The sequence below is a fragment of the Brassica napus genome, chromosome C2 (assembly GCF_020379485.1).
Source record: "Brassica napus cultivar Da-Ae chromosome C2, Da-Ae, whole genome shotgun sequence".
In the NCBI taxonomy this organism is placed as follows: domain Eukaryota; kingdom Viridiplantae; phylum Streptophyta; class Magnoliopsida; order Brassicales; family Brassicaceae; genus Brassica; species Brassica napus.
Window position 1 is genome coordinate 12,375,056 of NC_063445.1, and position 68,060 is coordinate 12,443,115.

General features: G+C 36.9%; 7 protein-coding genes, 1 long non-coding RNA gene, 1 other non-coding gene and 2 pseudogenes across 9 annotated transcripts; 3 read left to right on the plus strand and 8 right to left on the minus strand.

Annotated features, from left to right (window-relative positions):
- Positions 1-9,006: 9,006 nt before the first annotated feature.
- Positions 9,007-10,811, minus strand: LOC111201883. Its single transcript, XM_022694218.2, has 2 exons — positions 9,459-10,811; positions 9,007-9,283 (listed from the first exon to the last, which is right to left on the minus strand). The coding sequence occupies exons 1-2, from the start codon at positions 10,095-10,097 to the stop codon at positions 9,197-9,199; spliced, it is 726 nt and encodes a 241-aa protein (XP_022549939.1). The 5' UTR covers positions 10,098-10,811; the 3' UTR covers positions 9,007-9,196.
- Positions 10,812-15,903: 5,092 nt separating this feature from the next.
- On the minus strand, positions 15,904-18,297 carry LOC111201681 (annotated as a pseudogene).
- A 1,398-nt stretch (positions 18,298-19,695) lies between these two features.
- Positions 19,696-20,283, plus strand: LOC106356049 (RGG repeats nuclear RNA binding protein A-like). The gene is made up of 3 exons (XM_048748751.1): positions 19,696-19,879; positions 19,950-20,221; positions 20,272-20,283. The coding sequence occupies exons 1-3, from the start codon at positions 19,696-19,698 to the stop codon at positions 20,281-20,283; spliced, it is 468 nt and encodes a 155-aa protein (XP_048604708.1).
- Positions 20,284-23,578: 3,295 nt separating this feature from the next.
- Positions 23,579-25,466, plus strand: LOC106357410 (PP2A regulatory subunit TAP46-like). The gene is made up of 5 exons (XM_013797084.3): positions 23,579-23,626; positions 23,749-24,515; positions 24,620-24,679; positions 24,766-25,013; positions 25,079-25,466. Exons 3-5 carry the CDS (start codon positions 24,632-24,634, stop codon positions 25,329-25,331), a joined length of 549 nt encoding a protein of 182 aa, XP_013652538.1. The 5' UTR covers positions 23,579-23,626; positions 23,749-24,515; positions 24,620-24,631; the 3' UTR covers positions 25,332-25,466.
- Positions 25,467-25,631: 165 nt separating this feature from the next.
- On the minus strand, positions 25,632-26,897 carry LOC106354753 (phytolongin Phyl2.2). Its single transcript, XM_013794775.3, has one exon. It carries the CDS (start codon positions 26,668-26,670, stop codon positions 25,873-25,875), a length of 798 nt encoding a protein of 265 aa, XP_013650229.1. The 5' UTR covers positions 26,671-26,897; the 3' UTR covers positions 25,632-25,872.
- A 521-nt stretch (positions 26,898-27,418) lies between these two features.
- BNAC02G14800D lies at positions 27,419-28,901 on the plus strand. Its single transcript, XM_013794774.3, has 4 exons — positions 27,419-27,781; positions 28,136-28,274; positions 28,368-28,453; positions 28,540-28,901. Exons 1-4 carry the CDS (start codon positions 27,515-27,517, stop codon positions 28,681-28,683), a joined length of 636 nt encoding a protein of 211 aa, XP_013650228.1. The 5' UTR covers positions 27,419-27,514; the 3' UTR covers positions 28,684-28,901.
- Positions 28,902-35,545: 6,644 nt separating this feature from the next.
- On the minus strand, positions 35,546-35,652 carry LOC125582584. The gene has a single exon (XR_007320041.1). It is a non-coding gene; the product is annotated as a small nucleolar RNA R71 (small nucleolar RNA).
- Positions 35,653-40,345: 4,693 nt separating this feature from the next.
- Positions 40,346-41,012, minus strand: LOC106357409 (annotated as a pseudogene).
- A 160-nt stretch (positions 41,013-41,172) lies between these two features.
- Positions 41,173-43,352, minus strand: LOC106357408. Its single transcript, XM_048747501.1, has one exon. It carries the CDS (start codon positions 42,769-42,771, stop codon positions 42,406-42,408), a length of 366 nt encoding a protein of 121 aa, XP_048603458.1. The 5' UTR covers positions 42,772-43,352; the 3' UTR covers positions 41,173-42,405.
- A 1,195-nt stretch (positions 43,353-44,547) lies between these two features.
- On the minus strand, positions 44,548-48,144 carry LOC125581665. Its single transcript, XM_048747500.1, has one exon. The coding sequence runs from the start codon at positions 46,303-46,305 to the stop codon at positions 45,940-45,942; it is 366 nt and encodes a 121-aa protein (XP_048603457.1). The 5' UTR covers positions 46,306-48,144; the 3' UTR covers positions 44,548-45,939.
- A 7,887-nt stretch (positions 48,145-56,031) lies between these two features.
- Positions 56,032-59,264, minus strand: LOC125581666. Its single transcript, XR_007319316.1, has 4 exons — positions 58,768-59,264; positions 58,518-58,657; positions 56,544-58,432; positions 56,032-56,389 (listed from the first exon to the last, which is right to left on the minus strand). It is a non-coding gene; the product is annotated as an uncharacterized LOC125581666 (long non-coding RNA).
- Between the last annotated feature and the right edge of the window lie 8,796 nt (positions 59,265-68,060).

The window sequence follows — 68,060 nt, forward strand, 5'->3', positions numbered from 1 at the left end:
AGAAATGGATATTGCTTTCCAACAAAATAATTTTAAAATGTATTTTTGAAAAGTAATAATTTTGAGTTGCTATTATCATTATAATATTTTATGTAATTTTAATTTTCGTTTATAAATCAAAGCTAAATTAAATTAAAATTTCTCATTATATTTTATGATAACTAAAATTTAAATTAATCAATTTTCGAAAATAAATTTTAAAATACAAATGAAAGGATTTTTAAAAGATTTTGTAAGGATTTTTAAAAGATTTTTTTTAGAATTTTATTAAATAATGGTTCAATTTAAAATATCACGCATGAAATGAAGTTGTGACTTCTATTTTACTATAATAGATTATAAATACATTGTTTTTATAAATAATTTTATTATATAATATACTATTGCTTAAATAGATATAATTAATAAGAACTTAAATGTATTTTAATCATTTTCTTAATCTTGTGTATACGGTATGCAGTAGATATGTATTTGCTCCAGCAAAGACTCATGAAAATCACACATGTAATAAGTCATGAATTATGTGTTTAATAAATAAGATATTTTTGTTTTAAAATTTAAATAGAAATGAGTATTGCTTTCCAACAAAATATTTTTAAAATGTATTTTTGAAAAGTAATAATTTTGAGTTGTTATTATCATTATAATATTTTATGTAATTTTTAATTTTCGTTTATAAATCAAAGCTAAATTAAATTTAAATTTCTGATTATATTTTATGATAACTGAAATTTAAATTAATGAATTTTCGAAAATAAATTTTAAAATACAACTGAAAGGATTTTTAAAAGATTTTGTAAGGATTTTTAAAAGATTTGTTTTAGAATTTTATTAAATAATGGTCCAACATAAAATATCACACATGAAATGAAGTTGTGACTTTTATTTTAATAGAATAGATTATAAATATATTTCTCTTATAAATAATTTTATTATCTAAAATACTATTGGTTAAATAGATATAATTAATAAGAATTTAAATGTATTTTAATCATTTTCTTAATCTTGTGTGTACTGTATACGGTATACAGTATGCAGTAGATATGTATTTACCCCCCTTATTATAATGATAATAACAACTCAAAATTAGTACTTTTCAAAGCTAAATTAAATTTAAATTTCTGATTATATTTTATGATGACTAAAATTTTAATTAATCAATTTTCGAAAATAAATTTTAAAATACAATGGAAAGGATTTTTAAAAGATTTTTTTAAGGATTTTTAAAAGATTTTTAAGGATTTTTAAAAGATTTTTTTAGAATTTTATTAAATAATGGTCCAACTTAAAATATCACACATGAAATAAAGTTGTGACTTCTATTTTAATATAATAGATTATAAATGCATTGCTTTTATAAATAATTTTATTATCTAATATACTATTGGTTAAATAGATATAATTAATAAGAACTTAAATGTATTTTAATCATTTTCTTAATCTTGTGTATACAGTATGCAGTAGATATGTATTTGCTCCAGGAGAGACTCATGAAAATCACACATGTAATAAGTCATGAATTCTGTGTTTAATAAATAAGATATTTTTATTTTAAAATTTAAATAGAAATGGATATTGTTTTCCAACAAAATATTTTTAAAATGTATTTTTGAAAAGTAATAATTTTGAGTTGTTATTATCATTATAATATTTTATGTAATTTTTAATTTTCGTTTATAAATCAAAGCTAAATTAAATTTAAATTTCTGATTATATTTTATGATAACTAAAATTTAAATTAATGAATTTTCGAAAATAAGTTTTAAAATACAACTGAAAGGATTTTTAAAAGATTTGGTAAGGATTTTTAAAAGATTTTTTTAGAATTTTATTAAATAATGGTCCAACTTAAAATATCACACATGAAATGAAGTTGTGACTTCTATTTTAATAGAATAGACTAGATTCTGACTCGTCCTTTGAAATGGCGGGTATACTTTTTGTTTTCAATTTTTCTTAGAAATTTAATTTTTATATATATTTTTGTCATCATATTTATGTTATTCTTTGTAATCATATTTGTGTATAAATTTTAATCAAAAAATATTTTATAAAATAATAGCAACTAAGAAGTGACCCGACATACTCTATGTTCCTTATAATCATATGTCTGTATGCCCGTTTTTTGTAACATATTTGTTTATTTTAGATCTTCACCCGCATGTATAATATTACTTTATAATTTCTTTATTTTTCTGTAAATATGTAACTTTTTTTGTCACAAATATGTAACATTTTTTATATGTTAAAAAAAATTATATGTTTGTGTATAATATTTTTAAAAATTATTAGTATTAAAACAGTCCTAATATATTAAAATATTCTTAAAATGATTAAGTATCTAAATTAGTCCATTAGATCTTTCAGAGTATATATATCAAATATAATTGACAATAAAATAAATCAACCTATTTAATATATATCAACCTGTTTGTATCTATCTAAACCTATTAAAACTTTTGAATAAATTTTACTTATAAAAGGTGTAGGTGTTAGGAATAGAATCGAGGTTAGGTTATAGGGTGAAAAAATTGATGTCAATTATATTGTTGTCAAACATGTTTAATATAATTACTTTTGATTGTTGTATGAAACCGTAGACTTTGACTCAAGTGGATCCGAAAATTAGGGGAATCAAATGGAAGTTATAAATAAAACTGAATATGGATATATAAAGAGAATAATAACTAACCCTTAAATAAAAGGAATATATGTTGGACACAACTTTTTATCAATTACGCATGTTCCTAGTTTAATAGTATTGATTATAAATACATTTTTCTTATAAATAATCTTATTATCTAAAATACTATTAGTTAAATAGATATAATTAATAAGAATTTAAATGTATTTTAATCATTTTCTTAATCTTGTGTGTACTGTATACGGTATGCAGTATGCAGTAGATATGTGTTTGCCCTCCCCTCCCCCTATTATAAGAGATAGTTACGTATATGGTTACTTTCTTCTAGAGGTTTCTATCATGTTTAAACACTTTTTAATGGATGTGTACTTTAGGCTTTACTTTATGAATTACTATTACCTAAATGCCCTTATTGCAAACTAGATGTTTCTTTTGGCTCAGTTGAAAGCAGAAAAATAACCACATTAGTTAGCCTTTTTATTTGCAATTAATTGGTAGGTTTATTGAGTAGTGTGCTTTGATGGGAACCATTAGATTAAAGTGTTCTTTGATGGGAACCGTTAGATTAAAGTTTGTGGTTATAATTAACTTTTGGTACGTTATTTAATTTTGTGTTTCAACAACCACCGTTGGATTGTGGTCAGGGGACTCGAGTGTTGGGGTTAGACAATGTGTGGTCAGATGTAGATGTTATGTGGTCCGTGTTTGTGTGGACCGAAGGAAGGTCAAATACAGAGGTTTTTATTTCTACCCCCACGAAGCTTCTTCGTTCTCTTCTTCATGAACCAGTTCTTCGTCGCTGTTTAACCACACCGCACTATCGTCTTCGTAGAGAACCATCGTAAAGTTGAGAGCTTTAACTTGATATTGCAAAGTGTGAACACTGACCATAACCTTTCCTCTCTCCACAATTTCCTTCACCTAATAATCTCTAACCACATAATCTATGTTCGCTGACCACACGATTTATGACCCTATTCTTGAAGGTGGTGATTATGGCGGATTGTTCCTCCGTCAAGTCGGAGGAGATAGATTACGGGCTTTAATATTCTAGATCTACAATAGAAAGAAGGGCATTTAGGTGAATCTATAACATAGGATTAGTAGATTGAAAGGGTAAATGATGTTCATATCTAAGATTATTAATCTGCGACGGTGAGAAAGACCAAATCGTCGACGACTAGGGTTAGAAGAGAAAGTGAGAGTGGGGTCAAAATAGAAAAAGAGAGACTGGATCACGATAGAGAGAAAATAAGAAACTAAACTAATTCTAGTTTTGAGGGTAAATTAGACATTGTGAGAGAAGAAAGTATGCTACATGGAGAAAGTATGTGTAAGTGTAAATTTTTCCTATTATAATGATAATAACAACTCAAAATTTTTACTTCGTCCTCTGGTGTAGCCGCGAGGTAGTAGCGGCGGAGTCGATAGTAAAGGTCGGATTTTTAGGGTTTGCTAGAGGGTTTCGGTTTTCCTGGTTTGGACTCTCTTCGTGTGACGGCGGCGCGTGGAGGAGGATGTTTCAGCTCGTGTTGAAGATCCGGTGTGCAGTCTTCCAGATCTTCTTTCTTCCGGAGACAGGAGAGCGTCTCTCGGATTCTGGATTGTCGACATATCCTCGGCGTCTTGGTGTGTCTCATCCTTTTTCCGGAGACAGGAGAGCTTCGGAGGTCCCATTACCTCGTGGCGTGTGGTTCTTGTTATCAGCTTTAGCGTGCTGCGAGGGTTGGTGGTGGTCTCACGTGGATGTGTTGCGACTGTCTATGGCCTCTCCTGTCCAGCTTTGTCGAGTCTCCCTCTCTTCTGTCTCTCCCTCTTCCTGGTTTCGTGGCCAGTGCTCCGGTCGAAGCGTACCGATTTGTTTCAGCGGATGTTGCTCTCTTCTCTCATCGTTTTGTACAGTTCGGTTCCGTTTCCCACCGGTCCCGGCGTTTGATGATTTTAGGTTACCTCTCTTCGGTTCTCGAAGGAGGCATATGGTGGAGTGGTTGGTCTATTCACGTGGTCTGTGGGTTCGATCGACTCTTCAGTGGTTCCCTTTGGTGATTCAACAATCCCAGTGTCGTGTCTCATCATTTGATTGGTCATGGTGTGTTGGTTCTCTAATCTTTTTCAGATTATGTAAGCTCTCTGGTTCTCGACGTTGCGGCTGTCTCAAGCCCGGCTTCTTGCTTGTTTGCTTCCATTGTTATTATCGGATTCATGCTTCATCTCCAAGGAATGGTCTTTCGGCTGATGGGTTCGGAGGTGACCTTCGTGATTCTTTGGGTTTGAGCTTGGGTGAGCGAGATAGGTCAGTTGGGGATGGCGGTTCCCCTCAACGGTGCGGTCCGTCTCAATCACTCGGGTCTCGGTCTCGGCTGAAGAAAGAAGTGTCGCGTAAGCCTTAATTCTGTGTGTTGGCGTCTCTTTTGAAAAGGAAGTGATGATAGAGTGGTCGGCTTCACTCAGGTGTAGTCGGCGTCGTTGGCTGCGTAGAGGATCAACGGTAATGACAAGGGACCGGATCCAGTCCTTTGAGCCTAGATTTTTTCCCTCCCACTGTTCCATCATTTACTTTTTTCTATTATTAAGGTCTACTGTTTCTCTGTCGGTTAGCTGGAGGTCTGTTCCGGTGCCATTTACGGTTGTTTTTTTTTAATTAAAAAAAAAAATAAGCTGTAATAAGATGAAAACTTACTGCGAACGTGGTCTTCTCAGCTTCATATCTTAATACTCACCGATTCCACAAGGTTGCAGATGTATGAGACAAAATTCCTCTACTATTTCTCTCAAGCTTTTTGTTTTCTCTGTCGTTTAAGAAAAAATGGTGATACTAGCCCAAATTTATTTAAATGCTAAGAAAAAAAAATATTTTTAAGAAACCATCGTAGAGATGAGAATAGATATTTTGACACCATTCTTAGACAGGGAGGAATCAGGAAGTTAATTTAGTGGGTGCACTATTGATTACAAAATGGAAAAAGTCACAAGGTGGTTTTGTACTCGGGTTTGATATTGGTGCACTAAACCGCTTTTCCACCTGCTCTAGTTGGATTGTTTTGTTTCTCTACATGAAAACTACATTATAAATAAATATTACGGGTGCACAGGCCCCCATAGTGGATAACCTGGCTTCGCCCCTGTTCTTAGATGACATTTTTGTTGATATCTATGGGAAGGAAGACTAATAGAGGTAGGTTCGGATAATTGGAAATGAAACAATCCATTATATATTAAAAGAGAGGCATTACGATCTTTGAAGCATGATACGTATCGTCGTGAGAATGATTTGTGTGAGTCTTAAAAAAAATAAGTTGGTAGATCTAAATATAAACTATAGTTTTCATTAAACTAACCATAAAACCCTTATTAATGTAAAAAGAAAAACTATTCTCTATTCATTCTTTAAATAAAAGCTACGGAATTACCTAATGTGAATGAAATATATATGACAATTAATGATTTTCAATAATAAAGATTTTCTAACAATTTGTATATTCTCTATCATTTTTTTTTTGAAATCTTTGTTATTAAAATAAACTAGACAATTACATTAATCATATAATAAAAATTTAGATTTTTTCGTATATGTCGTATTTTGAATTTTTTTAAATATAAATTACTAAGCTGTTAAAAGTTTTACATAAACTTTCGTGATCAACAGTTTAATTTTTTTATTGTACCGATATACAATGATTATAAAACCACATGAGCAAGAAGATTTATTTAATAGGTGTTTATATTAATATATATATATATATATAAATTATATCATTTAAATTAAACTATATATCATATAAAATACATACATATATTTTCATATTTCCATTGAACAAATATTGAAAAATTAATATTTTAACTTTGAAACTTTTTACTGAATTTTTAAAATGATTATAAATTAATAAAACTATTAAACATCCCACGTAATTTTTTTTTATGAATGGTTAACATCTATATATATATATATATAAATATATTGGTATCTCTCCTGCTTTGCCACGTGGAAAGTCGTTCACTGCAGAGGCGACACGTGTCTATCACAACATTATTTGGGCTTCAGACTTATAAATTTTGGGCCTTATACAACTCTAATTTTTCAAGTCCGGTAACCCACAAAGTCCACCTTTGAACCAGCAGCCGTAATCAATTATATATAGATAGATAACAAAAAAAATTCACGTCATCGTAAACTACTTTACCACTTAAATTATTTGTCGGTCTCTTTAGGCTCTATTATTTATGACTCTAAACTTTGATTTGGGTCTATACAATAATATTATTCTTACTATAGTCAACTAGCAAATGAAAAATAGATTTGATTCATCCGCCAATTTATTTTTTTAAGTTAATATATGGTCAATAATTGTATCCCAATTTTAATTTATAAATAAATAGAATGACGAGAGGTTTGAGATCAAACATTAAAATCGATGTGCCGTTAACCAGTCCTACAAAGCTCTGCACACATGAAATTAGCCATGTGTTTACCCGTAACTGAAGAATCGAACCTTACCAAATAAAAAACAAAATCGAAACAAAATCAAATTTCATAAATCAGGTATATTTCTATATATCATGTATTCTATATTTTTCTGAAACTAAAATATCAAAAACAAACGAGAACCGAACCAAATCAATAAGTATCTCAATTTGAAATATAATTTACAAATCTAAAATATTAAATAAACTTAGTTTTACAGTAACAAATATCATAAACTTATTATTTATAAACTGAACTATCCAAAATCAATTATATGAATACCATTTCCCTAAATTATTTAAAATTATATAAACTACCTAATAATTTATCCAAAAAACTTAAATCACCTGTTTTTTTCCTGGCAAAAAAAGATTTATCAATAAAATTTACTCAAATTAACCAAAATAATCTGAAACGCCCGTAACCGAAAGAGACCCGATTTTGTTTTTGATATTAGCTGGTTCCCCACTTTGTTGTCCAAACTGAACAAAAAAAAACAAAATATCTGAACGAGAATTGAATCAAATTTTATAAATAACCGAACATATCTTATATCTGTAGAATTAAAAAATAAAATAAAATAAACCAAAACAATTCCAAAAAATAATAATTATAAAAAAGTTTGAATTTTAAAAAAGTACAATTCGAAAACATAAAAAAATATGTTTTTTATTTAAATAATTATTTGTTATATATATATCAAGAACAAGGATATAAGAGTCTTTTGCCACTTATTGAAAATATATTTTTAAAAATGGCCCTTTAGTGATGGTAAAGATCAATAATGGTACCATGAATGTGGTAAACATGAAATTTCACCTATTATCTATTTAAAATTAATATTTTCTTTTATTATGTCAAATTGAACTAAGAATAATAAGAAGATATATATATATATATATATATATCATATTATTCTGAATTGTTTTTTTCTAATTTTGTATTCTCTGAAAAAATAGAATAATGAAGGATATTGTCATTTTAATTCCAAACCAAAAATGTTTATTAAAAATAAGGGCACTCGCACCGGTTGAAATTCATCAGTCTCTAACAAATTTAAAAATATTAAAAGCTGAAAAAGAAGAAAGAGAAAGGATAAAAAAAAGAGCAAGAGTGGTACATGTGGGAAGAACTTTCATACATTTCTAAAGAATCGGTGAATACATGTGGTATCATTTTACAGGTTTTTTAATTTTAATTTTTAAAATTATTAATAACTAAATTATGTACAAAAATAATAATAAAAATATTAGTGAGGTATTCTAATTGCCATTTTACCACTAATGATGCCCTAACAATGTGATCTCAGAATTCTATTCATTATTGTTTCTTATAATATAGTTTTCAATCCACCATGATTTTTAAATGCTTCATAAAATTAATATAAATTTATATAAAACAGTTTTATTATTAACTTCCCGCCCGTAGGGCGGGCCGATCCTAGTTTTTTTATAAAAAGATGTTGATAGTCATAAAACCATATGATTAGGAACTTTATTTAATAAATAGCTATATTAAAAATATAGTATATATCTATGTTAATATCATTTAAATTTAATTACATATGATAGATAAAATGGATTGTTTTGATTTATTTACCATAAATTAATTCTTAATAAACGAGAGTGACTGTTTGATTTATATGCGCGCACCAATTTAATTATATACGTAATAGTTATCAATTTCTCAATTATTCAATATATATTTATTATTTTATAATATGTATAATAACATAAAATGAGTAATAGTACATAAATATAATTTGTATATAAAATATTAATTATGCGCAAAGCGCGGATCTTAATCTAGTAATCACAGGAAAGGGGTATCTAGCTAAATATGGAGCCAGTTAAAAAAAAATCTAGCTAATTATGGTCTCCATTGTGTATACGAGCCCCAGTTTCTATTTAAAAAAGTATCATATACATGTAGTAAAAATCGAATTCCCTAGATATTAATTCTTAACTTTAATACAAGTTGTTTCATTGACATATTATATATAAATAAATAATACACACGAGAAGACTAATTAATTAGTATATAAACTATAGTCTATACTTAAAGTAAGAAGAAATTGAATGGAGATTCGATTAAATAGTGGAAGAATTCGTCCTTTGTAGATTCTCTTGCTTACGCCTCCATGGAATCACTTGCTTAAACCCTTCGTAAACCCTTGCCTGCGTTTTTAAATATCGAATAATTGGGTTACCTCATAACCAAAAAACGAAAAAAATGTATTATTATGTCTTCATTATTTTAAGATTTTGACAATAAAGTAAATAAATAATTATGGATTTGTGAAAAGTATGTAACTTTTCATTTTTCTGGCTGAAAAAAGAGAACTAAACTTACCAAGAAGTCTGACTTTGTTGCATGAGAGAGATTAAAAAGGTTTCCTTTCCTTTTAAGACGTCTGAAAAGCTTCACTGTTGTACCGCCGTCGCCGGCGAATTCATATCCTCCTCCAGCCCAATCCTTCCGGCAATCACAGCCGCCGTCTCTAAAACGTGAAAAGTCATATATACCCTCAGACAACTCTTTGCAATTCCCTAAACTTCCCCATCTACTTGACCCAAACGGTCTCATTTCCTCCAGCGCCGGGACACCTCTCAACTTCCTGATCACAGCCGCCGATCTCGGTAGCGACAGTGAACGGCGACGCAAATCGTATGGACCGTCGAGAACAGTGGTCGGAGAAGGCTCGTTTGCCGTAGACGATTTACAAGCTTCTCCTGGCAAAAGAAGCGGAGGAGGAAGGTCCAAGCATCTCGCAACTCCTCTGTTTCCTCTGGTCTGGTTCGTTCTCGGCGGTTTTCTAGCGGAAGAACGAGGCTTTCCGGGAGCTTCTTCCCATAGAAAAGGAACAGAACCGGGGATGTTAACGGGCGGTGTAGCTAATCCCGGAGTTTCGTATGGTCTGTTCATTGGATATGAAAACAGAGGAAGCTTGGGCGTTGAACAGAACCGATCTTCATCTTTAGTAAAACCCATGTCTTTGTGTTCTTGTAATGATACCCAATAACTTTTTTGACGTTATATGAAATGGGTTGGGATTAAGTAGACGAAAAAGAAAACCTTAATAGGGAGTGGATTCATTTGAACATTAAAAAGGAAAAGTTAAGGAGGATGTATAATGGGAGAGAAGACATGAAGCAGAAGAAAAGAAAATATTTAAAAATGAACTGAATTAAAATAAATGTAACGCTCCTCTTTTGTGTGCTTTCTTGTTCACGAGGGAAGGTATGACGTTTTTGTTTGTTAATAATTGAAAACGATATAACAACTCTGGAATAATACAAATCCCTTCAATATATGAAAATTTGACGATAAGAGTATGATTAACGATTAGGTTACAAAACGTTACATTTTGTGGGCATTTCAGCGTTATCACACTACACATGGTTTGTTTTGAGGCAGTTAGTCTTTTGAGTTTTGAGATTTGTATTGTTTGGGTAATCCTAATGGACGTTGACGAGTACGTATTGATGAGGACGTACATGGACAAACGGTCAATTTGGCTTAGGGTGTGAAGAAGTCAAAGCTAGCTCTTTCATTGTTTAATCACTCTCTCTCTTTTTCTTTTGTCGTTGTGTCAGTTATGTTTGTAGCGACTTTTGTGTAGAAAGGAGTGCGAAAATTAGGACAATCATGCGCATCTCCTGACTCTTCGCCTTCCCTTGCTTTCATCTTTCATGCACACATATAAACTGATGTATTATGTATACTAGGGGTATAGCCCCCGCGCAAGCGTGGAGCCGGATAAGTTATTGATCGTTATGTAGTTTTGTGTACGGGATTTTGTCGTTTATTTATTCACTTTTGTTTTTCCGTGTTGTATATAATGGTGATGAACATAACATTTGGAAGTCACACAGTTTGACTAAGTTGATATAAGAATGACCGGCGAATTCATATGCATTATTTTCGTAATGATTTGATCGACCATTAGCTTTATCAGCGCTTTCATGTTCAAAAGATAAAGTTTATGAAGTTGTTTAGTATTTACTTAGGTAGTTGTTAGTATATAAAACAAATAGTATAAGTAACAAAATATAAAATTTGAATTCAAAAAATTAAATAATTTATCAAACAATAAATTAAATTATTTTCTTATTTTACCTAAATTAATTTCAAAATATAGAATTGCAATAATTTTTTTTTTTTTAAATAACTCTATAAAAAATTATAAAATTATACGGTTGCAAAATTATTTATTTTTAGAGTTTTACTCGACTTTGTTAAAAATAGTTTATGGTGGACAAAAAAAGGTCGGAAATAGGTAAACAAAAAAAATACACCACTGACAAATCTTGTATGAGTTAGAACCCGTCGACGTTTCATTAATAATCCAAAATAAAAATAAAATCTCCGAACAGAGAAAACATGCAAGGGAAAGAATATCCAAAGTTTATGATGGAAAACAAAGATAATAACAGTTTTTAAAAATGCATAGAAAAGACGTTGACGGGCTGATAGGAATATAATAGATATTTTCAATCACTCACGGCAGCGTTTGCGGTTGTTTTGAGCGTCTGAAATCTCTGGAGGATCTGCTGCAACACATTCCTCATCGACCTTGTGTCCCAAAACAGACGGGCCCGATGATGCTGTCAATCCTACGTCACCTTCACTGCTTGGAAGAATGTTCTCACTGTGCTCCTGAAATACATGAGCGTGATGACATGTAAAATTAGACAACCTTGCCATGGTTCTCTATGATGGTATCTTCAGTGATGGTGGATATAGTGAAGGTACAGTGATTGCTATTAATGGCTTCCATCAATTTGAGAGCTCTCCATGTTTTGGGCTGGATCTTGGCAAGTAGCTATGAATACATCAAACACTATGTTGCTGGCATGAGATTTGAATCGACCTAGAGAGCCTGCAACAACATAGACGGTGAGGTTCTAGAGTATATTGAGCTCCACCAAGCCAGACACACTCGTTTTCAACACCTTGTTCCCTATCTCTCTTCTAATTACTGCCATGTCCCTCGATGCAGTTCACCGCTGCAGGTTTGTTAATGTCGGAGAAGAAGTTATCTGACCAATAAATTTCAAGTTTTTAAGTCTCAAGATGACACTAAGCTAAAAGACATTGTTTTAAAATCAAACTAATAACATGCAAAAGGAACTCACCAGAGACTCCGATCACATCCATGTCAGGGGAATCATCGCTGAGGAACTCAATAACATTATGCACACCTTTGGTTACCATGTACATCCCCATTGCACCACACCGGTGTTACAACTGAACCATACATAGCCATTTTTTCCCTGCCAATGTACAGTGAACAGTTTGTAGCCTCGTAAATCTAATTGACATGCATCCACAAAATCATTATTTCATCAGCAAAAGTTTCAATCTTGAGTCGAACCACACCACAAACATAAAAAAATTTACATCTTGGTGGTACCTGTTGAAAATGACAGCCGACGTTTCGAAGTGATCTGGGTTCTCCTAGGAAGGCTTAAGTTCCAAAGCACGTTGGCACGACAAAAACCGGACAATAGGCGCTCTAGTTGTACCGTCCTTCAGCTCCGCCTGAGACTTACCCAGCCTTGCAGCCTCTGTTAGTCCTAGCAACCAAATAACTTTCCGTTATAGCCCATCAGAACAGAGTTTACATCATATTAGTTAATCGGACAACTTCAAAGCGATCAATCAACTTTGACAAAGTACTATAAAATCCTAGATACATACAAAAGAGATTTAGCCCACTTATAAGTTTTATTGGGTCAGAATGCGGATTTTACTAAATAGGTTTCGATGATCAAAGTTACAAGTAGTATTGAAACATTACAGTTATGTGTGGGATCCACTATAAGAAATCCTTCGTAATTATATATTAGTTTCGGTAATCAATGTACAAAGTATACTTTAGTTTAGTAGTATAAATGTTGGTGTTTATATCACAGTAATCCGGGTTCGAGCCACAGATTTGACATTTTTTCATACTTTTAAAAAATGGGATCCATTTACCTACTGATGTGTATATCAAAACGTAAGTATATGTATGTTGGAATCTATCAAAATGATATCACTTCTTTACGTATTCATTATAATTTAGGTCAAACAGCATCCATTATTATAAGAAATAAAACCATTGATTTAAGCGTGTGAAATCTCTTCTTTTAAACCGCAAATTTTGAAATATATTTTCCCTTTTTACGAAAACATACTAATATTTTGCATTATTTTTCAACACTTGGATTATTAGTCTCAACAAACTCGAGTAACAATAAATTACCTTCTAAACTAGACTAAAGCTTGAACCAAGATCAAAACTAAAAAGGTAGACAGCATAGAAAAGACGTTGACGGGCTGATAGGAATATAATAGATATTTTCAATCACTCACGGCAGCGCTTGCGGTTGTTCTGAGCGTCTGAAATCTCTGGAGGATCTGCTGCAACACATTCCTCATCGACCTTGTGTCCCAAAACAGACGGGCCCGATGATGCTTCCAATCCTACGTCACCTTCACTGCTTGGAAGAATGTTCTCATTGTGCTCCTGAAATACATGAACGTGATGACATGTAAAATTAGACAACCTTGCCATGGTTCTCTATGATGGTATCTTCAGTGATGGTTGATATAGTGAAGGTACAGTGATTGCTATTAATGGCTTCCATCAATTTGAGAGCTCTCCATGTTTTGGGCTGGATCTTGGCAAGTAGCTATGAATACATCAAACACTATGTTGCTGGCATGAGATTTGAATCGACCTAGAGAGCCTGCAACAACATAGACGGTGAGGTTCTTGAGTATATTGAGCTCCACCAATCCAGACACACTCGTTTTCAACACCTTGTTCCCTATCTCTCTTCTAATTACTGCCATGTCCCTCGATGCAGTTCACCGCTGCAGGTTTGTTAATGTCGGAGAAGAAGTTATCTGACCAATAAATTTCAAGTTTTTAAGTCTCAAGATGACACTAAATTTCAAGTTTTTAAGTCTCAAGATGACACTAAACTAAAAGACATTGTTTTAAAATCAAACCAATAACATACAAAGGAACTCACCAGAGATTCCGATCATATCCATGTCAGGGGAATCATCGCTGAGGAACTCAATAACATTATGCACACCTTTGGTTCCCATGTACATCCCCATTGCACCACACCGGTGTTACAACTGAACCATACATAGCCATTTTTTCCCTGCCAATGTACAGTGAACAGTTTGTAGCCTCGTAAATCTAATTGACATGCATCCACAAAATCATTATTTCATCAGCAAAAGTTTCAATCTTGAGTCAAACCACACCACAAACATAAAATTTTTACATCTTGGTGGTACCTGTTGAAAATGACAGCCGACGTTTCGAAGTGTTCTGGATTCTCCTAGGAAGGCTTAAGTTCTATAACACGTTGGCACGACAAAAACCGGACAATAGGCGCTCTAGTTGTACCGTCCTTCAGCTCCGCCTGAGACGTACCCAGCCTTGCAGCCTCTGTTAGTTCTAGCAACCAAACAACTTTCCATTATAGCCCATCAGAACAGAGTTTACATCATATTAGTTAATCAGACAACTTCAAAGCGATCAATCAACTTTCACGATCGACCCCCTATCGTAGCGATGGATGGTAGTGATTCACATGAACTGGGATAGAACTGTGGATCTCGAAATTCTGCCCAGAGAAACATACACTTAAAGTATTAAAACTGATAGCTTGAATATTGATTAAACAAATATGGTATATAGTATTCCATAGAAAGTCAAATTGTCAATACCTTTTCCTGGGTACTATGTTCTAGGTGGAGAAAGGTGGCGGGGACAACGACCGATTAAGCAACAACAACACTGGAGGCTGACATCTTCGAAGGTTGGCTAAAAGCTGCGATAGTTTAATTTAGGAGTAATTTAATAAGAGATATGAGTCTCAAGGTTTGTTTGAGGAATTATATATACTGAGACAGATCGTTTCAGAGGTGAAACAGTACCATAACTGATCGTTGGAGATATAGAGAGGTGAAGATGAAAAGTTTCAAAAAAAATTTTGATAAGCTAAAAGGGTAACGCTTCGATTTATCGGTGGAGACAAAGTACTATAAAATCCTAGATACATACAAAAGAGATTTAGCCCACTTATAAGTTTTATTGGGCCAGAATGCGGATTTTACTAAATAGGTTTCGATGATCAAAGTTACACGTAGTATTGAAACATTACAGTTATGTGTGGGATCCACTATAAGAAATCCTTCATAAATATATATTAATTTCGGTAATCAATTTACAAAGTATACTTTAGTTTAGTGGTATAAATGTTGGTGTTTATATCACAGTAATCCGGGTTCGAGCCACAGATTTGGCATTTTTCATATTTTTAAAAAGTGGAACCCACTTACCTGCTGATGTGTCGCATTAGGAGTGATGAAACTGGCTCATTATAATGTAGATTTACTTTATGTACATAATGTATTTTGCATGTCCAAACCTAAGTATATGTATGTTGGAATAATGTAATCTATCAAAATGATATCACTTCTTTACGTATTCATTATAATTTAGGTCAAACAGCATCCATTATTATAAGAAATAAAACCATTGATTTAAGCGTGTGAAATCTCTTCTTTTAAAACGCAAATTTTGAAATATATTTTCCCTTTTTACGAAAACATACTAATGTTTTGCATTATTTTTCAACACTTGGATTATTATCCTCAACAAACTCGAGTAACAATAAATTACCTTCTAAACTAGACTAAAGCTTGAACCAAGATCAAAACTAAAAAGGTAGATAGCATAGAAAAAACGTTGACGGGCTGATAGGAATATAATAGATATTTTCAATCACTCACGGAAGCGCTTGCGGTTGTTCTGAGCGTCTGAAATCTCTGGAGGATCTGCTGCAACACATTCCTTATCGACCTTGTGTCCCAAAACAGACGGGCCCGATGATGCTTCCAATCCTACGTCACCTTCACTGCTTGGAAGAATGTTCTCATTGTGCTCCTGAAAACATGAACGTGATGACATGTAAAATTAGACAACCTTGCCATGGTTCTCTATGATGGTATCTTCAGTGATGGTGGATATAGTGATGGTACAGTGATTGCTATTAATGGCTTCCATCAATTTGAGAGCTCTCCATGTTTTGGGCTGGATCTTGGCAAGTAGCTATGAATACATCAAACACTATGTTGCTGGCATGATATTTGAATCGACCTAGAGAGCCTGGAACAACATAGACGGTGAGGTTCTTGAGTATATTGAGCTCCACCAAGCCAGACACACTCGTTTTCAACACCTTGTTCCCTATCTCTCTTCTAATTACTGCCATGTCCCTCGATACAGTTCACCGCTGCAGGTTTGTTAATGTCGGAGAAGAAGTTATCTGACCAATAAATTTCAAGTTTTTAAGTCTCAAGATGACACTAAATTTCAAGTTTTTAAGTCTCAAGATGACACTAAACTAAAAAAACATTGTTTTAAAATCAAACCAATAACATACAAAAGGAACTCACCAGAGATTCCGATCATATCTATGTCAGGGGAATCATCGCTGAGGAACTCAATAACATTATGCACTCCTTTGGTTACCATGTACATCCCCATTGCACCACACCGGTGTTACAACTGAACCATACATAGCCATTTTTTCCCTGCCAATGTACAATGAACAGTTTGTAGCCTCGTAAATCTAATTGACATGCATCCACAAAATCATTATTTCATCAGCAAAAGTTTCAATCTTGAGTCGAACCACTCCACAAACATAAAAAATTTTACATCTTGGTGGTACCTGTTGAAAATGACAGCCGACGTTTCGAAGTGATCTGGATTCTCCTAGGAAGGCTTAAGTTCTATAACACGTTGGCACGACAAAAACCGGACAATAGGCGCTCTAGTTGTACCGTCCTTCAGCTCCGCCTGAGACGTACCCAGCCTTGCAGCCTCTGTTAGTCCTAGCAACCAAATAACTTTCCATTATAGCCCACCAGAACAGAGTTTACATCAATTAGTTAATCAGACAACTTCAAAGCGATCAATCAACTTTCACGATCGACCCCCTATCGTAGCGATGGATGGTAGTGATTCACATGAACTGGGATAGAACTGTGGATCTCGAAATTCTGCCCAGAGAAACATACACTTAAAGTATTAAAACTGATAGCTTGAATATTGATTAAACAAATATGGTATATAGTATTCCATAGAAAGTCAAATTGTCAATACCTTTTCCTGGGTACTATGTTCTAGGTGGAGAAAGGTGGCGGGGACAACGACCGATTAAGCAACAACAACACTGGAGGCTGACATCTTCGAAGGTTGGCTAAAAGCTGCGACAGTTCAATTTAGGAGTAATTTAATAAGAGATATGAGTCTCAAAGTTTGTTTGAGGAATTATATATACTGAGACAGATCGTTTCAGAGGTGAAACAGTACCATAACTGATCGTTGGAGATATAGAGAGGTGAAGATGAAAAGCTTCAAAAAAAAATTTGATAAGCTAAAAGGGTAACGCTTCGATTTATCGGTGGAGACAAAGTACTATAAAATCCTAGATACATACAAAAGAGATTTAGCCCACTTATAAGTTTTATTGGGCCAGAATGCGGATTTTACTAAATAGGTTTCGATGATCAAAGTTACACGTAGTATTGAAACATTACAGTTATGTGTGAGATCCACTATAAGAAATCCTTCATAAATATATATTAATTTCGGTAATCAATGTACAAAGTATACTTTAGTTTAGTGGTATAAATATTGGTGTTTATATCACAGTAATCCGGGTTCGAGCCACATATTTGGCATTTTTTCATACTTTTAAAAAGTGGAACCCACTTACCTGCTGATGTGTCGCATTAGGAGTGATGAAACTGGCTCATTATAATGTCAATTTACTTTATGTACATAATGTATTTTGCATGTCCAAACCTAAGTATATGTATGTTGGAATAATGTAATCTATCAAAATGATATCACTTCTTTACGTATTCATTATAATTTAGGTCAAACAGCATCCATTATTATAAAAAATAAAACCATTGATTTAAGCGTGTGAAATCTCTTCTTTTAAACCGCAAATTTTGAAATATATTTTCCCTTTCTACGAAAACATACTAATGTTTTGCATTATTTTTCAACACTTGGATTATTAGCCTCAACAAACTCGAGTAACAATAAATTACCTTCTAAACTAGACTAAAGCTTGAACCAAGATCAAAACTAAAAAGGTCGATGGGTCTCCTCCTCCCCCCACCCCCCTCCCCCCAAACGTAAGTATATGTATGTCGGAATCTATCAAAATGATATCACTTCTTTATTTTGAAATATATTTTCCCTTTTTACGAATACATACTAATGTTTTGCATTATTTTTTAACACTTGGATTATTAGCCTCAACAATCTCGAGTAACAATAAAATACCTTCTAAACTAGACTAAAGCTTGAACCAAGATCAAAACTAAAAAGGTCGATTTTTGTCTCCTCCTCCAAAAAAGGTTGATGGGTCTCCTCCTCCCCCCGCGTCCCGGTTTGCATCTTAATGAAGAGAAACAAAATAAATGATGATTACAAGCAGACGAATATACTGCTATAAAATTAAGAAAATTAATAAGAATGTATATGAATCTGGAAGATGAAAACGACAGTCGACAGGTCACAGGTTTAGTGGAATATCTTTTTGTAATTCGGGTTTTATTTGGACACGGGATTTTATTTTTAGGGTTTGGTCTATGTCAAAACTTTGAATGAAATCTATATTATAATATATCAGTTTTTGCTCACTCCTCAGCGCGCCACGTCATCGTTTTGTGGACTCCACTTTTAAAAAGTGTGAAAAAGTGTCAAGCCCATGGCTCGAACCCGGGTTATTGAGATATAAACCAACATTTATACCACTAAGCTAACTGATACATTTGTACATTGATGGCCGAACCTAATATATATTTATGAAGGTCGGAAGCTCTTGCCCCTCGGCTTCCTCTGAGGGTCTTGAATCTTTGTGACACGTCAGCAACTCCTTTATGTTTGTGGGTCCCACATTTACATAAAGTCTCTCCGATATTTTAGATTTCCTGAGATATAGTTGAGACGAGACGTAGCTCTTCGCTTCCAAGCGTTTCTGTTCTTCTTCCTCATCTCCTGAACTGTGTCTTCATCGTCTCTACGCTCTACCAAGCGGTCTAAGGCTAAGATCGATGCCGCTATTGAATCTGTACGTTAGTTCTTGTCCGAATCTGAGTTTTTTTTTTGTTTCGAATCTAATTTTTGATTTTTTTTATAGCTTAGGCAAACCGGCAGGGTCTTCCTCGGCGAGCCCGTAATGGAGATCTATCCTGAAGCCGATACACAAAACTGATGTGGCTGTGATGGAGATCTATCCTGAAGCCGATACACAAAACTAAATCTAATTGTTTATTGAATCTCAACCGATTTATTTCAGTAGTAAATTTAGGTGTTGATAAGGTTCATGTACGTCTCCTCGCAAAAACCCTCCAAATATGAAACGTTACACCTTCGCTGCAATTATAGATTTCTCTCACCAACTGATGTAATCAGTTGTGTTCTGTCTGTGTGATAATTTTGGTTAGGAAAAAAAACAAGGGTTGTAATCAATTCGATTGATTTGAAGATATGGAAACTTTGAACCCTTTTGATCTGTTGGATGACGGCGCTGAGGATCCGAGCCAGATCGCCGTTTCCATCGCTGCAGATAAGCCTAAGAAACCTGCACCTGTTTCCGCCGTCTCTGCTAAGTCATCTGCTCCGTCGAGGCAGCTTGCTCAACCTGATGAGATTCACTTAACACGATCAGCAAGTTATTAAACTTTCGTGTCTATTTGATTCCATTCGTGGTATCTGATTGTTTTTTTAGTGATGTTGATTAGTGAGAGAGGCTAGGAGTGATGCTCCACGTGGCGGTGGACGTGGTGGTGGAGACGGTGGATTTAGCCGTGGTCGTGGTGGTTACAACCGTGATTTTAGAGGCGGTGATGGTAACAGTAAGCCCTCTGAGGAAGCAGTCGTTTCAAAGCCTCTCTATAAGAAATGTAGTGTATATGGCGGTGCTCGTCGTGGTGGTGGTCGACGTGGTGAAGCTGGTGACGGTGAACGTCCTCGAAGGACATTCGAGCGTCATAGTGGAACTGACAGAGAATCTGTCCTAACCTCATTCAATTTTTGTTGTTATTGTTGCATTAATCTTTTAAGGTTAAGCTTTAAGTTTTGGTGAAGGGGTGACATCGAAAGCGAAGAAGCTGGTTGTGGAAATTGGGGAACACCAGGAGAAGAAGTTGTTGTTGTGTAAGCATTTTCTGATGTTTTATCTCATAGTAGTGATTGTGAAATTGAATTAAAAAAGAAGCTCTAGTATATTAAAGAAATGTGGTGTGTATATTGCTATTAGTTAAAATATTTTTGTCAACTAATATCACAAAAGTATATGTACATAAAAAGTGATAAAATTAAAAAGGAACTAAATCAGAGTGACTAGTATAGTAAATGATGGTTTAAATTTTTCATTTTAATCATGGTTAATCGCTGCGAATGTTTTAAATAACAAACCATACATCTAACGTTTCACATGCATAACGTAGAAACTAATATGAGGTTTTGCCTTTGTCAAAAAAGAGGTTTTGCTTTGGAATTTTCTATTATAAAAAGTATAAATAAATTAAAGGAATTAACGAGAATGATTGTTCCTTCTCAAAAATAATGAGAAATAATTTTGCTTCGTTATTCTTTAAAAAAAAGGAATGATAAGAAGTAGAAAAAAAAATTAATTCCTTATAAATAGTGTATTTTTACTGAAACCATAAGGAATCAAATGTTTTTTCTTATTCCTTTGATCACCTGTCACACTTTTTAGTAAGTCAGTTTGGTAAGATGAGGCCCATGAGGATCGACGACTAATCTGATTTTTATCATTTTAGATTATTAGAATTTAGGCCAGTCAAATGTTACTTTCTTCTCTCAACTTTGATGTAAGATATTCTACGTATCCGTTCGAGAAACAGAAAGACAACAAAGGGGATTTATAAAGATGACATAACGAAAGCCCTTTATATGTTTTTTCTGGCACTTGTATGTTTTATAGTATTGTTGTTTTAATCATAAAGCAACTCGATTGCGTTTACGAAACGTGAAGTGTTAAAATGTTATTTGCAAGAATATCTACAATACAATACAGATGTTAAATAAAAGATTTAAAAGCTGAAATGGTAGGAGGTGTTAAAATGAAATTTGATGATTTAGATTTTTTGGTGTGATGATAAAAAAAAGGATTATTTGGTGTTAGAAAAGATTCAATATGTTGAATAAAAAGAAAGTGATGACCATCGACAAACACTTGTCACTTTTTAAGAAATTTTGATATGTTCATATATTTTTTAATTATTTAAAATCAATAATCACATTATAAATTAAATAATTTATTTTTTTATTCAAAATTTTATCATTTTAAATTATCTATAAATAGAGACTATGTTTATTTAATTTAGACGTAGAAAAACATGGTATTGAGTTTTATTAAACAAAACCATTATAGTATATAAAAGTTTAATGTGCGTTAAATGATAAAATGAAAAAAACAAAAAAAAAATGATGTGAAATGTTAAAAATCGAAATGAAACTTGTTGAAGATTGATACATTTGTACATGGTTTAAAGCCTGGAGAAAAGTACGTGCTCTAAAAAGTCATTTTGATTTTCCAGAATACACATAAAGTAAATATTCTTAGTATATATGTCAGACATAAATATTTATATTTGGTTTTAACCTTTTCTAAAGAAATTTATTTAAAAAGTTGATTTCACTTATCTTAGTATTACTTTTTTAACAAGTCGAATCATCGATTACATCTTTACATAATCTTTTCTTTTTACTATATATCATATATAATATGCCGATCAACTACTTGCAATATATATGATATTGATAAATGATTCACATGTAACAATTATATAAATATATATATACATGCATTTCTCTGAAATTTCTGATAAAGTTTACATTCTATAACCGAGAAAACGATCAAATAAATATTAAACTTACACACTTACACCAAAGGACAAAATTTTCTTTGATCCAAAACATATGAATTGTATTTACAGAGCCAAATTAAATATAAATTTAGTCAATTTTAATTTTCACTTAGCTGACGTTTATTTTTAAACGGAAATCATACTACGTCATTTGCTAAAATAAAATAAAAACAAGAAAATTCAGCATAAAAATATTATCTTGCGTGATGGAATTTAGTTTTTTTTTAACATTTCAATGTAATACCCGATTTTTTCTATAATATTATTTATTTTGCTAGGGCATATATATGATTTAATCTTTTCACATTAAAAACAAATCAAATGAAAATCAATTTAGACAGAGGATAATGCAGAATTGGCTCATAGATTGAAGGGCAAGATAGACTACTACTTTAAACCAACTCCATTGGGGGATTTTAAAGAGGAATTTTTTTTAAAAAAAGGCGAAAAAATAAATAAGAAAATAGGAAAAATTATAGAACCGGGTCTTAGAGCAACATTATCGGACAGAAGTTCTTAAAATATTTTTTCCTTTTTTTTTTGTTTTCTGGTTTTTTTTTTTTTAAAAAAAATCAATCAATCGCGGGTCACCACGTGTCGTGGGGCCCGCAAACAGTGCAGAGACGCAACAAGGACGTTCCCTATTTAACGACTTCTCTCCCTTGTCCTTTCTTGGTTTTGCCAAATGTGGTCCCCCTCCCCCTAAGGACACCACCAAGGACCTGCAATATTGTTGCTCTTAGGAAAGGATTTTAAGAGCTGCTAAAAACTCCTTACGTGTCTCCTCCTCTTTCGATTTCTGTCTCTCTCTTCCTTGTCTCTCTCTTCCCTGTCTCTTTCTTCGACTCTTCGTCGATCAATGCCAACCAATCTCCATCACCATCAAGGTCTACGATCCGAATCCAATTACGCGCTCTTCGATCTCGCTAAAGACAGGAAAGAAGACGGAGCTGCCGGCTCTTACGCGACTGCTACACGCGGCGATGTTGGTCCCGAGACGTCGGAGAAACGGGACATCACTGACTTTTGTTGTTAGATTCCATTGATGCATGAATCATTCTGTGATCTTAGTGATGTGATTAGTGTTGAGGTTAGTTTGATCTTAGATCAGACCAGTCTTGAATAATGATTGTAGTCTTGTGGTTACTGATGTTTTTGAGCTTGATCTTGTTATTGCGTGTCAGAAATGTTGGTATGGATATGATAACAAAGTCTTTTCTTTGTGTGTTGTCAGGTACTAGATGTACCGGCTTTGCAAGATGATTTTTATTTGAATCTGGTAGATTGGTCTACACAGAATGTTCTTGCGGTGGGACTAGGAAACTGCGTGTATCTGTGGAACGGTTGTAGCAGCAAAGTGAGTGTACTTTCTTTCCCACTTTCAATTTTCTAAGAAACTTTTCTAAATGTTGATTACTTCATTGAATTTCAACACGTAACTAAGCTATGTGATCTTGGGGCTGATGATAGTGTTTGCTCCGTGGGTTGGGCGTTTCGTGGAACCCATGGATCCTCAAAAGAAGGTTACTTTCTGCTTCTCTTCTTTCTATCTATGTTTGGTGATGAAGTGATTGACTGTTTTGTCGGAATTGTAGACATGATTTGATTGAACTTGATAGTTATTGTCTTCTGTCTGCCCTTGTAGATTAAGATTTCAGTGACAAATATATGGTCTATAAGAAAGATAGCGAAAGCTTTTGACATCATAATTGACGCCAAAAGAACTCTCAGGGAGATCAAACTCCTTTGCCAGGCGAGCAATCATGTAAGTTGTTCTGTCTCATTTGTCTCTTAACAAACATTAACAAGCAGCTTCACATTGAGAATATATGGTGTAGTTTAGTTGTTATTTCTGTTCTCATCACAATCTGTGTTTTAATGTTCTGTTTTTGTTCTCATCACAATTTGTGTGTTTAATCTTCTGTTTCTGTTGAAACATTGAGTTTTAACTGATATGCATTGTATTCACGATCCTTGCGTTGCAATGTTTGTATGAACTGATAAAGTTTGCATTTCAGTTGTTTATGTTCTGATCGTGTAAACTCAACTGATAAGCATTTGCATTTCAGTTTTCAAATCTTAAAACATGAAGCTCACATAATTATACATAACTACATAATTTCTTGAGATACATTTGCTTATAATATTTTTGCTTTACAATCTTATAAAATCCAATCATTCAACATTTAAAAAAAAAAAAAAAAAAAAAAACCTCAGTGAAGTTCTTCCATTGGAAGAGGAAAAAATTAAATTAAACGTCAGAAGGCTGCAGAGTCGAGGCTCCTTGAAATCAAAGAGAGGAAGGAACGACTTGGACGTTCAACTAAAGCTGCTACCTTGTCAACTCCGGTTGGTTCTGGTGAAGAAGAAGAAGAAGATATTACAGATGATGACAGCGAAGAAGAGAGAGATGTTCGTCCTCTGTTTTGTTACGCTCTGTGTTATTTCTAAATCATTTTTGTTTGCTAAATCTTATGTGTTGTATGGCTTTATCTGATGGTTAAGATTCATTTCAGGCTATTGATCTGATGGAAATGCTTAATAGAGTCTCTGCAATCAAGGAACAACAGTTGAAGGTATTGCTTTCTTTCTTTACAAGGCAAATGACTCTTTGATAGGCATATGCAAACTAAGAAAATGTTACTTTGAATCCCATGATTAGAATGGAGAGGATGAGTTTTCTCGGGATGCTCTTGATGATCGCATAAAGAAAGCTGAAACCTGGCACAGAGATGCTGCTGCGAGGGTACTGTACTCTAGACCGGCACAACCAATCACTTTTGCTTCAGTATCACAGGGTCATGAACACAAGCACCAACCTATGATATTCGGTCCAGCCAGTATAGTGAATGGAGGTCTCTCTTCAGAGATAGAGCGGATGATAGCTCAGGTTTTCCAACCAAGTCACAGGTAATACACAAGATCATACTCATCGCAAATCTTGTACCCAATCTGTGAGATACTTTGGTTTGTAGGATGCCAACTATGAGTATAGAGGATGCTGGGTTAACAGAGATGAATATAGTGAACGATTGGCAAGAACAGACTAAAAAGGCAATTGAAGAAGCAATTACATCATGGTACAATGATAAACCTCTGAGAAGAAAGGAAGAAGATGAAAATGATGACGAAGATGAGGAAGCTGTGATGGAAGCTAGAGCTTTCGATGATTGGAAGGATGGTAATCCTCGTGGTGCAGGTAACAAGAAACTCACACCTTGTAGCTGAGATTATAGACTTAACACATTCTCCCTCTTTGTTTCTTTACCAAACTCTCTTCTTTCACTTGTGTACCATCTTCTTTCTACTCTTAAGACATATAATGTTACAGATTCATAAATCTAACTGCTGGAATCAATCTCATTTTTGGAATAATAATTTTAAAATACACCGACCATAGATGCAGTGTACTAATATTTAATGTGACTGGATCTGAAACTATCTATTATTTATTTGTCATCAATTATTGTGCGACCCACATTCAATCACACAGCACACAAGTTAGTGGGGGAATATAAAACAAAGAAAAACGAGAAAGAGGCATACAATACAACAAACACATGTTGCTTGTCGGTACAATGAACATATCACTAACATGTAAAGCCAGGAGAGTCAACCTCCTGTAAACAACACATTCTGTGATCTTAAAAATAAAGAAGATTAAAAAAAAAAAGGGATCAGTTTCGATCCAGAAAACGAGTAACCCAGATGCAAAAGAATGAAAGTGAAAAATGTTGATGCAGATTGAAAACAACAGATGTACATTACTTTAGCCATTGACGCATTGAAAACCTTGACAAACCCAAAGCCAGATTCCGAACAGAGCCGCACAGATGCAGAAGTCGAACATCAAAACCACCCAGACATGTTTCTTCCACATCTGTTTCGCCTTATGATGATCCGTCAACAACCCATTCCTCAGTTCCTTGCGCGACACTCCACCGTCCCCGTTCCCGTTCCCGCACAAATCAACCTTCTTCTCCGACGCCCCATCGACCACACCAACTTCACCAGAATCATCCGCATGCAACAACCTCTTCTTCTTCTTCAACGCCTTCAACGGCTTCCCCAGAAGCGGAATCAAAGCCGCTCTCCTCCCTTTCGTGGAATCAATACTCAAATTCCGACTCTCCCTCGCCACGACCAAATCCATGTCCAATTCCAAATCCACGTCGACACCACCACCGCCGACTATCTCCGCGAAAACTGGATCCATCTTCGCTTGGAGACAACGCGGAGAAGGATCCAGCAAGGCTTCGGATCCTCCACCGACTCTGATCAGATCTTCAAAGGCTGATCTCAGCCGATTCAGGATCCGAAAAGATTCATGTTTCTCCATGGGTTCGTCCGTAATCGCGAAGTAGACGAAGGAGTCGTCATCGATCGCGAACGTGTAGGTCTTCTTACGAACTGTGTGGGAGAACATTGAATGGTGAGGAGGCGTGTTCTCGATGCATCTCAACGCCACGTCTTCGATTCCCGGCTCTTCCTTGGAAGCGAACTCGGCGAGGACGACGGTTCCTTTCGCGATGCATGTGTACGACAATAGGCTTGGATTCGAAATCATCTTTAACAGATCGTTAGGTTTTCATTCAGAGATCTCGTATCGCAACAATGGAAAAAAATGCTGCGATGAGATTAGAGAGATTCGGAGTATTTTTTTTGTCTCTCTCTAGAAATCTTATCAACTGTTTTCTCTCTCTGTGTTTTTCTTTCTCTAGGGTTTGCGGAATTTTCTAGGTGAAGGAAGACAATTCATTATTGGAGAAGACGATGCAGAATAGAAGAAGAATATAGTACTGACTCTTTTTTGTCTAACCACCATCGTAAAGTTTCATATTTACAAGACTGTCCCCAAACTTTTACAGCCGTGTGATTCTGCACCCACCAATCAAATTGAATGAATCATATTCGACATAAAAAGGTATCCAGAAGAATTTGAAAAAAAAAATGAAAACCCAACAATCCGATGAATAGCTTTACAAAAATAAACTGTATAGATATTAAAAAATCTAAATTCATTTAAGCTTAATATGTACCTAAAATATTAGTATAGCCCAATCTAAAATGGATTTTTTTATTATTCAATCAAAAGTATTATTCGAAATACGAACAACAATATCCAAATCCAAACGAGTATTCCAAAGGACTGCTAAGACTAATGGTCCAACTAGTCCATTTACGGGATAGGGTGGGTAACTCCACGTAAGAGATGCTTACCACTTTTGGACCGGATTACCGGACCCTACTCATATCCGATCCAACGAATTCAATGAAGCCCAAAACGGAGCCCACGTCTCACAAGTTACTGTTCTCGCGTGATTTCCACCACGAGATTTTCCAGAGGGCATGAGAAACGTGGCCTTATAACATCGCAAAGAAACTGAAACCCGTCTGAATCCAATCAAAAGATGGATCAACCCGACCCGAGAAACGCTTCTGGCCTGGTCCTCTCCGCCACCGAACCGATGCGGTCGTTTCTCGCGTTGGCCTGCGATGATCATCGCCTCTCCGAGGAGCTCAGAGATATCGCTTCTGATCTGCGCTCAAGGAACACCGTTCCGTACAAATTGCTCCGCGCTATATGGACCGGATCCGATCCTTCGACCAGACCGGACTTGTTGGGACTTTTCTCCGGCTCCGGTTTCGTCTTCACCAGTCCCAAACCGAGAGAAAAGGTAAATGAAAGCTCCAATTTTTACATTTTAATCCAATTTCAATTTATCTTTCTGGGGCTGGGCTAGAATCCGGCGAAAATTGGCCTGGTTAGATTCTGTTCGGACAGTCCGACAATGAATGAATCATAATTTGGTAGGGAGTCATGGAACATTACTAGGTATGAACACAACTTTGTTTTGTCTGATTCATATTGAAATCCAAATATGAATTTTTTTTTTTGGTTAATGGGAATAATCGAGCATAACTAATGAAACGACGGTCGTTACTCCTTCTATGCTGAATGCATTCGAGGATGCTTGTGGTTTCTTTGTGAGTTTTAGTGTTTAATTTGATCTGATTTTTGATCTTGGTAGAGTGAAGAACTGAAGCTGAGATTGCTTAAGCTGAGAGACATAGCAGAGAGGAAGGAGTATGCCGAGCTTGTTAAAGATATTACACCTAGGAAACAAGTCGAAGAGCCTTTCTCCTCTTACAAAGACCAGCTCGGTTTTGGTAAATCATTTTTGCTCACTTCTTGATAACTTTTCTTGCCAAAATGTATTACACAAATAAGTCACTGAAGATTTCGTTTGATCGTTTCTATAGGTTTACACGTTGGTCTTACCATGTTCACTGGATATTTGGTTGGGTACGCTTCCTTCAGAGCTTTGTTCAACCGCAACCCCGCTTTGGTATGTTTTGTTTGTCAAATCATTTTGTGAAATTTTGGAAACATTTCAGGATTAAGTGTGAGTAATCATGTGTCTTCGGATTTCAGAGTGCTGCTGGTGGGATTCTTGGACTAGTTTTGGCGATGCTTGTGGAAACGCTTCTGTTTATAATCAAAACATCTAAAGATGATCAGATTCAGAGCTCTCAATCATCGTCATCATTCACTCCCACTACTAAAAAGAATCAATAGAACTTGTTTTTGCCTTCTCGTTCTCTGGTTCTACTGAGGATAGAAATTTAGCTTGGATGTATCTGATATGATCGAGACCATTCATCTAACACAAAAAAACAGAAAGTTATCTGAAACAATTGAATTTTTTTTCTTATGTATTAAGCTGTCTTTTCTTTTATGGTTGTTAAATTTGTATTAATCTATCCTTTTCTATTAAGCAAGTTTATTTGGAATTATGTTGTTTTTCCTTCTTCACTTGCATAGACCAAAAGACCAGATAAAAATTAGAACTGTCTTGACGTTTTGAGGCCTCTCAAACCATAGTTTGTCCATCAGAAGTCGACATGAGATGGATAATAAATCCATTTTCAAAAATATTTTGTGATTGTATTACTTACCTAATTTGACAAAGATACAGTGACAAGAGTTGTAGATAATTCTCTAGTCTTTTTTTTTCGGTAAGAATACATTGCTAAAAATTTTTATATATTAAAACAGAAGTACAAATAAAAAATAACCATAATTTTTTCTCAATAATTACTATCTATGCCACTGTCATCACAACACAGTCGTTTTAACAGCTTTAGATCACTCATTTCTTTTGGTTCTCTCCCCTCTTCTAGAGAGAGAGGTTTCTCTCGATATTTCATCATTCTTATCAAACTATCATCTTTCGGAAGGATTCCCCTTTTTTGTGTGTTAAAATAATTTTCGATCATCTAGATCGATTTTTTTTCTTCGCTTAGCAATACTTTGTAGTGTTTTCGACCTAAATCTGAGCAATTCTTCGTGTTACATTTTCTATTCTTCAGTTACAAAAAAAAAATATTTTCTATTCTCTGATCTTGCGTCGATGTAATAAAGGTTTCGATCTATAATCGGAAAGCATGCCGTAGCCCTCTGTTGCTTCACTCAATCCCGACCAACATCTCTTCAACTAAATATTCTATCTTTGTTTGGGTAACGTTGCATCTGCTTTACCGCAGTCCTTAGTGGGCGGTGCAAGATCTCTAGGTCAAAATTAAGCCGGAGACGTGGATGTGTTCCTTGGGATATATGTTGAAGATTGGAGCTGAAATAGGTTGGCGACTGAAGAGATGCTATGCTTGAATTGGTATTGGAGTTTAGAGAAGTGTTCGTGAGGTTTCAAATCTCTGTACGGTAAAGAAAGAGCAAAAGCGAAATCGGAAAATTTCACGGTGGCGAAGAGCTCCGGCGGCCATGATGTTTTCAGCATGAAGGACACGTTGCTTGATACACTTATCAGAAACAGCTTTTGTGTTATGGGCTTTGTAATTTTTTTTGTTTTTACTTGGATCTCATGTAGTCCATTACCAATTCTAATGAAAAATATTGCCGACGAAGAAGAAATCATTCCTTTTTTCCTTCATTAATAATAATTTTAATTCTCATCGGTTTTCTCTTTTTCTCTCGCGCCTCTGTATTTCACAGAAAGAGAAAAGGAAGCTTTTTATGTTCTTTCCGTAACATTGTGAAATCTTAAGTGATTTCTAAAGATCAGACTGAAATATTTACATAGTGTAAGTTGCGTATATTTTAAAATTTGTTCTTTATCTTTGTTACAACCATTGGGCTTTAGGTAAGTCTCTCTTAATATTTGTTGTAATGGGTGATTAAGTAAATTTGATCGAGCAAAACTTAGACACACAAGACGTACTTGATCGATTTTATTAAAATAAACCGTTTTGGACCTTTGTTGATGAAAAAAGACTGTTTGTTGCTTAAACCATTGTTTAAAGTTAGATTCAGTAGAAGATTATTTGGTTAATATAACTATAACCACTATTCTTAAACTAAGGTATGGTTAGTAAAATTTGAACGCTCCCATCTTTTTATTTTCCACAAAATATTTTCAATATATATAACATAGTTAATCTTTAACCGTCAATTTACCTGATTTATAGCTACCACATAAATTTTTAAGATTGCAATATTTCATTTCCTAAAACAAAATCGAAATATAAAAGCAAATGATCAAATATTATTATACGAATACCAAAATATATTCGACCATTTGCTTTTATATTTTGATTTTCTTTTAGGAAATGAAATATTGCAATCTTAAAAATTAATAATAAGTAAAATGGTAATCACATGTAAATTTAAAATATATATTAAGTATAAAATTATTTTTAAATATTATGCTGCATATACATTTTATATAAATATTAGGCCACAGAATATAATTCAATAAAAATATGAGAAATTGTTTAAACTACTACATTCTTAGTACCACTTTTAATGTTTAATTTAACCATATTTACCTTTAATTTTAAAGAGACAAATATACAATTATAACCCTAAGATTAACTAATCTACACATATTATTTAGATTTGAGAGGTGAAGTTTTAGATTGTGAGGTTTATGATTTTAATAAGTAAATAAATACTTAAAATTATTAATAAAAAGTTTTAAAATAGTTTTCAAAATAAACTAGAAAAAATAATTTTGAATTTTTTATAAGAAAGTTCGAATTTGAAAGCATATATATAATTTTATATATAACTATATAATTATTTTATTTAAATAATTATTTGTATTTATAGATTTATAAAGAAAATATAGAAGAGTATTTTTTTTTAACGAAAATTCATACTTTGGTATTTGTGAAAATGTCTTTCTAGAAACAGTAAGCATGAATAATGGTATCAAAAGTGAGGAAAAATTGAAAATCCTGTGAAAATATATAAACAAATGTCGTGCAATTTATGACTAGGAACAAATGAATAAATTTATTGTAAACGAAAATTATATTAAACAAATATAACTATTTAAAATATATTTTACCAAAAATATAGAAAAGATATTGAATCTAAATGAAAAATTCACACCCTTACGGGCGTGCGGGTCAAAATCTAGTTTAATCTTATTGAGAAAAACAACACAGGCTCCCGAAAATTTTGAGCCCACACATTAAAAACTTAGACTTTGAAGCTAATAAACTAGTCCAAAAATATAGATAAACAATCATTGTTGCTTTCAGTTGTATGCAAGGGAGTTAGGGACGATAAACGTACAATTGTCCTTGAGGAGAGGAGGGAAGAAAGGATTAACCAAAGCATTTGAGGCCAACATTTTGCATGTAAACTCGAAACGCCTTGCAGCATTCGGCTTCAACATTTTCAAAATTTCCAGAAAAAATGAGTTGGAGATTGCGAACACACATCCTTGGACATTGAAGAGAGAAAACCAACATTTTACGAGATCAACAGGTGCTAAACCAGGTGAAAGAAAATTCCTGGGATCGCCTGCGGATTTTCATTTGAGCTACTCATCAAGTGACAAAAATGGCAGCACACAGATAAAAGATTAAGTAGACTGAGACAACAACTTTGCTTCCCATCTTCGTGGTTAATCTTTTTTTCCTTATCATTTCCTTTTGTTTATGCTTAAAGGCTTGGATGGATTTGGATACGCGCAGATATTTAGAATATATAGGATGAAGATGCAAAATTTTATCAGATAAATTAACGAGAACATATCAGTTAACTTTGTTTCACAATGTAACTCATGTTTAGGTTTAGTGTATTACGTGTTACACTTTCTTACATCAAGTGGAGTTGACTAATAAACCTGTAACATTGCGATTTATGATATATATAGAAATGATTTGGTTACCTATGTATCACTAAAGTGTATTTACTTTTTCGGGCACATATCCATTTAGAATTCCAAAGTTAAACGTGTTGGAATAGTGGAAGGATGTGTGACTTATCCAGAATTGATGCGCGATATCGTGTGAGTGAGGTCAAAACACGGGGAATGATCATGTGGTGATTGCAGAGTTAGTAAACAAGACTTTCAGGCCTCCAGTTGTTGCACGGATGGGACCCACGGCCCGAGTAAGCAGATGTGGATGGCCCATTAGCCATGAGCACTCGGGGTGTTACAAGTGGTATCAGAACATGGTATGCCATCTCGGTTCTGATCCGAGAGGCGTCATGAAACCTATCGTGGTGCGCAATGGGGACATTACGCTCTGTGAATAGAGATGATTTGTAACATCCCGATTTCTCGTATATGTTACCAAAATACCAAAGCTTTGTATACCATCATTTTCTTGTTGTATTTGCATGGCACATAATGAGGAATATGTTGATAGGATGACGAAAAGGAAATAACTGTCCTGGTAAACAATGAAATGACAAAGCTATACGAATGGAAACTTAATAGTAGGCTTGTAAGTTAAAAAAAAAAGGTATGCTTATGACACTCTTTGATATCAGTATTGTAATAAAGCTCATATTCTATATATGTTCGTGTAAGATAACAAACTAAAGAAGTGTTTTTCCTTATGTGTTGTATTATCTTTTTATAGTTAGCAGATTTTCGTTTTTGCATATCTAAAGGTTCTAGGCCCGGAAGATATTAGGGTGAAGTCCAAACCATTTTAAATTAATATATTTAATTTAGAGTTACGTGATATCTTTTCTTTCTCTTGCATAAACCGACGGCAAAAGCGGATATAGATATAATTGTTTCGAGGTTTTGAGACCTCTAAATCCCATTTGTCAATTTATATGAAGGCACTTCGTTTGGTGTTTCAATCTTGTTAGAGCGTGTTTGTGTGGGTTCTAACTTTTGTTGTAATATTTTACATGACTAGCTGACTTAAGATAGATAACAAATCCGTTTTCAGTGATGTATTTGTAATTATACAACTATAATGTGACCAAGATGATATCTTGCATATTTACATTGTTTTATCCATTTATTCATGTGCATTTTCATCATATAGATTAGGATTTAGCCATGTCTAGGTTGCATTTTGCCTACATATGTCTCTATTAGGTATTGAAGTACCACATGGAGTTCCTAGAGACATTTGGGTGCATTTGGAGCTCAAAGGAGGTGATTAGAGTGATCTTTGGACGAGCACTGCCTGGAGCGACTTTCCGGAGCGACTACATGAAGTCGCTGTGCACCACATCCCGGAACGACTTTCCCAGAGCGACCGCACAAAGTCGCTCACGTTTTCACGTCCGGAGACACACGGTTTTGACCCCTGGAGCGACCTCCCAGAGCGACGTGCTGAAGTCGCTCCCGATGTTCAGAGCGACCTGTTGGAGCGACACACCAAGGTCGCTCGCGTCCTCTCGTCCGGAGACACCAAAATCGAGCATCCTGGAGCGACCTCTCAGAGAGACCTACCAAGGTCGCTCCCAGCCAGAGCGACCAGCCAGAGCGACCAGCTCAAGTCGCTCGCGTTTTGACGGGGCGAGACACGAAGAAACGCATCGGGAGCGACCTCCTGGGAGCGACTATGCTAGGTCGCTCCGCGTGTTTTGCTTGGGCGATTTTTATGTTATTTCAGGGGCCTTTTGGTCATTTGTTTTGTTGTTTTTGCATTGCCAAAACCTAAGTTAAGTACTTTTGTAAGCCACCAGAAAACAATCTCTTTTTCCAGAGACAACTAGTGAAAACTTCTTTTGATTCAGATTTGATTGCTCTCGTCTTGTGTTCTTGTTGATTTCTTATCTATTTTTCTACATGATTTATCTGAAATCCACCATGGGTTTAAGAGGAATCATGGAGATTAGTGAGTAATCACCTTTTGAATTCATGGGTTAGGGAGATTAAGAATGATTAGTTTAGTTCTAGGATGTTTTAGTGTAGATCATTCTTGTTCCTTGCTAGTAGAGTATTCATAATGCATCTTCTGAGTTGGCCACTCAAAAGTTGATCTTTAGACATTTCCCACCCACAAGGTGATTGATGAAATGCCTGAGACAACTCTCCTAAGCTTTTAACATACTTTACCAAAGACATTTGTTGTTAAAGGTGTTAAGATAGCCAATAGACTTGTTAGTAATGATTGCTTTCATATTATTCAACCAAAGACATTTGATGTTTGAGATATGTTAGCAAATGAGCATTTATCTAGACATAGAGCTTGTTTAGAATTGTGTCTAGGCTTAAGGTTGATAGTTTGATTGATCGTTTGCCATCCTTAGTTCGAAACTTGATCACCCAAGGTCTAATCCCTATACCCATGAGTTCTCTTTTCCCTTAGTAAAGAAAGTCATTTCATTTATCATTAATCATTAGTTTAAAAACCTCTTAAATTATCGGTTGCACTTAGATTAAGTGAGTACTTGCATTCTCGGTGCTTTGATATCCCTCAGAACTGGTTCGACATTCACTATACTACAACATTTGTCTTAGGAGCCTTGAAAACTCCTAACATCAAATTGGCGCCGTTGCCAAATTCTGAGTAGATTTAAACATTGAGATTTAGTCACTTGCTTGAGACTAAGTCATTTTAATTTTGTTTTGTTACTGATTCTTCTCCTTCACCTACCTTTCACTTTCAGGTGTATGAACTTGAGGAGCAGGGGTCCATCAAACCTAGTTCCAATAGTAGCAGACATCAGAGCTTTCGAGAGGGAGTGTGCTAGAGCTAGAAGAGAAGAAGAACAACAAGCCCACTTGCAGAGATTGGATATTGATATGGCAGATCCACCGCAAGGGGCAGAACACCAACCGCGGGCAGCTCGACCCATTGGTACTTATGACCGGCCCAACATTCATGGTCATAGACTGGGAATCTGAGCACCAGCTGTGGCAGCCAACAACTTTGAGGTCAAGTCAGGACTCCTCAACGTGATCGAGAACAACAAGTATCATGGCTTGGCTCTAGAGGACCCATTTGATCACTTGGACAAGTTCGACAGCTACTGTGGGTTGTCAAAAGCAAATGGTGTGTCCGAAGATGCCTTAAAGCTCAAGCTATTCCCTTTCTCTTTGGGGGATAAGGCACGTTAGTGGGAGAAGTCTCTACCCAGCGACTCTATCACCACTTGGGATGATGGCAAGAGAGCATTCTTGGAGAAGTTCTTCTCTACTTCAAGAACTGCTAAGCTGAGAAATGAGATTTCCAGCTTTCAACAGAAGAACTTGGAAGGCTTCAGTGAAGCCTGGGAGAGATTCAAGGGCTACCAAGCTCAATGCCCACACCATGGTTTCTCTAAGGAGAGCTTGCTGAGCACATTCTACCGTGGTGCTCTTCCTAAGTACAAGGCCAGACTAGATACAACTAGCAATGGGTTCTTCTTGGGGAGAACTGAGGAAGATGCAGAGGAGCTGGTTGACAACATGGTAAAGAGTGATGCAGTCTACAGTAGAGACCACGACAGAGGCGGTCGAACAGATGATAAGTAGACGAGGAAGGAGTTGAAAGCTCTACAGGATAAGATAGACATGCTCCTTGCTGATAAAGCCACACAAGAGCAGCTGCACTTTGTTGGTAACCCAAGCCAAGAGACACCACCTGTTGTCCATGAGGTTGAGGGTTTGGAAGGTCAGGAAGAGCTGTGTTTCATCAACAACAATGGTAGCTGGTACAAAAAAGAGCCCAACTTTCAGTACAACAACAACCAACAGAGTGGTTATCCGCCTCGAAACAACCAGCAAGGCAGCTATCAACCTCAGCAAAACCCCTCATCTGGTTCCTCTGCTCCTCAAGAGAGCAGCACTGATACCTTACTGAAACAAATCTTGGAGTCTCAGACTAGAAGTGAGAAGCATGTTGGTTATGAGTTGAAGAACCTTCATTCCAAGATTGATGGGAGCTACAATGAGCTCAACAACAAGTTCTCACATCTTGCTTCTACAATCAAGAATTTAGAGAATCAGTTTGCTTCCATGAACACTCACCAGACTCGCCAGCAAGGATCTCTACCTGGAAAATCTGACCAAAACCCCAAGGAGGCCAAAGCTATCACCCTTAGGAGTGGTAAGCAGTTACCTCCTACAACCCTCACCAGGGATGCTGAGAAACTAGGTGAGGAGGTGACCATCAACTTAGATGATGAAGTGGTGATTGTTGATGAGAAAATCAATGATGAATTCTTGGAGAAGATTGTGGAAGCCAAAGGTAAAGGAAAGGTTGGGGAAGAGAAGAAAACAGTGAAAGATGGTGAAGTTGTTGCTCCAGCAAGTGAGAATTCTTTTGTCCCTCCTCCCTATGAACCCAAACTTCCATTTCCTGGTAGATTCAAGAGGCAGCTGCTAGAGAAATACAAAGCTCTGTTTGAGAAGCAAATGAGTGAAGCTCAGGTTGCAATGCCCATCATCGATGCTTTCATGTTGATTCCTCAATACAACAAGTTCCTGAAAGACGTTGTAGCTGCAAAGAAGAAGGAAATGGAAAGCATGATGATTCTTACCCATGAGTGCAGTGCCATCATCCAGAGGCTTGATGTTCCAGAGAAGTTAGAAGATCCAGGATGCTTCACACTACCTTGTGCTCTTGGACCTATGGTATTTGAGAAATGTCTCTGCGATTTGGGAGCTAGTGTCAGCGTGATGCCTTTGTCTGTTGCAAAGAAGCTTGGATTCACTCAGTACAAGAAGTGTAGACTCTCTCTGATGTTAGCTGATCGTTCAGTGAAGTACCCTGTGGGCATCTTAGAGGACCTACCTGTGAAGATTGGAAGGTATGAGATACCTACAGATTTTATGGTGCTTGAGATGGGTGAGGAGGCTCAAGACCCATTGATTCTTGGAAGGCCATTCTTAGCTATAGCAGGAGCAATTGTTAAGGTGAAAGAGGGCACGATTGATCTCCATTTGGGTAAAGGGCATGTTCTCCACTTTGACATCAAGGAGAAAATGAAGAAACCAACTGTGTTCGGGCAAGCCTTCTACATTGAAGAGATGGGCACTCTTGCTGATGAGCACCTTGAAGAGTTACCACCTGAGGACGACGAGGAGGGAGCATCTCCCTCTACTCATTCCCCATAGAAGGTAACCCACTACTTTCCCTTGTATATACCATTTCGTTTTTGCATATTAGTTTTCTCTTTTTGGGTATCTGTCTCTCCTTGACAACACAGAGACTGTGTCATTTAAGTTTGGGGGAGGTACCAAGTATTTGATCACGTTTGCTTTGATGATTTTGAGTCTCATGCATTACATTATACATATATATTTGCATAAAAAAATCATTTAGTTTGCATCATTTGCATTTCTAGGAGAGTCTAGAGCATATAGGTTGCATTTACTTGTATTGGGAGCAATGATTTGAAATGCCTTGTAAAGAACATTACTTTGCACCTGAGTAGCTTATGCACCTCTCAAAAACACTTGTATACTTCGAGCCTTGAAGACTCTTCCTGAAACTTGTTGATTACTGAAACTCAGTCTTTGAAGCCAACTACAACCTTATTTGAACTGAACGAACTTAATGCATGTTGCTCATGGTCTCTTGTGTACTGAATCATGGATATACACACTTGAGTTGTCACATCCTTTATGCCAATCTTTTTTTTGACAAACTCTAGTGGTACACCATTCCCAAAATCCATTCCTCCTTTTAAGCTTTCATTATTTGATGAGTGAGGCCTTTTTCGGAAAGCCTTACATGTGCATAATGTTGAGAGTATTGGGAACGACAATGCTTGGTCTTCATTCTTGCTAGATTAGGCACTCTATTGTCTAGCTATAGGTGGGGGTGAGTGTGGTGACTATGGTTTGGAAGCATGAAAAGTTCAAAGGAAAAGAATAGACTCTTTGTGTTTAAATGGATAATCTTATTGGAATTAATAGATAAATGTCTAGCTCGAGTTTATGAAAAGTCTTGGCCCCCGAAAAAAAAAAATATATATATATATATAGAAAAAAAAGAGAAAAAGAAAGAAAAAGGGGGCTAGCAAAGTTGTTTAGAGCTAAGATTTGTTTAGAAGTTGAGAAAATCCTTTATAGATTTCAAAGAAAAAAAAAAGTTTTATGTGCAAAGTATTCTTGGGATCTTTTGGTGAGAGATGAGAGTTGGGTTTGACATTGGGAAGTGATTGTGTAACTTGTATGTTTGGGAAAATGGTAGAACAATGGAGATTGAGCATTGTATGCATGAGTTGGTCCATTTCTTAGATATATTATGTGCAATGTCAAGGCTACTTGTTTTGAGAGTAAACCACTTTAAAAGATCATGGATTTTGAACCTCTTGACCCACTTGAATAAAAGCCTTCCCTTACTCATCCAAATGATTTGGACCAATTGACCATTTGCAAGAATTCACTTGATGCTATGCTTAATGAACTTGAGAGTTGGCTGATTTGAATGTGTGAATGCATGATGATGAGTGTAGGGATGAAAAGAGTTGAGATAGGCCTAGAGAAGCTAGAGTATAATAAGAGAGGGTGTACTAATGCTGAATTTAGATGTTGATTTGAGTGCTTTGTGTGTTTCTTTTGGCTATGAGCTCTCACCTTCAAACCTCTCTCCCTATGAGTTCTAGAAAGTTCACTTGAGGACAAGTAAAAGAATAAGTTTGGGGGAGTTGATATCTTGCATATTTACATTGTTTTATCCATTTATTCATGTGCATTTTCATCATATAGATTAGGATTTAGCCATGTCTAGGTTGCATTTTGCATACATATGTCTCTATTAGGTATTGGAGTACCACATGGAGTTCCTGGAGACATTTGAGTGCATTTGGAGCTCAAAGGAGGTGATTAGAGTGATCTTTGGACGAGCACTGCCTGGAGTGACTTCCCGGAGCGACTACATGAAGTCGCTGTGCACCACATCCCAGAGCGACTTTCCCAGAGCGACCGCACAAAGTCGCTCGCGTTTTCACGTCCGGAGACACACGGTTTTGACCCCTGGAGCGACCTCCCAGAGCGACGTGCTGAAGTCGCTCCCGATGTTCAGAGCGACCTGTTGGAGCGACACACCAAGGTCGCTCGCGTCCTCTCGTCCGGAGACACCAAAATCGAGCATCCTGGAGTGACCTCTCAGAGCGATCTACCAAGGTCGCTCCCAGCCAGAGCGACCAGCTCAAGTCACTCGCGTTTTGACGGGGCGAGACACGAAGAAACGCATCGGGAGCGACCTCCTGGGAGCGACTATGCTAGGTCGCTCCGCGTGTTTTGCTTGGACGATTTTTATGTTATTTTAGGGGCCTTTTGGTCATTTGTTTTGTTGTTTTTGCATTGCCAAAACCTAAGTTAAGTACTTTTGTAAGCCACCAGAAAACAATCCCTTTTTCCAGAGAACAACTAGTGAAAACTTCTTTTGATTCAGATTTGATTGCTCTCGTCTTGTGTTCTTGTTGATTTCTTATCTATTTTTCTACATGATTTATCTGAAATCCACCATGGGTTTAAGAGGAATCATGGAGATTAGTGAGTAATCACCTTTTGAATTCATGGGTTAGGGAGATTAAGGGTGATTAGTTTAGTTCTAGGATGTTTTAGTGTAGATCATTCTTGTTCCTTGCTAGTAGAGTATTCATAATGCATCTTCTGAGTTGGCCACTCAAAAGTTGATCTTTAGACATTTCCCACCCACAAGGTGTTTGATGAAATGCCTGAGACAACTCTCCTAAGCTTTTAACATACTTTTCCAAAGACATTTGTTGTTAAAGGTGTTAAGATAGCCAATAGACTTGTTAGTAATGATTGCTTTCATATTATTCAACCAAAGACATTTGATGTTTGAGATATGTTAGCAAATGAGCATTTATCTAGACATAGAGCTTGTTTAGAATTGTGTCTAGGCTTAAGGTTGATAGTTTGATTGATCGTTTGCCATCCTTAGTTCGAAACTTGATCACCCAAGGTCTAATCCCTATACCCATGAGTTTTCTTTTCCCTTAGTAAAGAAAGTCATTTCATTTATCATTAATCATTAGTTTAAAAACCTCTTAAATTATCGGTTGCACTTAGATTAAGTGAGCACTTGCATTCTCGGTGCTTTGATATCCCTCAGAACTGGTTCGACATTCATTATACTACAACATTTGTCTTAGGAGCCTTGAAAACTCCTAACATCAAAAGACACATTCAAAAGAGTTGTAGATAATTTTTTAAAAATAATCATTGCTAAAATTTCAATTATTGAGAAACGCTACATAGAGGGCTCTCCTAATATTTGAGTTCACACATGAAAAACTTAGACACTGAAGCTAATATACTAGTCTAAAACTGTAGATGAACAATCATTGTTGCTTTCAGTTGTGTGCAGGGGAGTTAGGGATGATGCGCGAACAATTGTCCTTGAGGAGAGGAGGGAAGAAAGGATTCAAAGGAAACATATGAGGCCAACAGTTTGCATCTAAAGTTGAAAACACCTTGCAGCATGCCGCTTCAACGTTTTCAAATTTTCCAGAAAAAAATGAGTTGGAGATTGCCAGGACACATCCTTGGACGGTAAAGAGAGACGACCAACATTTGACGAGATCAATAGGTACTAAGCCAGGTGGAAAAGTCCTGGAATCGCCTGCGGATTTTGCATTTGTGCTACTCCACGAGTGACAAAGATGGCAGCACACAGTGAAATAATTAGGTAGACTAAGACAACAGCTTTGCTTCCCATCTTCTTGGTTAATCTTTTTTTTTCCTTGTCCTTCTTATTTCGTTTATGCTTAAAAGCTGGGATGGATTTTGATATGCACAGATACTAAGAATATATAGGGTGATGATACAAGATTTTATCATATAAATTAAAGAGAACGGTATCAGTTTTATAATTTCTTTCAAAATGAAACTCATGTTTAGGTTTAATGTATTTTGAGTTACACTTTCTTTCATGAAGTTGAGTTGACCAATATAACTATAGTATGTTCATATTTACGTTATCAAACAGAAGATTGAAAGTTTCTTTTGACCCCCACTATTTTCTATTGTTTTTGATATTTGTTTTAAAATATGTGAATGTGTCTCAGCCGTAAGATGATTAACCTTAACTATATCATCTTAGGAAAACCGCATGTAAAATAGCAGCCGGTTTCTAATTTTCTTATGGTGAGTAAATTTTTGTTTGAAGGACATCAGGACAAGTAGGTTGTAATGAGTAGGTATTGAGAATCTATATAAGTAAGGTCGTAATGTTTTATGCAAGTTAAGCAGATGTTGATGGATGCTGTAAGGGCACTAAAGAATTTGGTTATAAATAAATAGAGTACCAAAGCTTTGTTGCCATCATTTTTTTTGTTGTATTTGCATGGCTAATCTAATGAAGAATATGAGGATAGGATGAGAAAAAGGAAGTAACTGTCCTGGGAATAAAAAGAAATAACAAAGCTATACGAATGGGAACTTAATATTATGCTTGTGAGTTCTATAAAAAAATTATTTATCCTTTTCCCAATCTTTCATATCAGTATTGTAATAAAACTCATTGTTTATATATGTACCTGTAAGATAACAAACTAAAGTTGTGTTTTTCTCCTTATGTTTGATTTTACTTTTTATAGTTAGCAGATTTTTCATTTTGAATATCTAAAGGTTTTATGACCAGAAACCTTAGGGTGAAATTCAAACCATTTAAAATTAATAGGTTTATTTTAGAGTTATGTGTTATCTTTTCTTGCCCTTGCATAAACTGACGAGAAAGGCCAATTAAGACATATTTTTCGACGTTTTGAGTCTTCTGAATCCTTTTTGTGTCAATTTATCTGAATGTACTTTGTTTGATGTTTCAATCTTTGTTCGAGTTGTGTTTTTGTGAGTTTTAATTTCCGATATAATATTTTACATAGCCAACTGAAGATAGATAACAAACCCATTTCCAGTGATGTATTTGTAATTATAGAAGTATAATGTGACCAAGAAACATTGACAAGAGTTGTAGATATTGCTAAAATTTCACTTTATTGAGGAAAAGGTAAATATAGGGCTCTCCTAATAATTGAGTTCACACATGAAAAACTTAGACACTGAAGCTAATATACTAGTCTAAAACTGTAGATGAACAATCATTATTCCTTTCAGTTGTGTGCAGGGGAGTTAGGGATGATACGCGCACAATTGTCCTTGAGGAGAGGAGGGAAGAAAGGATTCAAAGGAAACATATGAGGCCAACAGTTTGCATCTAAAGTTGAAAACACCTTGCAGCATGCCGCTTCAACGTTTTCAAATTTTCCAGAAAAAAATGAGTTGGAGATTGCCAGGACACATCCTTCGACGGTAAAGAGAGACGACCAACATTTGACGAGATCAATAGGTACTAAGCCAGGTGGAAAAAGTCCTGGAATCGCCTGCGGATTTTGCATTTGAGCTACTCCACTAGTGACAAAGATGGCAGCACACTGTGAAATAATTAAGTAGACTGAGACCACAGCTTTGCTTCCCATCTTATTGGTTAATATTTTTTTTCCTTGTCCTTTTTATTTCGTTTATGCTTAATAGCTGGGATGGATTTTGATATGCACAGATACTAAGAATATATAGGGTGAGGATACAAGATTTTATCATATAAATTAAAGAGAATATACGGTATCAGTTTTAGAATTTCTTTCAAAATGAAACTCATGTTTAGGTTAATGTATTTTGAGTTACACTTTCTTTCATGAAGTTGAGTTGACCAATATAACTATAGTATGTTCATATTTACGTTATCAAACAGAAGATTGAAAGTTTCTTTTGACCCCCACTATTTTCTATTGTTTTTGATATTTGTTTGTGAATGTGTCTCAGCCTTAAGATGATTAACCTTGACTATATCATCAAAGGAAAACCGCATGTAAAATAGCAGCCGGTTTCTAATTTTCTTATGGTGAGTAAATTTTTGTTTGAGGGACATCAGGACAAATAGGTTGTAATAAGTAGGTATATATTGAGAATCTCTATAAGTAAGGTCGTAATGTTTTATGGAAGTTAAGCAGATGTTGATGCCTGCTGTAATGGAACTGAAGAATTTGGTTAAAATTAAATAGAGTACCAAGGCTTTGTTGCCATAATTTTCTTTTTGTATTTGCATGGCTAATGTAATGAAGAATATGATGATAGGACGAGAAAAAGGAAGTAGCTGTCATGGTAATAAAAAGAAATAACAAAGCTAGACGAATGGGAACTTAATATTATGCTTGTGAGTTCTATATAAAAAATTATTTATCCTTTTCCCACTCTTTCATATCAGTATTGTAATAATACTCATAGTTTATATATGTACATGTAAGATAAGAAACTAAAGTTTTCTTTTTTTCCTTATGTGTTATTTTATCTTTTTTATAGTTAGCAGATTTTTCTTTTTGAATATCTAAAGGTTCTATGACCAGAAAATCTTAGGGTGAAATTTAATTCATTTAAAATTAACAGCGTTAATTTAGAGTTATGTGTTATCTATTCTTGCCCTTGCATAAACTGACGAGAAAGGTCGATTAAGACATATTTTTCGACGTTTTGAGTCTTCTAAATCCCTTTTGCGTCAATTTATCTGAACGCACTTTGTTTGATGTGTCAATCTTTGTTCGAGTGGTGTTTTGTGAGTTTTAATTTCCGATATATTATTTTGCATGGTTAGCCAACAGAAGATAGATAACAAACCCATTTTCGGTGATGTATTTGTAATTATATAACTATAATGTGACCAAGACACATTGACAAGAGTTGTAGATATTGCTAAAATTTCACTTTATTGAGGAAAAGGTAAATATAGGGCTCTCCTAATAATTGAGTTCACACATGAAATACTTAGACATTGAAGCTAATATACTAGTCTAAAACTGTAGATGAACAATCATTGTTACTTTCAGTTGTGTGCAGGGGAGTTAGGGATGATACGCGCACAATTGTCCTTGAGGAGAGGAGGGAAGAAAGGATTCAAAGGAAACATATGAGGCCAACAGTTTGCATCTAAAGTTGAAAACACCTTGCAGCATGCCGCTTCAACGTTTTCAAATTTTCCCAAAAAAATGAGTTGGAGATTGCAAAGACACATCCTTGGACGGTAAAGAGAGACGACCAACATTTGACGAGATCAATAGGTACTAAGCCAGGTGGAAAAAGTCCTGGAATCGCCTGCGGATTTTGCATTTGAGCTAATCCACGAGTGACAAAGATGGCAGCACACAGTGAAATAATTAAGTAGACTGAGACAACAGCTTTGCTTCCCATCTTATTGGTTAATCTTTTTTTTTCCTTGTCCTTTTTATTTCGTTTATGCTTAAAAGCTGGGATGGATTTTGATATGCACAGATACTAAGAATATATAGGGTGAGGATACAAGATTTTATCATATAAATTAAAGAGAATGTACGGTATCAGTTTTAGAATTTCTTTCAAAATGAAACTCATGTTTAGGTTAATGTATTTTGAGTTACACTTTCTTTCATGAAGTTGAGTTGACCAATATAACTATAGTATGTTCATATTTACGTTATCAAACAGAACATTGAAAGTTTCGTTTGACCCCCACTATTTTCTATTGTTTTTGATATTTGGTTTAACATCTGTGAATGTGTCTCAGCCTTAAGATGATTAACCTTAACTATATCATTTTAGGAAAACCGCATGTAAAATAGCACCCGGTTTCTAATTTTCTTATGGTGAGTAAATTTTTGTTTGAGGGACATCAGGACAAATAGGTTGTAATAAGTAGGTATATATTGAGAATCTCTATAAGTAAGGTCGTAATGTTTTATGGAAGTTAAGCAGATGTTGATGCCTGCTGTAATGGCACTGAAGAATTTGGTTAAAATTAAATAGAGTACCAAGGCTTTGTTGCCATAATTTTCTTGTTGTATTTGCATGGCTAATGTAATGAAGAATATGATGATAGGACGAGAAAAAGGAAGTAGCTGTCATGGGAATAAAAAGAAATAACAAAGCTAGACGAATGGGAACTTAATATTATGCTTGTGAGTTCTATAAAAAATATTATTTATCCTTTTCCCACTCTTTCATATCAGTATATTGTAATAATACTCATAGTTTATATATGTACATGTAAGATAAGAAACTAAAGTTGTCATTTTTCCTTATGTGTTATTTTATCTTTTTTTTTATAGTTAGCAGATTTTCTTTTTGAATATCTAAAGGTTCTATGACCAGAAAATCTTAGGGTGAAATTCAAACCATTTAAAATTAACAGCGTTAATTTAGAGTTATGTGTTATCTTTTCTTGCCTTGCATAAACTGACGAGAAAGGCCGATTAAGACATATTTTTCGACGTTTTGAGTCTTCTAAATCCCTTTTGTGTCAATTTATCTGAACGCACCTTGTTTGATGTGTCAATCTTTGTTCGAGTGGTGTTTTGTGAGTTTTAATTTCCGATATATTATTTTGCATGGTTAGCCAACTGAAGATAGATAACAAACCCATTTTCGGTGATGTATTTGTAATTATATAACTATAATGTGACCAAGACACATTGAAAAGAGTTGTAGATATTGCTAAAATTTCACTTTATTGAGGAAAAGGTAAATATAGGGCTCCTAATAATTGAGTTCACACATGAAAAACTTAGACATTGAAGCTAATATACTAGTCTAAAACTGAAGATGAACAATCATTGTTCCTTTCAGTTGTGTGCAGGGGAGTTAGGGATGATACGCGCACAATTGTCCCTGAGGAGAGGAGGGAAGAAAGGATTCAAAGGAAACATATGAGGCCAACAGTTTGCATCTAAAGTTGAAAACACCTTGCAGCATGCCGCTTCAACGTTTTCAAATTTTCCAGAAAAAAATGAGTTGGAGATTGCCAAGACACATCCTTGGACGGTAAAGAGAGACGACCAACATTTGACGAGATCAATAGGTACTAAGCCAGGTGGAAAAAGTCCTGGAATCGCTTGCGGATTTTGCATTTGAGCTACTCCACGAGTGACAAAGATGGCAGCACACAGTGAAATAATTAAGTAGACTGAGACAACAGCTTTGCTTCCCATCTTATTGGTTAATCTTTTTTTTTTTCCTTGTCCTTTTTATTTCGTTTATGCTTAAAAGCTGGGATGGATTTTGATATGCACAGATACTAAGAATATATAGGGTGAGGATACAAGATTTTATCATATAAATTAAAGAGAATGTACGGTATCAGTTTTAGAATTTCTTTCAAAATGAAACTCATGTTTAGGTTAATGTATTTTGAGTTACACTTTCTTTCATGAAGTTGAGTTGACCAATATAACTATAGTATGTTCATATTTACGTTATCAAACAGAAGATTGAAAGTTTCTTTTGACCCCCACTATTTTCTATTGTTTTTGATATTTGTTTGTGAATGTGTCTCAGCCTTAAGATGATTAACCTTAACTATATCATCAAAGGAAAACCGCATGTAAAATAGCAGCCGGTTTCTAATTTTCTTATGGTGAGTAAATTTTTGTTTGAGGGACATCAGGACAAATAGGTTGTAATAAGTAGGTATATATTGAGAATCTCTATAAGTAAGGTCGTAATGTTTTATGGAAGTTAAGCAGATGTTGATGCCTGCTGTAATGGCACTGAAGAATTTGGTTAAAATTAAATAGAGTACCAAGGCTTTGTTGCCATAATTTTCTTGTTGTATTTGCATGGCTAATGTAATGAAGAATATGATGATAGGACGAGAAAAAGGAAGTAACTGTCATGGGAGTAAAAAGAAATAACAAAGCTAGACGAATGGGAACTTAATATTATGCTTGTGAGTTCTATAAAAAATATTATTTATCCTTTTCCCACTCTTTCATATCATTATTGTAATAATACTCATAGTTTATATATGTACATGTAAGATAAGAAACTAAAGTTGTCATTTTTCCTTATGTGTTATTTTATCTTTTTTATAGTTAGCAGATTTTCTTTTTGAATATCTAAAGGTTCTATGACCAGAAAATCTTAGGGTGAAATTCAAACCATTTAAAATTAACAGCGTTAATTTAGAGTTATGTGTTATCTTTTCTTGCCTTGCATAAACTGACGAGAAAGGCCGATTAAGACATATTTTTTGACGTTTTGAGTCTTCTAAATCCCTTTTGCGTCAATTTATCTGAACGCACTTTGTTTGATGTGTCAATCTTTGTTCGAGTGGTGTTTTGTGAGTTTTAATTTCCGATATATTATTTTGCATGGTTAGCCAACTGAAGATAGATAACAAACCCATTTTCGGTGATGTATTTGTAATTATATAACTATAATGTGACCAAGACACATTGACGAGAGTTGTAGATATTGCTAAAATTTCACTTTATTGAGGAAAAGGTAAATATATGTGATATCACTCAAATTACCCTAAGGAGTAAATTACTCTCTCAAATAAAAGGTTCAGATGTAGTACTTAGGGATCGAGTCCACAGAGACTCTAGGATTACACAATAGATTATGGTCTTGAAATAAATCTAGATTAAATGGTTTATGGGTTTTAAAGCAGTAAATTGGTTGGTGAGCAAGTCTATTACTCGATTGATTGTTTTGAGTTTGTTAACAATGGGTTGAAGTAGCTAGATTCAGGTATATTCTCAGGTTTGATAAATAATACTTAATTTGGGAAATTAGGAGTTTATTAATATTAATTGTCCTTGAATTCAAACTAAAGTATAATCTGTTTGATTATCTAATCTGGATCTCGGACCTCAACTCTCATTATTTTGGTCGCGAGAAAGTGTCGATCGATAATCCAATGGGCATATCGATCGACACACCTTTCAAAATATCGATCGACAGGGCTATCGCCGTGTCGATCGATACTTCTTCCAGAAAGCTTTACGGACTGGTTTGATTTGTATTCTCTAACTCACTAGACCAACTCTCGTCTGTATCTAGTCAGTTAGATCATTCTAGTTATTTTCAGGTATTGGGTCAAGCAATGGCTTGATCCCAATTAATCCTAGGATCTAAGTTTAAAGGGTGATCAATCCTAAACTTAGCTTTAATGCATAACTAGATGATTAAACTATATTTCTAAGCATCCTAAAAATGGTTGTGTCAGTATTACATTTATCACCCTATTTGAGAAACCTAAATCTAACAGTAAAGACTACTCAGACATATTCATGGAACACATAGTTATGATGGTCTGAATAATACTTAAATAAACAAAATAGCAAAAGTAACAGAAATAATGAAAGCAAGGGAGTTCAAGATCTTCTCTGTTTTGCAGTAGATGATCTATCTCTCCAATCCTAAGCTCTCCTCTTTCAGTGGTGGCTTTTTGCCTCCTTCAAACTAGGTCTAAAAGGTCTCTAGGCAAGTCTGCCTCTAAAACAATACAAAACCCTAATAAATAGCTTAACAGGCGGCCATGGACTAATGATGTAATTATTGAGACTTTTGTGAAACTTGGAATCTTCTAATTTGTCATTAACTCTCGGATGGCTTCATAATCGATCGATACGAGGGACTTGACATCGATCGATATTTGGTGGTGACTGTTGGTCGATATTGAGCTACGACCGTCGACCATCTCTTGCTTCCAGCGAAGCTCAAAAGATCTCTAAATAGCTCCAAATAAATCATTTCCTTGCAAATGGTACCTGGACCTGTAAATACTCTAAATAGACTCTATATAATAATAAATGTATCTTAAAACACTTATAAACCATGGTTAAAGACGGGTAAAATCCATGGTCTATCAACTCCCCAAGACTTACTTTTTTTCTTGTCCTCAAGCAAAACACAACAAAGCAGTCTCTCTGAAAGATGTTTGAAAATATCAGGAACTCACATGATTTAAAACTCATAATCATCACCTCTTTTAATATTGCAATCCATATCTAAAAGGTCCTAGTCACAAATGCACTTTATACCATATCCTATCTTAGCAACCAAATTCATCTAGCCAGCAACTTAAACAAATCTTGTCCGACATTCCCCTCTACCAACCTCATTTCTTTGCATAAATAAAAGTGTAGGCTTTACCTTGGGGGTATCGATCACTGGATGCAAGGATTTTCAAATAAGTAAGGTAAACATTAGTTCATATCATCTCTCTCTACTAATTTTCTCTCTTAGTCAAAATCTGCTTTTATTGGCAAGATTATTGACTTAGATTGGACAGGCTTCCATGAATCAAGACTTAATGGTGGTTGCCACCAAGTCATGTTCACTTCTTTTTGACCTATATCCAAGTATTCATATGAATCGAGCCTTGAAGATTGGCTCCACCAAGTCCCGTTCGAATTCTTTTTTTTTTTTGGAATCCTTATGAAGCAAGCCTTAATGGTTGTAGCCACCAAGTACTGTTCGGATTCCACCTAATAAATCTCTAATAGATCTAATTTTTTTTTTTTTTAATTCTATCTATAATTTCGAAAATAGAGAGAGAAAGGGTGATTAATCTATCTACACAAGGCTTTACCTTCCAGACTTGTTTGAAGAATCCGATCCCATGTATACCAAGCCCCAAGACAAGCAGTTGCGTCAAGTTTAGTGTTGGAGGTCAGCTTTGGTTTCTTCAAACAATCTCAGCAAGTGTGGACAGTTGACATGTTGATCAACTTTAGTATCTTTAGTACTATGTGCTATCAGAAAGTTTAAAATGGTGCTAATAAAATTGTTAGATAATAAGCAAAAATCTAATAAGATCATTATCCCCTTCTTGACTCGATAAAACATTTAAAAAAAAAATAGATATATAATATTTTTTTAGAAATCATATAGCAAACTGATATCAGTAAATACTTCCCCCAGACTTAAATTTCACTGTCCCCAGTGATAATTAGTCTAACATTGGTTGGTTAGAAAATAAATATTTGTTAGATGATAGACAAGAGAAAAGAATTTGTTACCCTTTGGTCTCGCGAATCGATCGATATGTACACCTCATAATCGATCGATATAGGTGCGTCGCTGTCGATCTACATAACCTTCTTGTTATCGGTCGACAGCGCAGAGACACAAAATGTCTGCGCAAGCTGCTACGTATCCATGTGCCTAACTCATCATATAATTAGCATCAATTAGCTAGGTTAGCTCTGTTAGACAATCCAAACACATGCAAGATTAGCGAAATAAGGAAACTCAAGTCATAACATAGAATAATAAGTTCGAAAGTAAATCCTACAAGTTCGAAAATAAAGAAAAACATAAGTAGATAGGGATAGAGATATGAGGACTAGTCCTCATCAGTGGTCTCGTCGCTGGAGGTGCCTCTGCGCTGGCGGGACGGTCCTGCTGCTGACGGTGAGCTGGCTCGCACACTCCTCCTGCTCGAACAGCGACATCTCGACACTCTAGCCCAGATGGCACTGAGAGCATCGACTACAACGCGCTGGAAGTCTCCCTCAGGACATGTAGACATTTCTGGCATGGGAGGGAAAGGCGGTAGTGCGTCCTTGGGCTGATGCGGCTGGGGTCCTGCAGTGCGCTGGACCGTGTAGCGGCGGCGCTGGGCTACTGGGGCTCGGATTAGGCGAGGGTCAGGTCGGAACTGAATGCTGCTAAGGCCATGGGAGAAGTCCGTAAGTGACCAAAGTGGAAGCCTCACCAAACGTATGCCGTCCCCAACTTTGAAGGACCAGTCGTGGTCGTCCTTGAGCCACTGTGCGCTCGTGAGATGTGCCGTGTCCATGTAGAGGATCCGATCATCCATATCGGCATCGTCCAGGGGGACTCCGCAATGGACGAAGATCGGAGTGAGTAGGCTCCCAACCGTCTCCCTCTTCCTTCCCGTTGACTGCAAAGGTTTCATCTTGAGTTTGGTCAGATGCTCAGTAAATATGGCTCCAAGGTTGGGCCATGAGTCGTCCTCGGGCTCCTCGATGCCCTCCATGTGAACCAAACTCCTCACTGCGTAGTAGACCAGAGTGAGCTCCTGGACCCGAACCTTACTAGGTTCCATCTTGCACAACAGGGTGTTGGCAAGGGTCTTCATGAAGTAACGCAGAGTCGGATGACGAATGTCCGTCTGAACGGTCTTGGTGGGGTCGAAGAAGCCGGTAGCAATGAGCTCCAGAAAGTCCCTATCCCTGGGAAGTCGGGTACGGTGGCGTGCTGGCGCTCGGTCTCGAACCCGTAGATAGTGCAGATAGTCAAAAGAGGGACTCTGTAGCGGATGCCGTGGATGAAGAAGGTAAGGACGCCCGCACTAGCCTTCTTTGATCTCTCGTGGGCGTAGTAGGCATTCACGGTTGCCATGAACTGACGGACCAACTCCGGGTAGAGAACCTGTGGGTGAGCAGCAAAGTTCCCCATACCCAACTCGACGAACAAGTCCTCGAGGTTTGATCGGATGCCTAAAGCTCGAACCACGTCTAGATCGACGAACCTCATTGGTTCGATGGAAACTTGCCACCACGCGTTGTAGAATATGCTATCGTAGTCGTCCCAGGCGTCCTGGATCTCACGGTTGCGGCATTCTAAGCTCTTCGCCGCTTTTTGCATGTCGGGTAAGTTCTCAAAGAGTGGAATTGGTCCATCTTTGGGCTGTCTCGGCCAGGGGTCTCTGTCACGGACAGGAGCTGGGCTGTTGGTGTCGAACCTCCTCTTTGTTCTCCTCTCATCAGCCTGTAAACGAAGTTCTCAAACAAGAATGGATTAGCGAGGTTCGTATGTTAAGTGGTCGTTGTCGATCGACAGAGGTGCCTCGATGTCGATCGACAGGACGTGAAGAAAATCGATCGATAAAACCGATGGTTATCGATCGATATCTTGTTCGCAAAAACCTGCAAAACCAAATCATGCAATTCGATTTGCATGTTACAGAAAATCCTCTAAATCGATCGATTATATTGTTCCTCAACACGAATCGATCGATTGAAGCTCCAAAATCTCAGTTCAAATCCGATTTCTATTTCAACCCTAGGAAGAACGAAAATTTAGAAAATTCCGTGTTCATACCATGATGATGCGTGAGTTATGATCTAAACGGAGAGAAGGGTGAATTTCGAGCGGAATGAGTGAAGGAATCGTCGGATTTGGGTGAAATACTAGAGAGAAAAGAGATGGGAAAGTTTCCGTAGGGATTTCGAGTTTATGCGAATGTCGACTTAAGTGTCGACTTAAGTGAGCTCGTGTCTGTTCATTTGATGTCGATCGATAACGAACTGTCGTTGTCGATCGACATAGGCCTTGTGTTTCGATAATTCGTTCTTCTTTTTTTTCTTCTAAAGATTCTAAAAATTCTAAAGTTAAAATTTAAAAATAATGGGCTGCCTCCCATTCAGCGCTTATTTTAAGTCCTTAGCTTGACTTGATATTCAAATTTTCTAATTATCGGAAAGTGGGCCTAGGTCAATGGGCTTGATATTTGGCGGTTGAGCCCAATAATGCTTTACTCGTTGGCCATTTTCCGTGAATTCGTCTCATTTATTATTTGTTAGCGTAATGGCTCCATAAGGATTGGCATTCACAACAGTAAAAGGACCAGACCAACGAGATCGGAGTTTTCCAGGAAACATCGTTAGCCGAGAGTTATACAGTAATACTTGATCATTAGGTTCGAAGTGTCTGGAAATGATCTTTTTATCATGATATGATTTGGTTTTCTCTTTGTATATTTTTGAACTCTCATAGGCTAAATGTATAATCTCGTCCAGTTCGTTAAGCTGTATGAGCCTTCTTTCGGCAGCCGGTTTGATGTCGAAATTCAATAGTTTAATGGCCCAGGCTGCTTTGTATTCCAGCTCGACTGGTACGTGACATGATTTCCCATACAAGAGATGAAATGGGGTGGTTGCTAAAGGGGTTTTGAAGGCAGTCCGGTAGGCCCTGAGTGCATTGTCCAGTTTTCTAGACCAATCTTTTCTCGATGTGCCCACGGTCTTTTCTAAGATTTCTTTGATCTGTCGATTTGAGACTTCTACCTGCCCACTCGTCTGCAGGTGGTAGGGTGTAGCAACTCTATGGTGTACTCCGTTCTTACAGAGTAGTCCTTCAAAAACTTTGTTGATGAAATGAGAACCACCGTCACTTATGACTATTCGGGGTATTCCGAATCTCGGGAAGATAATGATTTTGAAAAGCTTAATAACTACATATGCGTCGTTTGTGGGGGAAGCTACCGCTTCGACCCATTTTGACACATAGTCAACAGCGACTAGTATGTATTTATTTCCGTACGAAGAAGGGAAAGGTCCCATGAAATCTATTCCCCAACAGTCAAAGACTTCTACTTCCTGAATAGATTTCTGTTCCATTTCATGTCTTTTACTGATTTTTCCCCTTCGTTGGCATCTATCGCATTGTACTATGAATGCATGAGCATCGCGAAACATGGTTGGCCACCAGAATCCTGCTTGAAGAATTTTTGATACCGTCTTAAAGGTTGCAAAGTTCCCACCATAATCGGATCCATGGCATTGGAATAATATATCGTGTATTTCAGCATCGGCGATGCAGCGTCTATACATCCCGTCAGAGCAGTGTTTGTAGAGATATGGTTCGTCCCAGTGATATCTCCTAACTTCTCTTAAAAAATTCTTTCTCGTGTATCTCTCAACTCTTTGGGTTCTATGTCGGCAGCTAAATAGTTTACTATATATGCGTACCAAGGTCTGTCCTTTGAACCTTGTCCGACCACATGCACTCCTCGACGCAGACTTTCATCCACGGGGGAATCATGGTCAGGGCATAGCTTGTTGTGCGCGACGTTAACCTTTATATCGAAGGTGAGGGTATTGGGATTAGTCTCTTTGTTCAAGATATTTGTATTGTCGATCGACATACAATCGATGTTGTCGATCGACCTGGTACTATCGTAATCGATCGACATCGGATCGTCAAGGTCGATCGACAGGTCCTTGGAAGTGAGATTTACATTCCCGATGAATGACTCCATTTGGTAAACGTTTTCAGTTGGTAAGAAATCATCGATAGGGACGTTGTTTTCTATTCTTATCCGGGAAAGATGGTCTGCAACTTCGTTTTCTACTCCTCTTTTATCTTTGATTTCGATATCGAATTATTGGAGTAGAAGGATCCATCGCAGAAGTTGCGATTTTGCGTCTTTCTTTTGCATTAAGTATTTAATTGCAGCATGGTCGGTGTGGACGATGACTGTGGGAACCGAAATTCAAACTGACGATTTCCGTTTAAATAAGGAAAGTAGGAAAACCCTAATTTCCCAAAGGTCCTGGATATCTGCTAATGCCACATGCCAAGCAATCAGAATACGAAATAAAGACGATAAAAGATAAGAAATCGAAAAGAGAGCAAAGTTGATCTTATTCCGAATTCACGCTTGAGCGTTACAACAAGGTAAGAGCCTGGGCTACGAGAGCTGTCGGCGAGATTCCTAGTTCTAAAACCCTAAGACTGCTAAACCTAATTGAGTCGCAACTCGAATAACAAAAATGGAAAATTGCCTAAATTGCTCTAAGTGCTAAGTTTGCTGTGTATTACCTCCTCCTTCTGCCTCTCGCCTAGGAATCCTTATATACTTGCTCTTAGGTCAGTTTGCGCCTTTCCCTTTCTACCCTTAAGCTGTCATAGCTCAAAAATGGAGATATTCCGTTTTTTCTGATCTTCGTGATTATCTTCGGAAACTTTATATTTATCCACGGAAACTTGGCATTTATCTTGCCTTATGAACCAAGCATAAACCGTCATAAGACTTATGGGTTTTCGGTTAGGAAATCGTAAGTGGGCTTCGAGCTGCGTTTTAGGTATCTTTGGACCGTTTTTTGACTCAAAACGTTTATTACGGTTTCTTTGATAAAAATGAACTTCCCGCGGTTTTTATCGTAAAGTTTGACTGATGACTTCGAATGATGAGAAACAAAGAATGGTTTAGCCATGGCTCACGGGAGATAGCATTAAAGAGTAGATGAGAATGCATGGATTCGTGTCGTATCGACGTTCTGGGAGAGTTCGGTCGCTACAAAACGACCGAGCCGCGTACGTGCTCGGTCGCTACGTAGCGACCGAGCTTGGCTTGTGCATGGTCTGATTTGCCATATTCGAGCTTGTCTGTGGCTGGTCTGGATAATAGGTATTTGGTTCGATCGAGATTAGAATAAGATTTTACCGCGAGCGTCTTCGTAAAGGTTCTTTTTACGAAGAATAATTTTCGTAAAAAAATGTTTTTGCCGATTTTTACGGAGATTTGGACATCAACTTCGTCGTATCCGTTTTTGACCCCAACAGTTAGCCCCCCAGCTCGTTAGAATCGTGGATCCCCGATGAGATTCTAGCGTGCGGTACGGCGAGTTAGACAAGATTGGCGTACTTGGGTGAAGTTTATATCCAAAAGTCCGCAGGCAAATAGTAATTTCCGATGCCTATAAGAAGGAAGTTAACTTCTCTCATAATTTTTCACTTACTTATTCTTATAAGAAGTTGTTTGAAAATTTCCCCCCTTCCTCTCCACTTTTTGTTCTTCTTGTTTTCTTGAAGTTTTTCAAGATGTCTAGCAAAAAGAAGATTTCTTAAAGAGGCATCTCTTGCGGTTCCTCGTCCGAAGGTGCCCATGACGGCACTACAGGAAATATGAGCAGTAATAGCGGACGAAAAACGCTATGCATACTGTATATTAGCGCTTCTTTGTCCGCTTTGACAGCGCCCATTATAATAGGTCCGACACTTTTAATAGTGGTTTTTATGTATGCTATAATTAAATAAATAACAATAGCGTTAATTTGTATGCAATTGTTAATATTTATAATTATGTATTTCAAATTTTATTAAAACTCTTAAATTGTTTTTAATATATAGCAATTTGTTTATTAATTAAAATCAGTTTGCAAATAATATCAGTATAATTAAAAATGAAATTTTATTTATTAATTAAATTCACTTTACAATTAAATTTTATTTTTACAACACTAAACCAGAATTAATTAAACCAACAAACTAATTTTAACACATTAAACCGAAACCTAAACCTAAGCCACCGCTCCTTCCTCCTTTCAAGGTTGTATGTATTCCTCATGTCGTCGCCTCCATCTCCTTCACCACATCGCCGCTCCTTCCGACTTCCATGGTCGTCTTCCTCCTGTCGTCGCCTCCATTTCCTTCACCACAGCGCTCTGACGTAGCCATCACACCTCCTCTGACGTCAGGCTTCTCCGCCAAATCTTCTGTCTCCTCCACAAAATCTACTGACTCCTCCACATTCTAAAAACAGCAAATCAGTACGTAAACAGATATAAAAATGAATGTTCTCAACAGATCGAAAGACAGAATCAATAATGAATATAAATGATCCAAACGAAAACAACTTTCCACAAACACAGATATAAACCATAAAAATCAAATATAAAAACTCAACTGCTTCAAACGTTTCCGTATGGATCCACTTATTGTAGCCGTAGCTGAAGTGATTAGAGGTGATGGCTGAGACATAGTTCGTTGGCAGAGGTATAGAACGAGAGATGAAGATGATAGCAGCGGGTGAGGTTTATGGTGATGGGGTGATTTTGTGCAAGGATGAAGAAGATAGATAGAAAAAAAAAAGACAATACAAAGATGAATCTCGTTGTTCTTTGTTTCAGAGAGAGAGAGAGAGAAGAAGAAGAAAGTGAAGAACGTGAGAGGAGAGAGAGAGAGAGAGAGAAACACAAAAGATTTAATCTCAACCGTTCAAAATATCTAATCTATGGTTAAAATTATCAATCCACACACAACTTTTTTTAACCAATAGGAATAAAGGACGAGGATAGATACAAAAATGATTTTGGGCTTTTGATTCAAATCAATCAATGAGTCAAAAAAAAAATAATACAAATAGTCTTCTTATTTATTTATAGCTACTATAAATAATTTGGTATCATAATTTAAATTTTGAAATCTAAATTTTGTATTTGAAATTTTAATTTATTAACAGAAATATAATTTATTTAGAAATTAAGATTTAATGTCTTATGATTTATGTTAAAATGAGATATGTGGTTTAGGGGTTAGGGTTAAAATTTAGGATTAAGTATATGATTTGAGTTTTTGCTTGAGGTTTAAATTTAAAGTTTCTATTATAAGTCTGTAATTATTGGATTTATGATTTTCTATGCAGAGATTATGGTTGGGGTTTAAGGTATTAAAGTTTGATAGTTTGTATTAAGATTTGGACGTAGAGTTTACAGTTTGAAGTGTAATGTTAAAGGTTGGTCTTAAGAGTTTCACTAAAGTTTTAAGGTTTTTGTTGCGGAAGTTAAAGATTAAGATAAAAAAATTGAGTTTGAATTTACAATTCTGGTTTATAGCATGAAAATATTAGAGTTTAAAGATTTATGTCTATAGTATAGGGTTAAGTTTTGGGGTTTAGGGTTTTAAGCACACCAAAATCCATATTTGTAATATCAACCACACTAAATATATATTTTTTATATAAGGAATAGGTTTTAGTTTAGTAATTATATTATTTGTAGTAATTAGATTTTTGACTTTATATGTAGGGTTTGAGTTTTGGGTTTAGGGTATTAGATTTAGGGTGTAAATTTAAAATTTAGTTTTTTGAGGTTCTGATTTTAAATTTGAGATTAGACTTTAAAATTATCAAATTTTGAGTTTAAATTTAAGATTAAAAGTATACTATGGAAATAGTATTTTAATTACAAAATACAAATAAGCAAAAAAAAAGGTTTTATAGATTTTTAAAATGATTAAATTTTGAATTTAGGTTTAAGAATAAAGCTGTTACGAAAAATTGATTATTTTTAATTAATGTTTACAGTTTAAAAATAAGTTTAAGATTTAGGGTTTTGTTTTTTTTTTTAAATTACAAAATTCAAAAACATTTTTTTAAGAGATCAAAATTTAATAGGTACTTTATAAATACAAATAATAATTTAATTTTTGAACATAAATTTTTCCTTTTGATGAAATTTCAAAATTTTAAGCAATCATAAAACATATTATTTACAAGTAAAATTTTACTAATTAACAATATAAGTCTTACCAAGTCTTAAAAGGACTAACTTCAAACTTTACTTTAGGCAGAGAAGAAAAAGATGTGCTTGTTTAGGCAGAGAAGGAACAACAATCACTTAAGCTCCAGCAGCTTTACCAGCCAAAATACACACAATCACAACCACAACCTAGTTCACAACCTAGTTAAGTCACTCATATCAGCAGTTCCACGGCAAGCACCACCAGGAATACGAGCAGGAGCAATATGTAAAGCTACTCTTACTCGCATTGCCCACTTCATAGGTTGCGACTCCCCTGAAACATATTAACACTTTCTGCCTCAAGCTTGATGTAACCATACATAGAGAGCCATAACCGAGAGAAGAAAGCTTAATCTTACAGTGGAAAAGATGCTTAGCCAGAGTTTCGTTAGGCATATATAAACTCATGAACAAGAAGTCTCTCTTCACCTTCATAGCAACATCCAAGCAGACTTGCCATCCTATAGTTCCTTAACTGCCCAACAGCTTTAGCTTCATCCTATCGAAAAATAAAACCAGTGTGAAGTTATACTATTTAAATCCGCCACTAGCAAAAGCATAGTTAATAATTATCTGCCACAGTGTGAAGTATATCAGATAAGAAATTACCATCTTGAGTAAGATCATCAAACATAGACATAATGTCAGTCTTCAAATGCGCTGATCATCAAACATAGACATAATGTGTGTGATGTGAACCTCTTGCTGTGATGATGGCATTGCATCATTGCTGTGGTTCCCTTGCTCTCAACGCCACCAAAATCTTAAATCAAAATTTTCCAGATTGAAATCAAAATCAACCATGTGGTGTAAGTTAGATCTCCACAATGCAATATAGATGATGATTAACTTAAAGCCAGATTCAATCTCTAACAATCAAAGTAACAATTTTTTCCACAAACCTAGAAACTAATAAAGCATTTCAAGAAGCTTGAACTGAGAAAGTAACAAACTTTCACCAACCCAGAAACCAATTAAGCATTTCAAGAAGCTGAAACTGAGAAAGTAACAAACTTTCACCAGCCTAGAAACCACTAAAGCATATACAGACATAAGCCAAATTGATTGAAATAAAATGAAGTAATGGTTAAAATTTCAGACAAAGACTTCACCTGGCGTGAAGAGCAGAAAACGGAGGCGGAAGAGAGAGCGTTTGAAGTCGCCATTTTCTTTAGACCGGAGGACCAAACAAGAACGTTTTGGGCTTGTGGATAAGGAAGTAGTTTTACACTCTTAAAATGAAATCGAGGGGAGTGGGTTAGGGTTTATAGAATAGAGTGGATTCAGAAAAGAGAAGAACTTTGTCCTCCTTTATTCTCAGCGACGGAGAAAGAAGAATCTGAGGAATTGGGGAACGAAGGTTAAGAGAGAGAGAGAGAGAGAGCCATCTCAGTGAATCTGATAAGTGTTTTGGTGGCAAAATATTTTTTTTTTCTAATTATTGGAGCCAACACTTAGCAAATTAACGCGGCTACCGTTTTTTTTCCCGCGATACTAAACATAGCGTTTTAAATTTATAAACGCTATTAAAAAAGCCAGTGTTAGTATACGATAACAGAATTGTCAAAAACGCTATAATCTGATGCTATTAATACCCACATTTCATGTAGTGTGAGATTCTTATACCGAAGGTCGAGTTCGTGCCTCACTCGGTAGATCCAGCCGAAAATGCGGTGTGGTGGACAGCGAGATATGGTTCGATTACTCCTCCTGTCGAGAAGTCGTTCCCCGTCATAGTCCATCGTATGGTCGAAGAAGGCGCGCCGAGCAGAAGCACTAGTGATTTTCTCCAGACCGTCCGGTCATTCTACCGAATTCCATACAAGGTGGAATTTCGTATCCCTCAACGTGGGGAAAGCGCTGCTAATCCCCGTAGGGTTATTTTACTTGTTACGAGTCGTTCGTAGTGCGCTGCCATTTGTGGTTTCCGATTCCTGAAGTCATCGTCCGTGTGTTGGATCGCTTCGAGGTATCGATAAGCCAGCTGAATCCCATCAGTCTCCAGCATCTCATTGGTGTTGTGATCCTGAGTTATGAGCACGGTCTGTCCCTTACCACCGATCACTTTGAAGCGCTCTTTAGGCTGCAGCTTGTTTCGAAGCCGGATAATTACCGGTTGATCCCTCGGAACCACATGTCGGTGATCAAGGGATTTATCTCCAACTTTAACTCATGGAAGAGGTTCTTCTTCTTTGTCCGTATAACCGCTGCATCTATCGAGGAGAGTTGCATCCCGCTGTTCTGGACCAGGCCGAATGACCGTCCTTTCATCAACCCGCTCTCTCCATTCCCCGAGGACACGATCGCAATGAGGGATCTCCTCAGGAACGGTCTGTTTTTCTGGACTTCCTTTACGCCGAAGAGAGTTCGCAAGGCGTTGAGGATCGTGCGTCCCGATTTCAAAGGGGGCGTGGGAACGAACAGTGATTCCGAGTCCGATGGTCCTGCTCCTTACGATGTTCCCGCGGAGGAGGCGAACGCGAGGTCCTCGAAGGGTAAAGACGTTGATCTTGGCGATATAGAGTTTTCCATGGATGATTCTATCCTTCCAGGATGGGATCCGGACCTTTCTTATGGTGATGGGAGTGGTACGAGCGAGGTTCCTATCCCTGACTTTGACGATTTCTTCGCTGGTTTACCCGCGAGTTTTGATCCTCCCTCGTCAGTGGGCGAATTGGGAAGGTCGAAGGTCGTCGCGGAAGGATCTCGCATCATCAATGGGGTTAGTTTATTTATTTTGAGAACTTCGCAAAGATTCATGTGCTCCTTTTATTTAGCATGTTAGCCGATTTTGTAGGGTCTTAATTTGCTTGGCTCGGACCTTAAGGCGAGCCATAGGGAGGCCGTGGTTTATCGCTTCAAGGCAGAGAAAGCGGAAAAAGACCTCGCTCGTATGCAAAACGAAAATTTTGGAGCGAGACTCGAAACTTGCAAGGGACCATGAGAAGGCTGTTCGTCGAGCGGAAATGAAGGGTAGGAGAGAGATCGTCGAAGTAATGAGAAGTCGTGCTTCTCAGTTCGAGATTGAGTACAGAAATCTCAAGGACGCTTATTCCTTGGTGGGTGATTTTTGTGAGTGTCGCGGCTCGGTTGGCACCCTTTGGAAGACGCAGGCGGACGACTTCGTTTTCGAGGAGGATATGAGGGACATGAAAGATGGCATGAAGGACCATGCCCATGCTGAGGCGCTTATTCCCCCGATCGACGGGAGGATCCAGGGATTCTGGGATCCCATCCCGGTTTCTCCCGATATGGAGGAGGTCGCGAGTGAGGTTGCTGGTGACGATGAGGAGGTGAACTACCCCGCTGATGCATTCGGAGCTTCCTTGTTCGGGAATTTTAACTTTTTATCTGTGAGAGGTGAAGTGAGCATAAGAGGTTTTTCACTTATGTTGTATTTGTGGCCGAGTGTGGCTTTTGTTTATCTATGTCTGGCCGAGTGTGGCCTTTATTTTGAGAGTTTGTGTGGGCCCGTTTGGCCGCTTTTATCTTTATCGGGACTGGCCGTTGGTGGCTTTGAATCCCTACCGCTCTGCGGTTTTATATGTATGATGAATATTTATCGAAGTACATTGTTCTGATTATGTGAAATAAATATAAGTTGTCGTCTCATATTTACTTCTAACGAGACGTTCAATCTGGTGGTTCGCTTGAGATGTGATTTTTCGTAAAAGCCGCTTGTTTACTTTTACGATGTTTTCGTGAACGTTAAGATATGGATGCAGAGACATGGTTTAGGATCTCGTATCATTTTTAGATATCATGTCTTGAGATGTTAGAGACCAGTGCGCTGGGTTTAGGGCAAGACCTAGGTTTACTTTCGGTTTTAAGGTTTTATGCGGTGACTAGCCGGCTATCGATTTTCTTGTTGCGATTTAACCTGATTCGTACCGATTTAAAGTTCGCGATAGGTTCTCGGCTTATAACACTTGTATGGCATGAATCGAGCATCTCTCCAGAGACAATTTTTAAGCCAACTGGAAGTGCTAGACCAAAATTTTGGATATTTTTTTTAGCGCACTATTATCCTTGTGTTGGATGTTCGAGGATCAGAAGAATGATCGAGTTGCGTTTGTTTAAGATGGCTGGTGTGTTCGTCGGGGCCAATCGACGAGCGGGGTCTAAATACTCGTTGAGATTTTAATGGTCGCGTTCGGACAGTTGTTTGCAGAGTTTCGAATTTTAACTTGGCGACGTCTCGCTGTTGTTTTCAAAGACTATACATATGTTTTAGGTTTTTGAAGAATGGAGGCTTTTGCGATTTGTTCCAGATAAGTCCGTTGACAAGAGTCTAATGTTTGTAGAATTTTATTTTTAAGCGTGTCCTGAGACTTTTTGCGTAGCTGAAGCGTAAGAATTTGAAAAATGCGTATTGTAGTAAAAGTTTTAGAAAGCTCGATTACAATGATGCATGTTTTAAAACGTGGGAGTATACAAATATACGTACCCACCCCCCCCCCCCCATTTTAGAGAGGAGGATAGCTGAACTCGTCTTTCGACGAGCTACCTACGTACCTCTTTCGAGGATCAAGCCATCTCGTAGTTATGTTTTATGCCACGAGTGTTCTTACTCGGCGGTTGTTGCCGTGCTGACCGCCTTAATCGTGGAGACTGTGGCAGTGTAACACCTCCGAACCGTCCTAGGCATAGGTCAACCCACCGGCCAACAATCAAAAAAGAACATGACCGACGGACGTCCCACACCAAGGGTTGGAGATGAAAGGCCAACCGGCCACCCAACAATCAAACAAGAACATGACTGACCGTCCAACCCAACACCATGGTCCGGAAGCGCTACGTGACGGGTTAGGGACGATCTGGCCAGAGTCACAAAATTTACTCCACGACCTCGACCAGTTTGTCCACTAACACGTCCCGCTGCGTCAAGGCACAAGGCTTTGCAACCTGTACCTAGAGTTAGCGTTTTCCGTTAGATCGAGGTCTAAGGCTTTTCAACCCGTACCACGACCTAACGTTGTGTTAGACCGGACTAGTCAAAAATCAGAGTACTCATGAAGCGCATATAAAACAATTACTTTTTTGATTTAAGAAATATTCATACATTGAATAATTCAAGACTGGGTCATGCCTAATGCCAAATCGATCCAACAAAACACATAACGCAATACCGTTTACAAAAGGCATGAAATCTACTCCGGCTGTCCTAACGTCCAGCACCAAGCTATCCGATCATCCTTACCTAAAGCGACCTGCAAAAAAGACAATGGAGTTGGATGAGTAATCTAGTATTACTCAGTGAGCTGGCGGCCTCTATCCGCAAGCTAGACTCTAACCCAGACAACCCAAAATAACAATAATCTAGCCCTAGCATGCAATAAAATCTAAGGCTAAGCAAACCGTTACTAAGGTAGACTTGGCCTCCTGCCATAATCTAGCTTCAAGTAACGGGAACCTGCATTAAAACAAGTCAACAACCAATCCCTAGTTAACCATATATATGCTTGAGTTCAATACTCATGTAGTGTTAGACACTTAGACTATACAAGTATCATGAGCCGGTCGACCAACAATCAAACAAGAACATGATCGGCCAACCAATGATACCGCATAGCTTTAATATCCACCACCCTTCACAAGCAATCCTTCAAACACATACAGGCCAACGTCAGGCCTACACTAACCAAATACACACCAAGCCTAGTCTGGTACCTAAACCAGACTTAGGACTTAATGTCAGAACCTGCAAGCAAAGCAATCAACAACCACAACCACAACAATAATAAGATAATAACTACTAATGACTCGATCTTACTCGTAACACCGTATATCGGTGCTACATTAACTCGAGGGTTCCATAACCCTCTACGACACACTAACACAACACTCTAACCTGGGCCCTGGTGACTTTGTGTTCATCCTCTCTATCGGCAATATCCTATCTTCCTACCACAAAGGCCAGAAGAAGGAACTTTCAACCGACCGCGGCCCACAGTCCTTCGGGTCACCGCACCACAGCCCACAGTCCTTCAGGTCACTGCCACATTACACCGTCGTGTAATCACTCAGCCATAGGCCATGACCCCGTCTATCTGAGTCTTCCCGATCCAGCGAATAAGGGGTTTCCTTGAACCCGCTGAATACGAGGGCGAGGAAACACTAGTCCACCCTAAAACATGCCTAGCATGGGCGGGTTTCGCACCTGCTGTCGGCATAACACACACTCGACAAAATTATCCCTAGGAAAGACCTAAGGGACAAGACTCCAACCCAAAACTAAACAATATATAGGAGTGTACGACAATATCAACCAATACTCGTAGTCCAGCCTATATGGCATAGGATCCGTAGTATCAACATCACAACCAGGAGATCGGCCTATATGGCCAAGATCCCTAAACAGCAACATTATCACTAAACAACTCAACCAGTTAGTCACTCCCTTACCAAGAGATGACTAACCTCAATCAAAAAGATTAATTAAACGAGCAAGCATTTAATTAAATCTACTCAATCAATCTACTTAATCAAACCGTTACCCAGATAGTTCGGCCTCATGCTACGACACTATCTTTAAAGATAACGGGAACCTGCACTCAACTATATCAACACGCAAGAATATAAATCATGATGCATCCTAGTCCTAGTCAGGTTATTATCTCAGTCTTAATTCCATTTCATCTCAGCTAGCCCGTGCTAAACTGAGTCCGGTTTAATAAATAACCCCAAGGACTCTACCATGCAAGAATGTGAGCATTCTACTTTATATGAATACTCGATCTTCCCCAAGTTCCAAGTGGAACTCAAACAAAACCAACTCACAGTGTTCTAGGCGAGAAGCAGCTGGTTGATCGGAGAGGACATGGCCAAAACCCAAGGGACGACTTGACTGGGCTGGACTGAACTGATCTCGACTTGGACAGAACCTCGGCTTCACCATGAAGAAACTGACAGGCCTCGACAGACTGATCTGGACAGAACCTCCTTTAGCTCCTGGACAGTTCTTCGGACTTCTCGGCGAATTATCGAGCAGAACTTCGACTGATCTGAACCTGTAGAACTGAACTAACTCCGGACAGCATCTCCACTTGATCATCAAAGGAACTGAGTGGCCTGGACGAATTCAGTTGGACAGAACCGTCCCTAGGCGCTGACTCAAAATCAGTAGAGAACTGACCTCGAAAACTCTCTAAAACTCTCGAAATAGCTCGGAATCACTTGCTTTCTTTTTCTACTTCTCTCTCACGTTTTTAACTTGGTTTGGACAGGTGTGGATGTGAATAAATGAGCTGGGGTCGTGGGGTATTTATAGGAGACACCAGCCAATCAGCTTCAGGTTGGTGGCAGCCCGTGTGTCGCTTCGCATGGCTCCGGACGCATGCGCGGCGGCACCTCGTGGTCCACATGTCAGGCTGCATGTCCAGGACACATGCAGGACGCCACCACTCCTCCCACATGTCAGGATGCATGCCTGCAGTACATGAAAGAAGCCACACCAGTACACACATGTCGATCAGCATGCTTCGGTTGCATGCGCGGAGACACCTCGTGCTTGGTCGATCCACCTCGTGCTTCTACATGTCAGGCTGCATGTACTGCTTCCATGCACGGCGACACCTCGAGCTTCTGTAGACACTCAGCTGCTTAGATGGTAGTTATCACGTCCTGGCCATATACGTAGAGACACCTCGAGCTTCTTGGTCGGTTTACGCGACTTTTGACCCATCCGGCAAATTTCTGACTCGCGATCAATCCCGAATATTTTTCCGCTTCCGTTCTGATGCTCTAAATATTTTTAATAGACTCCAGATGAATTCTGATATCATGTAAAAAAATTTCCCGAGCCTCCGGCTTCCTCGAAGAATTCCATAATACCAAAATTAGGGTTTTCGCCCAATTTCGGGTTTTCCCGTCGTGCTTCGATCCCGTCGTGCTTGCTTCCCGTCCTGCTTAATTCCCGTCCTGCTTCCAACTTATTATGTCTCCAGAATAATATCTTACTGATACTAAGATTTTCCGAGAAAACTTCGTGATGAAGAAACGTCGGTCTTCAAAAACGTCGAGCTTCTAAACCGTCATGCTTCCAAAATTGTTATGCTTCCAAAACGTCCGTCTCATCAATCTAGGACATCTTCTAACTATGGCCGAGCAACTTATTCGACTCGTAGTTTACTCACGATCACTTCTTCGCCAACCTCGTACTTCAAAACTTCTCGATCGATCCTTATCACCCGCAACTCGACCACCACAATGATACTCGACCATTCTCTTTTTTTTTTTTTTTTTTAACGGGTTCCTACATTCTCCTCCCCTTAATAGAATTTGTCCTCGAATTCTTAGTTGCGCAATTGCTCATCTCCGCGACATTCTCCACTCATCTCCATAACCTCTTTACTCTGTCCACCACAGTTACTTAAGTGTTCTCCTCAAGGCCTCCACAATCGTCTTCAGTTGAATGATCACTGGATCATCTCTTGCTGTTGCTCTGCCATAACACTCTGGTTCCCCATGATACGAACTTGTCCAGATTCCTCAAATCCTTCTCGATCTTCCTTTTCCCAAATACTGATGAAGTCCTTTTCCAACGAAGTTTTGTTTCCTCCCATCTGTCCAATCCATACCACAGCCTAGTTCTTTGAATCTGTCTCTCCTCTTTCGCTTCGGGTTTGGGTTTGGCCTCAAACTCCCTCTACTTTAAGGTTTTCATCCCTTAAAGTTCCGACCAACAAACACATTTACTGGCTGCAACTCAAAAGAACACCTCACACGCAAGTTAGTAGACAACTATTCCCAATAGTCTACTAACAACAACCTAGCAATGCTAATCAAACAACCTAGCAATGCTAACCAGCAACCTAACAGTGCTAACCAGCAACCTAGCAATTCTAGATTCCACTATCTCAATCATAAATCCTTAAACAATAAATCTTATTGCTGGACGTGACCGGATTCCCTAATGCCTTTTGTGACTCTTTTTGACTCGATAAAATATTTGAAATCGATTAAATTATGAGTTCCGGAAGCATGGACGAAACCATGCTCTGATACCACCTCTGTAACACCCCCGAACTGTCCTAGGTATAGGTCAACCCACCGGCCAACAATCAAACAAGAACATGATCGACGGACGTCCCACACCAAGGGTTAGAGATGAAAGGCCAACCGGCCAGCCAACAATCAAACAAGAACATGACGGACCGTCCAACCCAACACCATGGTCCGGAAGCGCTACGTGACGGGTTAGGGACGATCTGGCCAGAGTCACAAAATTTACTCCACGACCTCGACCAGTTCGTCCACTAACACGTCCCGCTGCGTCAAGGCACAAGGCTTTGCAACATGTACCTAGAGTTAGCGTTTTTCGTTAGATTGAGGCCTAAGGCTTTTCAACCCGTACCACGACCTAACGTTGTGTTAGAACGGACTAGTCAAATATCAGAGTGCTCATGAAGCGCATATAAAACAATTACTTTTACTGATTTAAGAAATATTCATACATTGAATAATTCAAGACTGGGCCCGGCCTAATGCCAAATCGAGCCAACAAAACACATAACGCAATACCGTTTACAAAAGGCATGAAATCTACTCCGGCGGTCCTAACGTCCAGCACCAAGCTATCCGATCATCCTTACCTAAAGTGACATGCAAAAAGGACAACGAAGTTGGATGAGTAATCTAGTATTACTCAGTGAGCTGGCGGCCTCTACCCGCAACCTAGACTCTAACCCAGACAACCCAAAATAACAATCAATCTAGCCCTAGCATGCAATAAAAGCTAAGGCTAAGCAAACAGTTACTAAGTTAGACTTGGCCTCCTACCATAATCTAGCTTCAAGTAACGGGAACCTGCATTAAAACAAGTCAACAACCAATCCCTAGTTAACCATATATATGCTTGAGTTCAATACTCATGTAGTGTTAGACACTTAGACTATACAAAT

Excerpts from the sequence above, each read along its gene's own strand:
- LOC106357410 (XM_013797084.3), top strand. The coding sequence starts at position 24,632 with ATGGAAATGCTTAATAGAGTCTCTGCAATCAAGGAACAACAGTTGAAG. Across the intron at positions 24,680-24,765 it reads TCAAGGAACAACAGTTGAAG|AATGGAGAGGATGAGTTTTC; the intron begins GTATTGCTTTCT and ends TCCCATGATTAG. Across the intron at positions 25,014-25,078 it reads GTTTTCCAACCAAGTCACAG|GATGCCAACTATGAGTATAG; the intron begins GTAATACACAAG and ends TTTGGTTTGTAG.
- LOC106356049 (XM_048748751.1), top strand. The coding sequence starts at position 19,696 with ATGGAAACTTTGAACCCTTTTGATCTGTTGGATGACGGCGCTGAGGAT. Across the intron at positions 19,880-19,949 it reads TCACTTAACACGATCAGCAA|TGAGAGAGGCTAGGAGTGAT; the intron begins GTTATTAAACTT and ends GATGTTGATTAG.
- LOC111201883 (XM_022694218.2), bottom strand. The coding sequence starts at position 10,097 with ATGGGTTTTACTAAAGATGAAGATCGGTTCTGTTCAACGCCCAAGCTT. Across the intron at positions 9,284-9,458 it reads CAACAAAGTCAGACTTCTTG|GCAAGGGTTTACGAAGGGTT; the intron begins GTAAGTTTAGTT and ends TTAAAAACGCAG.
- LOC106357408 (XM_048747501.1), bottom strand. The coding sequence starts at position 42,771 with ATGGGAAGCAAAGCTGTGGTCTCAGTCTACTTAATTATTTCACAGTGT.
- BNAC02G14800D (XM_013794774.3), top strand. The coding sequence starts at position 27,515 with ATGGATCAACCCGACCCGAGAAACGCTTCTGGCCTGGTCCTCTCCGCC. Across the intron at positions 27,782-28,135 it reads GTCCCAAACCGAGAGAAAAG|AGTGAAGAACTGAAGCTGAG; the intron begins GTAAATGAAAGC and ends TGATCTTGGTAG. Across the intron at positions 28,454-28,539 it reads TCAACCGCAACCCCGCTTTG|AGTGCTGCTGGTGGGATTCT; the intron begins GTATGTTTTGTT and ends TTCGGATTTCAG.
- LOC106354753 (XM_013794775.3), bottom strand. The coding sequence starts at position 26,670 with ATGATTTCGAATCCAAGCCTATTGTCGTACACATGCATCGCGAAAGGA.
- LOC125581665 (XM_048747500.1), bottom strand. The coding sequence starts at position 46,305 with ATGGGAAGCAAAGCTGTTGTCTCAGTCTACTTAATTATTTCACTGTGT.